Raw genomic sequence first — 70,071 nt, 5'->3', positions numbered from 1 at the left:
GGTGTGAGACCCCTTGATGGCTGGTCCAACCGGTCATTGGCAGGTGAGAGACTCCTCAATGACTGGTTGGACCGGCCATCAAGGGGTAATGTACTGCGGAGTCCCCTCCATGACCGGTACAGACCGGCTATCAAGAGGTATGAATCTCCTTGATGCGGGGCTGTTCCCGTCATCAAGAGGTGTTACCTCCCTCCATGACCGCACAGACCGTTCATCAAGAGCTATCACTCCCCTCAATGACTGGCACAGACCAGTCATCGGAGAGGAGGAGTGAATCTGCTCAATGCCGGTCTGTACTGGCTATTGAGAGGTGTGAGCCCCCTGATACCACTACAGATCAGCATTGAGATGAGATGGAGACCTTGGGGAGGATGCCTCCCCAGCAAGTGGGGACACAATCAGCTCATGAACTACTCACAGCCAAGTTCCTTGGATCCGGAACATGTCTGCATGACCCTGACTGGTCATCTTGAGGATTCAAGCTCTCAAGCTGAACTGTAAACACTCGGATGAGTGTGTACAGGCCTGTAAAGGCCAGCATTGTCTCTGCCCAGGTGCAGGGCCCTGAAAACCAAATTGTCAAGTTTTGGTTTGAAGGATGTCAGGGCCCAGGGTGTGTGAGCTTGGTCGGATACTTAAAGGACTGGGGGGGAAGCTGTTTGTCCCCCCAGGGGATCTGGTTTGGTTTCTATTTCTCATACTAGATGTTATTGTCTTATTCACTACTCATTCAGGTCTTAGCAAGATAATCAACTAGCAGATTTTATCTGCCATCAGGTATAAATTATTTTCATTATAATTTATACATTTTACTTTATTATTTGTTATAATTTAGGGGCTGGCTTTATGCACTCCAAATATTTACTACATGCACTCCAAAAAAGGAGTGAACTTGTGTTTACTGCAATAAATGTTGGTGTGAACAAAGTTTCACTCCAAAAGTGGGTTAGACTGGAGTGTGCAGAAGTTCACTCCAATATATGTTTGGAGTGAACCTTTGTTCACTCCAAAAGTGGGCTAAATTGGAGTTTTCAGAAGTTCACTCCAATATTTATTGGAGTGGAAACTTGTGCACTCCAATCTTGAAACTTGGTATGTTTCAAGATTGGAGTGTACTACTGCACACTCCAATAAATACTGGAGTGTACTACTGTACACACCAACAAATACTGGAGTTTACACCTATTTTAAATACATCCATGCACTCTAAGAAACTACTCCAGATCAACAAAGTCATGCTTTGACCCTTGGAGACACTGCCTCCCCCCTACAGACAAACTTCCACCGCACTCAAATTCCTCTCCTTCAGACTAGGCCCCAAAGATTCCAGTGAGTCTGAGCCTATTTATATTCTCTTTTTCAATGGGAATCACTGGCCCCACTTTTTTGGAGTGCCCAGTGTTCCACACTCCAAAAGAAAACCTGGAGTGGGTTGAACTCCACTCCACAGTTTGAGTGCCTAATTTTATACTCCATTTTTTGGAGTGCACAAGTTTTCAATCCAATAAATATTGGAGTGAACTTCTGAACACTCCAATTTAGCCCACTTTTGGAGTGAAAAAAGGTTCACTCCAAATATATATTGGAGTGAAATTCTGAACACTCCAATTCAGCCCACTTTTGGAGTGAAACTTTGCCCACTCCAACATTTATTGGAGTAGACACAAGTTCACTCCTTTTTTGGAGTGCATGTAGTAAATATTTGGAGTGCATAAAGCCAGCCCCTATAATTTACTTATGAAAATAATAGTTCAGTTTTCATAATTCTCTCAGATTTGTCATAATATTTTAACAATGACGGGAAACAGACAAGAGTGCTTACATGACTATGTTGCAGCTCTTTCCCTTGTGGACTTGTATTGGGTGACAAGTACCCAAATCCACTATACTCTGCTAACCCTTCCTCCACAAAATCCTGATTTGAAGTCTCATCAGCTGGAGCTACAACTTCTTGATTCTCTTTGTCTGTAGTCTTCTTAGATGTGTTGTCTGGAGTCTTCTCAGTCGCGCTGGCTGGAATCTTTTTGGTCGCGTTGTCTGTGGTCTTTGCAGTCGCAATGTCTGCGGTATTTTCTTTGCAAATCTTCTTTTTTGGAGGAGGCCCGGGTTTGGTAGCAGGCTTGCCATCCTTATCTTCTTGGTTGGGTGACAAAATGCCTTGGATGATGTTGTAGAGCATAGGGGTGTTGACCGTTGTCAATTTTTGCATTTGTGCCCTCTTAGCCTTAGGTCCAAAAAAGTCATGGGTCACTGATTGTGAGCTTTGGAAAGATCCCGCAGTGTCCCTAGTGAGTTCCAAAGGACACAGTTTTATAGCCTGTGGTTTGCATTAGTAATTATGCTTTCCAAATGAAGTAGCATCTAATTTGAAAATTGTGCAGACCTCTACCTGAATAAGTTTCTTCCAACCCTCACAATCAGAGTCTTTCTCATGAAAGATTTTGGATATTTCTGCAACCAATTCAGCTGTTGATGGAGCACCATATGTTCCCCAGGTAAGTCAACGGTGTATGAAAGTAGCGTGTTTTTTTTGAGTAGGCCTGTGATAAATTCTTTTGGGAAAATCTGCAATTTTGTTAGGTGGTCACAAACTTCAATAATTTTTTGTTCATCTGAGAGAGTTGTGCCATGCATTGTGTCTCAAGCCACATCTTGTGCCGAAGAGTGTTGGATGGAAAAACAGAAAAAGAGGCAAGGTGAAGGAGCAACTTGGAACTGGCCGTGTTATACGGAGCAGAGGGACTGATAAAGTGGTGATGTTTGGTTAAACTCAGAAGGTTTCAAATCTAGTATTTTGATAATATGCACTTTGGCAAGTGTATTCAGCTCACATGTACTTCCCGCATATGTATGTATGTATGATCAATCCAAAAATCTTGGAGACATGATTTTACAAGCTTTAATGTATGTAGCTTCAAGACTGCCTGTGCTAAAATCAAATGGTCTATGTACATTTGAAGGCCAGATGCAGGGCTCATTTGACTCCTGGGCGGCCCATTTGGTGCACAGGATGCCGTGGTGGTGTGGTGTCAAAGTCTGACACCAGCCAAATGGGTTGAGGCGGTACTCAGCGTTCACACCAATTTTCCCCGCTTACTCCTAAGTCCCTCTTTTGGAGGCTCGCCCTTTGCACAACTTCAAGGGGAGCCCGCCTGCCAACTCAGAAGGAAGGACTGACTAAGTACAAGAAGGAAGGGGCTGACTAATTAAATAATTCAAAGTCAAGGCACCTAGAATATGGGCCACTTTCTGGGAAAGTTTCTCCTGCCCTGAATTTTGTTGGGCTGTCTCCTTTAGGGTACAGGACAGCCATGCCGCGTGTGTTAGGTGCCAATTATAAACGATTATTGAAATTTTATTGTAATATTTTTGAAACTTGTTTGAAACCAAAATCTGTTAAATTGATGTTGCCAATTGGCAACATAAATTTAACAGATTTTGGTTTCAAACGAGTTTCAAAAATATGCAATACAGGCCCAATTAAGTTTCAAAAAAGTCTGGATATGATTGTACAATCATAAACCTGGAGCCCACACAGGCAGAAATCCAAATCCCAAGACAAGACCGCCTGTTGCAGTGTCATCCCCCCCCCCCCCCCCCCGGGCAACCAACAAACCAGGTCCACCACCACCACCACACAGCTTCACACAACAGCGCAGATCCGACCTTGTGCTAGGAACCCCTTGAGGGTGAGGCCCCTTGTGGTTGGGACACTGAGCTGTTGGCAAGGATTGTTCTCTTCTCTGTTGACATAATACTTGGTGGGGTGTGCGCATCGAGTGGCAGCGCAGTTTGGACAAGTTCTCACAGCTTGAGGAAGGGCTGGAAGCCAACGTGGTCCCGCTCCGTGGTGTCTTCAGGCTTGAGCCGCCAGCCAAGCGCTTGGAGGTTGGGGAGCTATTGCGGCCGCAGGGGCGCCGGGTGCCTCTCCCCCAGGGGCCAGAGCTGTCTTGGACATCTGCGACTTCTGCCACGGGAACGTGTCCATTAGGCTGGGGGCTGGACTGTTGCCGAAACATCTGCATGCGGCTGTGTCGTGCTTATTGAAGTAAAAACTGAGTTGTACTGTTGGACTAGTAGTCTAGTGCAGTACAGTGTCCAATACATGCACTGTACACCTGTAATCTGTTTGGATAACAAATTTTTTAAAATTTTTGGCAAGGAGGTCATTTGATTTTTGAAAAAGTACATAAGAAAAAGTTAGATAGAAAAAGTTTTGAATGAATTTCAATTTTTTTTGAATAAAATTTCAATAAGCGTTTATAATTGGCACCTTAGCGCACTCAAACGGGCTCTGGCTGGGTGGTCCCATGGACTCCACCTACCTCCCGTTACACTCCCAATAAACAATGTCACATGTAGATGCTTGTCAACTTTGAACACCCGTATAATTCTCTAACTTAACAAAGTCCCTCCTGATGCGGGAGGTCGGAGTTCGGAGTTTGGGTGGTGGTATGGGGGGTAACTCATTTGGGTGGAGCTTAAGTTTGGCTGGTGGTGAAGCCACCCCTCCCGCAGGGAGGGACTTACTAATAGAGCAAAGAGAAATAATATTATTGATAGAGAATATACAAAGTATTTATAGTAGATACAATGTGTCATAGCGTAATGAGTACAGTTGAGTATTTATGTAATATTATGTAATATTACATAGTAGTATGGGATAATCCAGTAGTGGGTTAGACTGTGCTACAACACTTACGGGCTATCACACCATTTGGGTGGGAGGCCATCCACCAAAAACTGATGAAAATCCACACTTTGAATTTTCCAGCCTGCAGCTTCAACGCTGTCCCTCCCATTATCGGGAGTTAAGGTGATACAGATGTTGCACATTTTTCAACCTCATCAACTTATCATCAAACCATCAAGTGATTTTTTGATGGATTTTTGAAAAAGGCTGCAAGCCTCAAGGCCACCTCTTCTTGGGCGGTGCCTGGCCCCGCAGGTCCGAGCGGGGAAAGTTTCTTTCCTCTTTATTCTCCTTCTCTTTTTTGTTCGAGTGACTCTTCAGAAACGGAGTCGATAGAAAGACAGACAGGATGCATTCGCATCCATCCATGGTTGGAACCTTATGTGTAGCTCGCAAAACGAGTGAGCTACAAGCCTTTGAACACCAACCAGAGTTTCCGAGATGCTCTTAGGCGAGCACCCCGACATAAGTCGTAAGTCCCTCCCTGCGGCGGTGGCACTCTGCCCCCGACTCAGCCCCGCAGAGGAGGAACTTTGCTAAGTTAGTATAATTCTCTACGGAGTCTTACCAAAAGAAATGGAGTCGCCGGGGATTGAACCCGGGACCTCGTCAAGTTTCATTGAACACGCAGCGGGTGCCATTGCAAGTGACGCGTGATAGCCACTACACTACAACCCCACAAAACCTGGGCCATGATCGGCTAAAGCAATTCATTCGGAGACATACACTGATCCTCTGATACGGGCACCACCACAAATAAACAATTTATGCCGATGCACAAAAGGTACGGGGAAGGTGAAAGCCATACATGATTGGAATAGAAAACAGGAAGAATGTGAGGTATCAATGGGATGTCAGGGGGGAAGAAGGTTTAAAAGGCAAGATGACAAAAACAATCAAATGCGCAGAATGCCAGGAGCCGATGACACGAGACTCTCTCTCCATACATACCAACCATTTAGCCCACCCCAGCCCACTCGAGACTCAAGAGCTTCACGGCTTGCGTACTCTCGTCTCAACATGCTAGTAAATGAGATTTTTTGACGGCCGTGGCTAATCTTCCGTAGGATACAAGCGATCAAGATGCGATGGGCTTTTGGGGATCCTGGAACGCTGTGCAAGGAAAGTGAGAATGGAATCGTACCGAGTCGTCTGAAAGGAAAAAGTACACTCGAACATAAAGGATCAGATGTAGTTTGTGCTCCACGGATACACGAGAAAGTCGCATTCGGATTTGAGACCAATAGCTAAGAACATTCCTTGCCTCCAAAGCGCATAAAAGACAGCACATCTAGCCCGTTGATATTATCGTCAGGGTGAGTCCAGAGGCCCGCCTGTCTCGCCGAATCCAATGCACGGAACACGTTCGAGACTTCGGGGGAGTGCGTAGGTGGCCGAGATTGGAGATGGACGGGGACGAAGTAGGGGACTCGGGAGGGGTTGTTGGTCGATTTGCTGTCGTCAACACGGGTGTCCGGTGACAGCATTCCTTGCTGGATCTCTTCTCCTGGATGGTCAAAGGCATCCTTTATGTGCGGTGCCTCCTGTTGTCAGGCCCGTCGTTTCTTCTCCGCAGCTCCAATCTGAGATCGGTAGACTTGCTTGGCAGCCGCTCGTCGCTCGTCATCCCGGGACACCGTCAAACGTCGCTCCTCTTTGAACGCTTGATAGCGTTTGGTCTAGTATTCTTCAGATTTTTCGAGCGTCGCTGGGCGGTAAGAATTCATATCATCAACCAGAACCGATATGCCTATAGAGATCACAATCATTCAACGAACCGGAGAGTGCAATCATAGATGTCGGCGAAATCGAAAATAAATAAATAAAATGGCAAACCTGATTCCACTAGGACGACAACTTGATCTGGCATGAGCTGTAACGGTAGTCCAAGAAACACATTCTGCTGTGCTAGCTGAGGCAGCGTACCGGTCAGGAGACCCGAGATCTGATAATCAATTCTGAACCGTTCGACCTCTGTCCTAGAAGGAATAAGACGGATTGATTTTCATTTTGTGTGCACGTTAACTATCAAGAACTTTATTCCGAGGCGAGCGGCGGTGCGACACGGTCAACTAACTGCCTATATGTATCCCTTGCTATTCGAGACAAAAATCGGGATGGGTAGCTGGCCGATGGGCCATGTCGGCGGCTTTCTTCGCAGTGGGCCCACCGCTGACTTTTCCGAATCTATCTCCATGGATCAATATTATTGGTGAGTGCCGCTGATTCCGTTCGCATCTTTTCCTGACTTGGCCTTTCAATTCGTTTTGAGGAGACTCCCAACTTGATCATAAGTCCCTCTATTGGAGGGGGGACGCCGCAGGGTCCCTGGGGGACGACGTAGGGAATTAAGTATGAGGGAATTAGTTAAGTTAGAGACTGCTCTGGAAAACTTAACACAAGTCCCTTGTAAGACGCCAGAAATGGCTGACGATACTAACTTAGCTCATTCCCTCCTCGGGGGAGCGAAGCGACCTCCGAAGGAGCACCTGGTCAGTCGACATAAACCTAGTATGAAGCATACCCCAGACCCGCGTGGGAAACAGCCTCCAAGCTACCTTTGCCGCATTTTGAAAACTTCCCAAACTTCTGGAGCATCCAGAACTTCCGGCCGACTCCCCCCCTTCAGGTCGGCCTTGAGCCACAAAGTCAGAACTCCTACACCTCTCCACCCTTACAACCCTTACACCTCACCCCTCGCCACCCTTAAAAATCAGTAACCCTACATCTGGCTAGCCTTACACCTCGCCAGCCTTACATCTCGCCAGCCTTACACCTCGCCAGCCTTACACCTCGCCAGCCTTACACCTTGCCAGCCTTACAACTCGCTACCCTTACAACTTGCTACCCTTACAACTCGCTACCCTTACAACTCGCTACCCTTCCCTTGCACCACCTTGATCGCACCCACCTCGCTCGCACCCACCTCGCTCGCACCCACCTCGCTCGCACCCACCTCGCTCGCACCCACCTCGCTTGCACCCTTACACCTCGTACCCACCTCACTCGTACCCTTACACCTCCCTTGCTACCCTTACACTACATACCTAGCACCTCGCTACCGCCTGCCTCCCACCTCCCAGCGCAGCCTCAAACCAAAGTCCAAAGTCCCTAAATACACTGTGTGTCCCTTACCAATTACAGCTTGCTACTACCTTACACCTCGCTGCTACACCTCTCTCCAGCAATCTTTCAGCTTATGCTTTCTTTGATCCTTGCTACCTATGTACACTAAGACACTTACAGTTTAAAAGATATGTAAGAAAAAGAACCTGGTTTGTTGGTCTAGATGCAATAAGTTCCTGAGTGTATGGCAAAAAGGCAAAGCAGATGATCACTGGGGTGCGGAGTGATCTCCCAGACAGTTGATATGTATAAGCAACCCCTTCAAACCAATCATAACTGAAAGGGCCAAGCTTTATCATGGCAATGAGACAAAAAAACACAATAAAAAGGAGGAAATGTAGCAGTTTTTCACTTAATTTTTTGTTGGACAACAAACTAGAATTGCACAATATTGGAGCATAGATTCCATGGACCATAGTCAGAGGAGGGGAGGGAGGGAAAAAATCTAAAATAGATGATAACCCAACTGGAATAACTAAGAAAAACTGATAGCTCCCCGTGTTTGATCACACACACTGTGGGAGGCTATCAGATACAACTCAATTTGACACTTGGATAGGAATACAACCGTTAAGTTTTTTTGTTGAGAAACATTTGGTAGTCTTTGAGTTTCTGATACCAAATGGTGGCAGTGAGGAGCACCTCACTGTTACACATTGGCCTTCTGGTAATCATCCATCTGATGTGACAAGAAACAATCATTAGCCCAGGGAAGGTTCCGTAGAGGCACAAGAACAACGACATATCTCAGCATCCAACTCAGCAGTGCTTTTCTGGGGGCCCTTCTTACCACCTTTGCCTTGTCCGTGACCAGATTGTTGATTGGTGCCATTGGTGGCCGTTTGGCCATTTTCTCCAGCACTATGATGATGATGATGATGATGATGATGATGATGATGATGATGATGATTGAAAATTTCAGAGCATGACAATTGTGACGGATTTGGGGAGAAGGTTTGATTTGGAATGTGAATGTGAAGAGGTAGCTGGGGGGCGAAATCATGAAGGAAGCGTGTATCTCATTGCTCTCACTGCTCTAAAAAGCAGCAAAGGAAGGAAAACAGATTGATAACAATATAGCAAAACAACTTACCATTTATTTGAGACCAATTGGCCCAAGTCATATCTCCTGAGATGGTTGGACTTGGGCCCGCAAAACCATACTGTGGGATGGCTTGGTTTCAGGTGAGGCCGGAGTGGGTGCTCCTTTGGCAGAAGGGGGATGGATGTTGGCTTCAGGAGTTGCTCCATTGATTGAGAGAGTAGGAACACCAGTGGGGCCCATTGCCGGGTTTGCGGGGGGCGGGAGGGGCGAGCAAGGGGTAGGTAGATCTTTGCGGCGAGCCTATCTAGGCACCAAGGAAAGGTTTGCCATGGAGGGCTCAAACATTTCCTTGGGCGCTACGGGAGACAGATGGCCGGGCCGGTGCGGCTGCAGTTGGTTTGGTTGAGGTAGCTGTCTTCAAAGAACAACCTGCAGGCCTCCTCCTGTGAGTGAGGCGGCTGAATCGGCAGCAGGTAGGATTTGTTGTGGCTCGCCGTGTGCATTGGCAAAGGGCAAGAGGTTTACTTGGCGGGTAACGCTGAATTGGTTGTTGGATGGTTCAATTGGCATTGTCTGGGGGCACCATTGGTGCCAGCAGTGGTTTGGGGAGCGGGGTATTGAGGAAAAAACCCACGCTTACAATGATTAAACAGATGAGGTTCTTGACCGCGGTTGCAACAAACTAGCTGCTGGTGTCTGGAATAGGGTTAGGACCAACCAGTGTGAGTCACCAGCTGGGATTTCCGGGCCGCTGGAAGAGGTTTCCTGGGGAGAGATGTGAAGGAGGGGGGTGGGGAGGGGAGGGAACACAACAGAATGAAAAAAAATGGATGGCTGGCTGCTTGGGTGCCGGCTGGAGGCTGGGGGGCTGGGATTCCTAGCGGCGTGTGGGCAATTGGGCAGGAGACAATTAGGAGGGAGCCAAAAAGAAATTGTGAGTGGTTGGCAGGCAATGGATGCGAAAAAAGAGACGGCTCACCAATGATTTTTTTTTGGGCGGGTGCTGGATTGGTTCCTGGCTGGTGGCTGGGCAGCGGTTGGGCCCGGTGGGGGGAACTCAGTTGGGGGCCATCTCTGAACTGCTAGAAAGCTTATTCAAGTTTTTCCAATGCGCATTGCCAGGCACCCTGCTGTGGGGGCTTTTGAATGTTTTTGATTTTATTCTGAAGAAATATTTTGAGAAATCCCAGTTGTTTAGAAGTTATTGAGCATCAAATATAGGTTGCATCCAGGGTATTCCCTCAAAAATAAGTGATTAAGATCTGCTAGAAAAATTATGACAGCTTTATAATACCTGGCATCTCTATTTGGGTACTTTTAAGTGTTCCTGGTTGTATTATGAAATAAAATCTCAAGAAATATGAGTGGTTTGGAATTTATTGTTGAACAAAGATTGGATTCTTTCTGCTAGAGAGGGTGATAAATATGGTCTGTGAATGGATTTTTTGGATTTAATTTTTAGGAAGGCATTATGATTTTTGGATTTGGGGAAGTAATTGTGATTTGATCAATTTTTAATGCATTCTGCATCTATTCTGAGTGCTTCATATTCATCAAGGGTGTATACCCCCCAAGATGTGCATATACATCTCAATTCATGAACACCAGTTGCTTGGGACACCCTTGATGAATTTCATGCCCTCTTAATTTTAAAACTTATTCGAATTTGCTCAATCATGATTAAATAATACCTGAATTAAGAAAATACATCCAGGGTGTCCCAGTGAAAAATTGTGGCTTCCAATTTACACACTTTCACATCTGTTAATTCCTATTGACCACTGGTGGATTGGAATATGCTGATTGGATTTTCCTCATTAAAACCGTAGGATAATGTTTCCAGAAATCATCAAAAGAAACTTTTGAATGAATAAAATTAGGGAGTTGAAAAATCGACTCCCAAGAATTAATAAATCAACTCCCAAAAGTTGTTTACATTGGGTGGACCGTCTTGGGACGTCCCCCCTGGGTCCTCGGGACCTCGCGCGGCCCCAAAATTATTTTGGGAGTTGATTAATTAATTCCCCTCTCGAGAATGGGAGTTGATACATTAATTTAACAAAAGATGACGGAATATACAAAAAAAATTATATCTTGTCGCTATTGTACCCAAACACCCTAAGAGTTTTACAGCAATCTAAATACACTCTTGAGAGAATATTGTGAGCTTCACGGCATTAGTACTCCCCAGGGAGACCCTGTGTAGCCGGGGGGCGGATTTGGCAAATTTCCTACTAAGGCAAACTCCCAAAACCTTATCTATGGTGCTCCAAACAACCCTAAATTTTTTCTGCTATAGGAATGCACTGTTTAAAACACGGCATTATCCCTCCTCAGGGAGACCCTGTGTAGCCGGGGGGGCGGATTTGGCGGATTTCCTACTAAGGTAAACCCCCAAAACCTTATCTGAGGTGCTCCAAACGGCCCCAAATTTTTTCTGCAATAAGAATACACTCTCTAGAAGACATTGTAAGCTCCAAGGAGATATTACGCATCAGGAACACCTTCTATTGACTGTGGTGTAGTGTAGCGCAGCGCAAATGCGCTATTTTTTAGTGTAGAGTTGGCGCAATCGCGCGCATCCGCGCTAAAGCTACACGCACAGGGTGCAAAGCTATTTTAGATTTTAGTGTAGTTTCAGCGTAGATACGCGCAAAATTGATCCTGAAAATCCAGATGTTCAATTCCAAGATATCCTGCCCCAATTCCCCATGAAAGGAAAGCTCAAATTGCTCAAGGCTAAGCTCTGGTATCAACTGAAAGTAGCATCCCCGCCCACTGCGCTACCACTTTTTGGGTCTGGCAAGAAGCGGTTACCCACTATTTTCAGTGGTAGCGCAGCGGAACCATTGCTGCGCTACCACTTTTTGAGCTGGCCGCGTAGCACTCCCCCTGTGCCAGCCAAAAAGTGCAGCGCAGTGCAAGGTGCAGCTTTTTTGGTGTCCACTGTGCAGCACTGAAAGGAGCGGCGCCGCCTGCTGTGCTACCACTTTTTGGGTTGGGGAAAAAGCAAGCCCCGCTATTTGCAGCGGGACTGGCGCTGTGCTACCGCTTTTTGGGCTGACTGCGCAGCGGTTCCCCGCTGCACTGCGCTAAAATACCGCTTTTTTGTAGCGCAGAACAGCGTTTCAGCCTTGAGGGCATCATCTCCTTCATTTCTGGCTCCTTGCTCTTCAGTGCATCCTCATCTTGCCCCTCACCATCTCCTGCAAATGGAAAGACGCAAGAAGAGGATGCACTAGAGCATGTGGAGGAGGATGGTGCCGTGGCAGCTGTAAAAATTTACAAATGGATGGTTCATAGTTGCTTATAACTATTGATGCAACTGATTGATCAATCTGACTCCATTTCATCTCATCATCTGTTGCTTGCTCTATTTCATTAATATCCTTGACTTATCTTTCTATGAATTCATAACTGCCTGTTATAACCATTTATCTGCTCTCATCTGTATTTTTGAAACAATGACTTGCAAATACCTGATTGATTGGACAACAAGATACAACATATTAGTCAAACTTGATCAGAAAACATGTGAAGCTTTTTGAGATGACTGAAGGGGAAAAGGGGGACAAGGTTTAGAGGTAGCACCAGTTGTGAGGTGTCAGGGTGGTGAAGTGGAGTGACTTGTAATGGTATATACATATGGGTACCAAGGAGTCTATCAGGGAAATCAGCAAGGTGAAAGGGTGCTGGAGCGAGGTGCTAGGTATGTAGTGTAAGGGTAGCGAGGGAGGTGTAACGGTGCGAGCGAGGTGGGTGCGAGCAAGGTGGGTGCGAGAAAGGTGGGTGCGAGCGAGGTGGTGCGAGGGAAGGGTAGCGAGTTGTAAGGGTAGCGAGTTGTAAGGCTGGCAAGGTGTAAGGCTGGCAAGGTGTAAGGCTGGCGAGGTGTAAGGCTGGCGAGATGTAAGGCTGGCGAGGTGTAAGGCTAGCCAGATGTAGGGTTACTGATTTTTAAGGGTGGCGAGGGGCGAGGTGTAAGGGTTGTAAGGGTGGAGAGGTGTAGGAGTTCTGACTTTGTGGCTCAAGGCCGACCTGAAGGGGGGGAGTCGGCCAGAAGTTCTGGATGCTCCAGAAGTTTGGGAAGTTTTCAAAATGCGGCAAAGGTAGCTTGGAGGCTGTTTCCCACGCGGGTCTGGGGTATGCTTCATACTAGGTTTATGTTGACTGACCAGGTGCAAAGGAGGGACTTACGCCCTATGTGGACCCTGCGGCCTGAGAGAATTATGACTTTTGGTGGGGACTTTTTTAGAATCACTCTCCCTCATGAGCCTCTGCACCATTTTTGAAATTGTTTACATTTCTGGGATGGCCCAAGCTGTCCCTATCTTTCTACTATTTTTTCCCATCCTCAACACCTGATCTTGTTGAGCTGTAATCAGAGTTGTAACATCATGGATTCCAGATTCTGTACAGTGCAACATGTGTGATACGGGATGTAGGCAACTAGATGAAGTTGCAAAAAAAGACATTTGAATGTCATTACATATCCCTAAAAATAGGACAATAGGTGGAAAGATTCTCCTTGATGTTCTGCATCTTTTGTTCCCCTACAACTCAATCACATAATGTGATGTGATGAAGCTACACAGGATTGAAAAAGGCCAAGTTCCTGATTCTCTCAGGCTGCGGGGTCCACTTAGTGTATAAGTCCCTCCTTTGGAGGGTCCCTGCGGGACGGCGTCCCCCCTCCACAAAGAGAGGGACTTAGTTAAGCTAGCTGACAATAAGGGATGCATCACGGGTGAGCTCTAGCACGCGCGGTATTGGGTCCAATCTCGGTGAAGAGAGAAGGGAACCGGTGCTGTAGCCGGGCTACAGATACCAGACGGGTTACCAAACTTGTGAAGTCCCTCTTCTGTGGGGGGGCGGGCAGCCCTGGTTGCGGAGCGACCCCTCCAAAGCTATAGTCTAGAAGTTAAACTGACTTACAACCGCATCACGGTTCGCCAGTTTTGGTGTAGCCGACTTTTGGACGGCTGCACCTCCTGTACATCCATCTCACCGTAGGCAAAAAGTTGAGTCAGAGATAGAGGAGAACGGTGCGGACCTCCTCATCCAATTTTCAAAGGAAAATATTGAAAATTGGACCAGCAGGAATTTTTGCAAGATCACAAAAATCTGAAAATCTGACTCTTTAAGATTGAACTGAAGTTGATTCTTGGCTTTTCAATCAGCATTCCTATAAAAAAATTTTATTTACCATGCTGGGATGACAGTCTTGTTCTCTATTGATTACATAAGGAATGGTTTGGTTTAAAGAAAAAAAAAGGCATGTTGGACTAAAATTGGCTTGTAAAAATTCCTACACATACAATTTTTGAAAAATTCAAAATCCTTCTTGATGGGGATGAAGACCCCCATCTTGGGCACACCCTGCCCAACATTATTATCCACTGGGTGGTTGTATGTATTTTACATGATTTTTACAAACAAAAAGGACCTCAGAAGCCCAACCATGACACGCAAGCATGCACATTTTGACACAAGCCTCTCCCACACTTTGTGCTGTTGACGGAGAGGCTGTACACACTCAACGGGTTACCACCCGTTCTGGCAGCAAGACACAGGAGGTGTACCCGCCTCCCTTGCCTTCTGGAGGCAAGGCGCAGGAGGCGTACCCGCCTCCCTCGCCTAGTTTGGACTATGTCCGGAGTTAGGCTACATAGCACCTCATTTCTTTTTGTCCTGCTACAGCCGCAGGGTTTTGTCCTGAACAGCTGCAGTCTTTGTTTGTACCCCTGTATTCAGGGTACATAGTTGTTTTCTTGTTTCATTCTTGAGGCCACTATATAAAGTGGCCTCTCTTATGGTGTAGGGGTTTATCCCCCAGTTCCTTTTTTCATTCGGAATAATAGGCCTTTAGCCAGCTTCCCTCATCTTGCGCGTACCTATTCATGTATTTAACTCTGTCACCACATGAAGAGCCCCACTTCAGTGGTAGCAAGAGCTGAAGCCAATCGTCCAGGAAATCCGCCAAATCCGCCTCCCGGCTACACAGGGTCTCCCTGTGGAGGGCTAATGCCGTGAAGATTACCATATGTTTCAAAGAGTTTATTCTTATAGCAGAAAAAATTTGGGGCTGTTTGGAGCACCGTAGATAAGGTTTGGCGGTTTGCCTTAGTAGGAAATCCGCCAAATCCGCCCCCTGCTACACAGGTTATCCCTGAGGAGTAATAATGCGGTGAAGCTCACAATATTCTCTAAAGAGTGTATTTAGATTGCTGTAAAAGGTTTAGGGTGTTTGGGTACAACAGTGACAAGATATAATTTTTTTTGTATATTCTGTCATTTTTTGTTAAATTAATATATTGACTCCCATTCTCGAGAGGGGAATTAATTAATTGACTCCCAAAATGCTTTTGGGGCCGCGCGAGGTCCCGAGGACCCAGGGGGGACGTCCCCAGACGGTCCGCGCGACGTAAACGGCTTTTTGGAGTCAATTTTTCAACTCCCTACAAAAAATTAGTAAAATAAAAAAAGTACATAAAAATAAACTGTATTACATTAAAGAGTAATATTACTCATGTAAAAATACCCGGTGAAAGTATTATTTAGAATTCTACTGAAGCTCTTTCACATGACAATTGGTTATAAACATGTCATGTGACAGAGTAAGGGAAATTAGTCTATTATAATACAAATAATTTGCCCACAGCTACACCTCAGGATACTCCCTTGGGGAGAAACACTGCCGGCATAATTAGCTGGGCTGAGGTTATCCCAGTTAAACTGGGATGCACTCAACCAATTTAAATTTGGTTGATCTCAACTGATGAAACACAAATCCAAGGGACCCCCCTTGGTTTTATATTTCATTGGTTGAGATCAACCCTTTTAAGATTGGTTGAGTGCATCCCAGTTAAACTGGGATGACTTCATCCTAGCCAAATATGCTGGCAGTGAAAAGGACTTAGTTGTTGCACCCACTGAAGTCCCCTCTATAAATAGAGGCCTGTTTGGCCCTCAGGAAAAAATCCCCCAGACCATTCACTGCCCATAAACCGTAAGTTTGCCGTGAATATTCTCCCCTGCTACTATTGTAGCCCCTTTTCCTTTTAAACCATCCCCAGCACGTAAAATCCACTGGATCAAACCCTTTAAATCATCAAAAATCCCTTATTAGCATATTTAAAGATTTATCCTTATAAGTAGTTGCCGTAAGACCTCCACCTCTGTCAAGCAGCCAATCAGTTTAAGCGCTTGCCACCTACTTTTACGCCAAAGTAATTCCCTGTAATGCATAATTACATATTATTAATTACATAATTAATCCTTCCTCTGTTACAGAGTGTTTAAACCCTTGTAGTGGCCATATTTGCCACGTAACAAGCTTGGTAATTTAAATTACCAGTGTTTACATCAGCACAGTTATAGTGCTAGGGCCCAAAACCCTTATTTTGACGGGGTTTTTTCCCTAAGCTTCATAAGCAGAGCTGTCACAATTCAACTCTGCAAAATTACGACAATTATTGTAGCAGCTTTCTACAACATCTTCTTTTATCTTAGAAATGTCTGGTATTTTGAGGATTCCGTTGACATTCACTCGGCTTGAAAAAGTGATTTGATGCATGATCATATCATATCTGAAGCCTATCATGCCTAGTGTCCGTTATCTCATTGACGTTTTTCTTATGTTCTAAAAGCTTGTTGGCAAACTTCTTATTGTTGTACATGTTAATCAGAGTTTGAGCAAAATCCCTGTGATTGAACGTCCAATGAGCATCAGTCATGTGCCATTCCGGCACAAACAAATAACCCCTATAGTTAGTGACTGCTGATGATTCTTCATTCTTTGGATGCTTCTCAACATGCTAAGATATTGCGTTACCTTGCCAGATTTTATTGAAAATTGTTAACGGCAACACTGCAAGAGCTACGCTTCGCTACAAAAAGCAGCGCTTTTGCATAGCGAAGCGGAAACACACTACTTTGGATCCAGAGTAGCGTTAGCGCTAGCGGAAAATCGCTACTTTGAGCAGTAGCAAAGCGCCAGAACCGCTACTGCAGTTTTGGCCTGCGCATAGCAAAGCGCTTTTTTTTGCCGCTTTGCTACAGTATAGCGCAGCGGAAAAATTGACGCTTTTTGGTGCTAATAGCGCTTTTTAGCGCCAAAAGCGTAGCAAACCGGGTCGCTTTTGTCAACAATGGGAAGTTATGTTATCCAGTTTGCCTAGGTGTGATTTAGTTATCCAGTCCTCTGGGGTGTGAAATCCAACATAAATTGGATCTGTGGGTGTCAAAAGAAAGGCTGAATTCTGATTGACAGTATAGTCCCAATTTCTTTCAAAGATACTCCTATTTTTGATGTTGAAATATCACTTTTGTGATCAAAAATCAGTCATCTGGGTAACTTAGACCAGATAACTGATATTTGGTCACAAAAGCATTATTTTAACATCAAAAAGAGGATTTCCTTGGAATAAATTGGGGTCCATATTGCTAAAAATAATTATACCTTTCTCTTGACACCCACAGATTTAATTTATGTTGGATTTTACACCACATAGGACCGGATAACTGAATGAAATCTAGGCAAACTGGATAACACTGCAAGAAAAACTCTAGAAACTGCTTGCAGTTGAGATGCAGCAAGCTTGAATCAAGCCTCAGCTCAAGCTGGAGTCAAGCACCCAAATTCCATGCTGGTGCACCTTCAGTGTGTACCTTGTTTGGGCCCAGCATCTCAATGCTTAATTACATGCTGTAATGCTCATGCAGTAGGCTGAGACAAATGTTCAACCTTGCAAATGAGCATCCCCCTGAGCAACCTTTTATTTGCTTTTGGAAAACACTCCATGTGCCATTGAATCCAGCCAGAATAACATAAAAAGGGTATGTACACATGAAAGGGACATGTACATATGAGAGGAATATGTACACATGAAAGGGGAATTTGAAAAGGTGTATTAACACATAGAAGGGATATGTACACATGATGAAAGGGGTATGAATGCATGAAAGGGGTATGTAATTGTGAAAGAAGTATGTATGCATGAAAGGGGTATGTGCAGTAAGGGGTATTTGCACATGAAAGGGATATGTAAACATCAAAGGGGTATGTAAACCTGAATGATGAAAGGGTTGAAAAGGATGTAAAAAACTCAAAGGGGACATGTGAACATGAAAGGGTCATGAAAGCATGATGAAAGGGGTATGTACACATTGTGAAAGGGAATAGACATTCACATGAAAGGGATACACACGCATGAAGGGGATGCACACACATGAAAGGGATACATGTACATGTAAGGGATACATGCACATGAAAGGGATACTTACACATGAAAGGGATACACGCACATGAAAGGGGTATGTGCACATGAAGGGATATGTACACATTATGAAAGGGGTGAATACATACAAAAGGGATATGTGCACATGAAAGGGGTATGTGCACATGAAAGGGGTATGTGCACATGAAAGGGGAATTTTCACATGAAAAGGGAATTTTCACATGAAAGGGGAATTTTCACATGAAAGGGAAATTTGCACAGGTATTGACTCAGTATTTTGGAGCCTGTACTCAGTTTTTTGTACCTTAGACTCTTGCATAAATTATGCAATGTGCATGGAAATTGAATCAACCAGTGCATGATTCTTGCATGAGGCACAGCTTGCCTTGAGATCTTGCATCTCAACTGCAAGCAGTTTCTAGAGTTTTTCTTGCAGTGTAACGTAACTTCCCATTAAGTTTTGTGCCAAAAGCGTAGCGGGCATGTCTGCCTTTTGGTAGAAAATTCCAGAAATAGTACACAAACATCAATCCTCCATCATTTTATGATGTGCAGTATTGATGTTTGAATGGTGCTATGGTAGCGCAGCAAAATCGCTACAGTAGCGTTTTTTCCGCTACTATAGCAAGAAGCGTAGCGAATTGCCGCTACTCTGCGCTAAAAATAGCGCACTATTTTCTTTAATTTTTTTTCCCTTAAAAAATGTAGCAAATAGCAAAGCGCCAAGTCCGCTACAAAAAGCTTAGCAAAGCAAGGCTAAAACTGCTACGCTTTTGCTACGCTGCTGCTTTTTGTAGCATAGCTCTTGCACTGTTGTTAACGGGAGAGGACCCCAAAGCTTCTTGATGTTTTCATCTAAGAATGGAGCGTAGCCGACATTATCATGAGATGTGTCAATGCCTTCTGCATAATCTAGACCGCCATCATTCACCTCTCTTTCTGGCTCCACAGATATTGGATCAATACTGCTTGGTTTCTTAGATCCTAAGTCTTGTATGGCCTTCATGAATATGTTTGCCATTTCCGTGCGTCCACCTAATTGGGTGGCTAAAGCTTGTTCTAACAACACAGATATTAGGACAGTTCACGTAGGGCCAAAATCAGCAAGACCAAAATAAAGTTTATCCCACGGTCCCAGCCAATTTGGCTGGGAAGGCTTGCTGATTTATAACATCAGCAGGGTTAAAAAATCCCTACGTGAACCGTCCTATTGGATCAACAGGGGTTTTTTCTGTATCTAATATATTTTAAATTATCACAACACATCAATACTTATCTCCCGTAAGGTAGAATAAGTCATGTTGATTACTAACCTGGTGCGGCTTTCATATACTCTATGAGCTCCGGTTCAATAGGCTTTTCTCTGTCCTTCCCACTTGGGTTTTCATATTTGTCATTGAACACCAAAGGATCATCGACACAGTTATCAACAGGTACATCTCCTGGATCCGTTCTACCATCTTTAACAGAATATATGTAAAAACCCAAATTCAGTTTCAGTATCCTTTTTCCTGGAGAATCTCACAGTTGTTTGGTATTTATTCCCAATTTCTGGAGTTACACTCGACAGTCTATGGTACTTTCAGCTACTTACCAGTTGCGTTGCTTTCCTCACTAACTATTGGTAACGGTACCAATGCCTTATGTACGTCATTCGCGTCCTTCCCACTTGACGAGGATTTTGACTTCTTTGCTGCTGCCGTTGAAGCTCGCGTGACATTTGGTTGGTCGACCATTGCATAATATTGTTCACTAAAAAGAATTATAAAGTAATAGAGTTAATAAAGTGAAACTGATTGATTTGCCGTGCTTGTTGCGCAAATGAATTGTAGTGAGGTGGAGGCGAGACTGGTTGAGCTGGAATGTGAGAGAAAGGCGAAGTAGGCCGTGCTGACTTCATATAGCTCTCCACTTGCTCTTAGTCTGCGGCAACCACTCGGACCTCTCTCTTCTTTGACTGACCTCCCGGTCTGCCACAGAACAGTCCGCTCCCCCTTGCGCTCATGGACCTAGGTACTCTCACAGTTCCTAGTTCTCGTACCATCAAGCCAAGCAGGCAATTTCCATTGTTGAACGGCATCTGAGTTGAGATATAGGAGCCCATTGCATGATTGTTTGCCGCGTTGTTGGCCATGATGCAGATTATCTTGTTTGTAATGCTAAAAGAGTTAAGTACCTCTACTAAATGCTTCCCTAGATTGATTCCAGCGTGACTTCCCTCAACAATCCGAGCAGCTAGAACTATTGATCAAAGAGAGAATTTATTATCAATCCAGTGTGCTGTCACCTGATTGGTTGCTAGGAGAAGTCCAAGTGTCGCAGGTTAGGCTGATTTGGGACTGGGTTTTGCGTAGCTGCTCCCGGAGGACTCTGGTTGAAATATTGCACAAATGGAAGAAGCCAAGATGTCGGCTCCACAAAGTAGCCCCTTAGTTTCCGGGTTGCAGAGTCGAAGGAGCTTATGAAATTCTTCATGCTCGACAACGATGTAGGGGATATTACAGTCGATGGAAAGGCTGCAGATTGACGGCAAGTCCTCCACTTGAAAAACGGTGAACCCGTATTTCATTCCATTGGAGAACAACGTAGGTATATTCGCCGAACCCGTAACAGGTCGGCCAGTGTTGCGAAGCAGCTAAGTTTCAGCATGTCCACCAGCAGTAACTGAGAGTGACAAATGAACCTCCCATTATGGTCAGTAATTGGTAAGTTGGCGAACAAGTCGCTTCAATGTGTCTCACTCACCCCACGGTCGGCGATCCATCGGACAGGACTGTTTACTGGACTCCTGGGCGATCCATTTCAGTAGACAGTGCATGTGGAAGATATGAGTACACTCGCCCCAAACTGAACGGTGAATTTGCCATAGGAAGCATGAATAGAAGTAAACAAAATAACGATCATAAAGAGTGATAAAAGGCGTGTCCAAGTTTTCAGCGGGAAGCGGAAGAGCGGTGATAATGAGATGAGGAAGACAAAAGTGTTTGACAAACTGAGTGGACAATCATCACCAGGCACTTTGCAATCAGGACAACAACCTTCGAAAGCGACCTGACAGATCCCGCAAAGGTCTTCATCCTCCTCATCTTCGATTATCGGGTTTGCTGCTACTCCTATCAAGTTATCGCTAGTCAGAGTACTCCCGTTCGAGTCATCCTTGGAAAAATCTGCAGGCGTGTTCAATATCCCCGGTAAGGTTTCTGGCTCGTGGTTTGGATCAATCGGTTTCGAGTTCTCGAGATTCCATTTCCAGTGTGCCACCGGATGGAAGGACTTGATCGTGACTTGCATTACGCAGGTTCGTTGTTGTCGAGGTGATCTTTTGATGACGAATAGAGTGCAGCATACAGATAGGACTTGGTCCGGGCAGCGGCCCGCGCCCCGGCCTTCTGTTAATCTGGCCCGACCCAACATGAGGCCCGAGTCTGCCTCTAAAACCAGAACGAGCTTGCACAACAGGGGGTTTCAAAGTTGAAATCAGGTTGCGCAGGAACTCAATCAGGTCCGATCTCCAGGAAAAAAAATCACTGCCAAAAACACCAACCTGGGGGCTCTACACTACCAACGTTACCTGATATCCAGCAGGGGATACTATTACTTGGTAAAATATAAGGGATATGCAGTATAGTTTTTTTTGTTCTGTAAATTGTTTCATGGTTTCTGTAAATTTTCTGTAACTTGATGTGTGATTTCTGTAAGTTTTCTGTGACTTACAGTATTATTACAGGGGGACTTCTCATTTGAACAACAGTTATAGAAAAGTTAAGGATTTACAGAAAAGTTACAGAAAAGTTAAGAATTTACGGAAAAGTTACGGAGAATTTACAGAAAGTTTTCAGACATTCAAAAACACTTTACAGAACATAAAATGATGTATACTGGACATCCCTCATATTTTACCAAATATCCCCTACTGGATATCAGGTAAGGTTGGTAGTGAGCTACTTTGAACGCCCCCAAATGCAAGAATCTCCTGATCTTGCACCCAGGAGTTCTCAACCTGCAAAAATTTGGGCACAAATCCCTTTTGTCCCTTACCACCGGGGTCCCGGAAGGACGTGTACACAGCGGTTACACATTGCTGTATTCAAATCAAACTCAATAGTGCCCCCGCAAGGCCGGTTCAGGCCCAACCGGCCATTGAGTGCTGTGTCACTTGATGGCGGGCACAGACCTGACCAGCCATCAAGTGTTGTGTCACTTGATGGCCGGTACAACCCCACCCGGCCATCAAGTGACACATCACTCAATGGCCAGTACAGACCCGACTGGCCATCAAGTGTTGTCTCACTCAATGGCCGGTACAAACCCAACCAGCCATCAAGTGTTGTCTCACTCAATGGCCGGTGTGGTATGCTTTATGGTTACCCATCTAGCCCATTTCAAAATTTTCCATTTTCTCATATGTACACTCACAAATCAACCAACACGGCGGTACCACTGGATTCTACGGCTAAAACTACACAAGACACCATGGACAACACGCCTTAACCCCTCTGGATCAAAAGATACAACCCCTTCAAGATACCATCAGTCAGTTTCATACACACAAAACATCATACTCAGGTCATGTAATCCGTTACATGAACCACCCTTACCCAGGACCATGTAATCCGTTACATGGGCCACTCTGACACTTGTCTACCCTTTACATATGCTTTACCTCATCAGCTGCACTCATTACATTGTGTTATGCACGTGTCATGCAGTGTCATGCAGTGTCATGCACACTAGATGCAGGCTTATGCAGGCTTATGCAGTCTTATGCAGGTGCATGCAGACTAGTGTAATAGGGGCTGCCGTTCATGCAGGTGTCAAGCTAGCAAGAACCCCTCATGCAGCTTACACATGACATCATTTGACAGCAGGTGACAGACAGGAGCAGTACAGATGATCAGATGACCCAATGACATCACATGTCAATGACATCATAGGCCAAACTCAAACCGCTCACCTCCACTTTCTCGCCAGCTAAATTCCCTCATCATTACATCATGTGACCTGACAATCGGGCTAAATTCCCTCATCTAGGCTGTACCACCAGCCAAAATCCCTCATTTGACAGCTCAGGGCAGCTAAAATCCCTCATTCCCTGGTTCCCCTGGAGCTAAAATCCCTCACTCTTTTCTATTTAAGGAGGCTCTCCTCCCCCCAGTTGTAATTTCTCTCAGCAAACTACTTGCACTCAGCTTACCCCATAACAGTACAACACTTGCTCACTCTACAGTATTAGCCCCCACTATATTGTGGTTTTAGCCTTATTACATAACAATTACATACATATCACAACTCTTTTACATCACTCAATCACCGTTAACCCCTCTGTCAGGGTGTTCCACACCCCCCTTTTTGCGGCAACACACGGACCATATCAACTTACAACTCACTCAGCACCAGCTACATCACCCATATCCCCTAAGCCACTTGTTCGACGTAGGCTATCTTTTGATACACCTCCACTATCACTACATAAACCTTCCAATGGTAGATTGGGGGGCTTGTTTTAGTGTCTAGTGACCCAGGAAAGGCAGAGGTAACCTCATTCATCCCTTTCTGCACTCAGCAAAAGGTTCTCAGGAACACTTTTGAGCTTTACACCAGTACAGACCCAAACAGCCATCAAGTGTTGTCTCACTCAATGCCCGGTACAGACCCAAACAGCCATTGAGTGTTGTCTCACTCAATGGCCGGTACAAACCCACCTGGCCATTGAGTGTTGTGTCACTCAATGGCTGGTACATACCCGACTGGCCATTGAGTGTTGTGTCACTCAATGGCTTACAGACCCAACCGGCCATTGAGTGTTGTCTCACTCGATGGCCGGTACAGACCCAAACAGCCATTGAGTGTTGTCTCACTCAATGGCCGGTACAGACCTGACCAGTCATCAAGTGTTGTCTCACTCAATGGCCGGTGCAAACCTACCCGGAAATAGAGTGTTGTGTCACTCAATGGCTGGTACAGACCCAACTGGCCATTGAGTGTTGTGTCTCTTGATGGCTGGTTGAGACCCAACCGGTCATTGAGTTGCGTGCGTGGTAATGTTTGCTGGCTCACACTCAATGGCCGGTATGGGGGCCTGTTATCGGGGATAGGTGAAAACACCCTTGAGGGGGTGTTTCTGACCTTTTTCCTGCTCCTGGACCTGATCTCCTGGAGCCTTTTTCGAAGAAGGAAATCAGGTCCGCAGGAGAGGTTCCAGGTCCATTTTTTTCCTGATTCCTGGGACCTGCACAACCTGATTTTTAACTTTGAAACCCCCTAACAAACAACGGTGGGCCTTTACTAGGGGGTTTAAAAGTTGCCCAGATCCAACTTGCATGCACTTTTGCAAGTCAGTGTTCAAGTTCATTCTTGAACACTGAGTTGCAAAAGTGCATGCAAGTCACATTGTACTACACCCCCCAAACCTGCTTGAAGGTTTTTTTGAATGTTGGTGCTGAGGAATATCCTTGAAAACCAACTTGCAACAGTACATGCAAGCAACAGTGGGCCGCTACGCTAAACTACGCTATTTCAGCCCTAACGTTTAGCGTAGCGGCAAAAAGCGCTGGCCTTTTTTGAATAGCGTTAGCGCGCTGTTAGCGCCGCTATGCTGCGCTAATTTTCAGCGGCTCTAACAGCACACCAATTTTTGTTCAGTGTTAGCGCTACACTACACCCGCTACGCTGCGTTACGTTGCGCTAAGGCGCTTTTCACGGAAAAAAGGCCTTTTTTGCCTCAAAAAGCGCTGTAGCGCAGCGTAGCAAACGCTCTTTTGCGCCCTGCGTGCTTAGCGTTAGCGCCATTGCGCGAATCTGCGCTAACGCTACGCTAAAAGCTAAAACAGCTTTGCAACCTGTGCGCGTAGCGTTAGCGCAGATGCGCGCGATTGCGCTAACACTACGCTAAAAAATAACGCATTTGCGCTGCGCTACGCTACACTAACAGCTATGGTAGCGTAGCTGACCCACTGTTGAGTCATGCATGGCCAACTTTGAATCCCAATGTATTGTAATGGTTACACCGTTGGAGGTACCTTCTCATTGGCCACCACAGGCTGGCCATCCATATGGGCTTTTCTGAGCTCTGTGGACAGCTTATACTGACTCACAAGCTCGGAAAGGCCAGCGCGATGACCAGTATGTCCTGGTCATTGCGAGAGGGCTCCCCCAACTTGGGGACCCTTTTATTTTGTCCACCCTATTTTTTGGCCGTACAATAGGGTGGGCAAGTGTGGAAATCAATCCTCTGCCTCCCCAAAGCCAAATCTGATGACCAGTACCTACTGGTCATCACATGAATGCCCTATCCCAAGGACCAGCCCATACTGGTCATTGAGGCAGCCTTCCCAATCTCCCAAGGCAGCATATACTGGCCATCCAGCTTGCAAAAGCCCAGCCGGATGGCCAGAATCTACTGTGTATTGATCTGTGAGTTCCCCAGCACAATTGATAGTAATTACTGGTTTTTCAAGATCATAAAAGCCCTCCTTGATGAATATCATGTAATTTTCATTTAGCTGGGCGGCTCACAGCCCAGTAACCTTTAATCAAGTGGATACCATCTCCAATCAATGGCCGGTATACACCAGTTATTGATATGAGAATCCCTTAACTCATTGATATGAGAATCCCTTAACTCAATGGCCATACACAACAGCCATTGAGTTGAGGATTTCTCCACTCAAATGCTGGTATAAATGGTCATCAATTGGAGGATGTATGCACTTCACAGCCAATACACAGGATCATGGAGTGGAGAAACTCCCCACCTGATGGCCATCTAAAACAGTCATCACATGGAGGGTTTCTCCACTTGATGGCCATGTAACCCAGTAATCAATTGGAGTTTGTCTCGAATTCATGGCCAGGTCACCTGTCATTGGTGATCAAACTCATACCAAAGATCAAGAGGCCTACCTCCCGGCCATTGCTCACGCTAGATATCACCGACTTCAACGCTATGCCGCCTTACAACAACAGAGAAGCAAAGAATGGCAGCGGATTGTCAACCAAGCAACAGCCACGTACATATTCTGCCAGCAGTCAAATCACAATTGGAAAACTGTCAAGTTCCCCACAGAATGTGTACCCTACGATTGTACCTGCCCACCCAATGTGATACATCATCAATCAGTGGACTTAATTGGTCTACCTGGTCAGTCAATCAAAATGTCTTATTGCTGTTTGGCTATGGATATTGATATTACTTTTTTGACTCTTTCTTACAGAGCAATTTGCAGTGTTTCAAATTCCATTCTGCCAATGTACACCCAATGTTATTTGACTCCTACACTTTGGCTTCCTTGAAAGCTTGGCAACAAAACCACAAACCACATTCTCTGTTGGACTTATTCAGTTCCATCACACACTGTGGCAAGCATCAACAATATTGGTCAAAGCTCTCTCAACCTTTCTGTATTCCCAACACCAACAACCAATGTTAGCTCAAGGAAGCAAGAAACCAAGGCAGCTGCGAGTTCCACTTTCACACAGTACAGACTTGTTTTGTAAAATTATATTAGCAAAAGATAAATTACTTGAGCAGGGACTTGACTACTCTACCAATCAAAAGTGGGCCAATTGATGTCCCCAATGAGAATGAGCAAAAAGAAAACCCTCAAGAGCCAGACTTGATCCTGGCAATGGATGGAAACTATCAGCAGAGGCACTATGCTCATCCTAGTAAAGACTGCCCATTCAACAACCAATACCCACCAATCTTTCTTCAGCCATCTGAGATCAGTTCAAGAACCACACTATGCAAGGAAACTGAGGTTCATGTAGCTGGAATTGATGTAAGTCCCCACTTTTTGATCTACTCCTGCTGTTACTCAAGCCACTTTTCTTGCATTTAACCCTTAGGACCCATGTGCGCAGTCACACAAAGTTGCCAACAACACCCGTGACGCAACAACATGGGAAAAGTGTGATGACAGCGGGTTTTTTAGGAGTGTGTTCCGACATGATGTACCACTGCTGTATGCCAACATATATAAAACAGGAGAAAAGTATGTATAATGTTACTTAATTCACCAAATTTGCATTTCACTCAGAATGAAGTTGTTCTTAAAAATGTTTTAGGCTCTATTACCCAGTCTTGTTGCTTAGAAGGATATTGACCGATTTTCCCAATTCAAAAATAGGAATCCTGTATGACATTGGCTGCCAGTTAGAGACTCATATCAAAAAGGTAAGATTTTCTATATTATATGACATGATTCAATCATCTGAAAAATCAACCACACCAATTTTTTGTTGAAAAGCAACCAAATCTGTTATTTGGTACATTGGTATTCCACGCCTATGTCCACGAATGGTTGTGTCAAGTGAAATACAACCCACAGCTCAATAAGTGGTGGGGACTATCAAATGGGGAAGGACTGGAAAGATTATGGTCTTTTTTGTCTCCCCTGATACCCTCCCTTTGGGTTTCTACTTGGCTGCACAGGTTACATGTAATTCATGTACTCTCACAGTACTTAGCCAAAGAGTTGAATGAATCCGCAGGTACATGCAGTGCAGTTTGATTTGGATAATTATGGTGTAAAAATCAATGTTCTTGTTTCCCATCTTGACCAACAGGAGAATGGCTCCATAGGAAGCTATTTATGGCGCTTAGCACTATCAAAAAATCTCACAAAGGCCTGGAAAAGCTTCATCAGCTACTAGTTCTCACCAACTTGGCCTGCGGAAACTACAAAAACGAATTTTTTCAAGCCCAGTGGGACAACAAGCAGGCATATCATCTTGAAACCAATGTATCATTCCGGGAGAAGCAAGAAAAAGAGCTTGGTTGGCTGCCACGGATGGAAGATCAGCTTGAAGCAGAATGGTCTGCAAATACATTCAATGTGGCAGAAGCAATTCATTGTGCACAACTGGTTTCAAAACTCTTGCAGGATATTGAGGCAAAGCAAACAATGGTTGGAGATCCCCTGTTTCTCATCAACTTGACTTGTAAGTACCTTTTATTATTTGTTTGAAACTATAGAATACAAGTCAGTTCTTGATTTGTACAGTATACCAGAAACCCAGCGAGACCAGCTGCTCAAAATCTGGCGCACCAAAACTGAGATGCAACAGCGGTTCTTGGCTTTAGTTGAGGAAAAGGCTCCACTGGTCCGAGTGTGTTGTCCAGGAGAACAGTCATTGCTTGGTGGGTGTGTCTATCTAATCAGGAGCTAATTTTCATGTACTCATTATTTTTTATTTTAGGAACTAACTGGCAACAGAAAATTTTGAGTGCAATACAAAAACGGGCCAAGCAACTTCATAAAATTCTGAATGGGTACAATAGCGGGATTCAAAGTAGACCTGCACATGCCACTTGCAAGGCAAGGCAAGCTGTTGTTCAACTCAAATGTTGAACATCAACTTGCAGTCTCCCCACAAAACTGGGTTATGCAAAGTGACCTGCATGCACGCGCGGGTCTACTTTGAAACCCCCTAATAAACAAGTCCAAGAATTTTCTCAATGCTTCCCTGACCGACCTTGACCGCGGGAAATTGAATACACCCAACTAATGCAACTGGATTTGGAAGATTTGTTCTGGAATGACGGGGTTTTTACCAATCAGAACGAGCCATGGGCAGTGGATCAAAATACTCAAAAGGGGATTCGGCTGCTGGCATCTCTGAATCGTGGTCTGGAAGAGCAGCGCTGCATTGGCTGGGAGTTACAAAGAGCAATGAAATGGGCAATTGGAGAGCACAATTGCTTAAGGAACTTGATCGCCGAGTTCTCCGGTCCCATCCAGCAAGACCAGGAATTTGCCAGACTAACCAATCATCCTATCTTGCAATCTCTCTCACCAGCTAGCCGCATACTAGCATCCAAGTCACTAGTTCATTCAAAATTTATTGGTATATGTTGTCTCCAGATGTTGTGGAACAAATATCTTGCTGATACTACAAGCCACCAGGATGACGCGACAATTTGCAGTGAATGGTCTACCCAAATGGAAACCCTTGCTATCAATGTTTCCCAGATACCCGGCAACAACAAAAATTTATTAGCTGCTTTAGAAAGCCGCATTCCTGATCCAGTTCCTCAAGAAAGACATGCGGCTGATACAACTCTTGACAATGATGATGGTGATGATGATGTCACATTTCATGAGAACAATTACTTTAATGATGTTGACGAGTTGGTAAATCAGACCATGATAGAGGAACTTGTAAATGAAACAGGTACAATGGATGATATGTAAATAGTAATTGATGAAATTATTTAATATTTACTCCAACCACTTACTTTGTCTCATGGCCTTTGAGGGGTAAAAACCAAAGGAAACACAGAAATGGTGAAGATCCTTGAACCTTGGAGGAAAATCCTGCAAATCCGTCCAAGGATTCTTCAAAACACAACATGTAATCCCATAACTCCTTGAGTGAATCCCCATTGACAAGGGGGGCTTCACACATGTGTAGGATCCTATTGAGTCGAGCATCTCAGCGGTCAAATCCAAAAAAACATTTTGCTTACAAAGAAGAGGGTTAGGGCACTGCAGATGAAGAAAAAAAAAGAGAAAATTATGTTCCGATATAACTACTATAGGGAGCCTTGCAGAAGCTTTTGAGCGGCTTTATCGCGTAGGTTAGAAAACGCTTGCATAATCGTTTGCTCGTTGATAGTGATATCCGACAGATTGACACCCACTCCGACGTCAGCCTTGGGTCTTGAAACTCTCGATGCGATGGCCACGGAATCGGTTTCAAGGATGATCCTGAGATCACGCGATTCACAGGATTGAAGATCAGGATCCAACATACCAGGAGAGGTTCCGAACCGGATCAAGACAAAGCAAAAGCCAACGCACCCGTCATCGACCATTTCATCCAAGCAAAGACTGACAAGGTCGAGGTTCTCAAGCACCGCTCTTTTCTCAACTTGATTTCTGAGCAACAGCGACAGAGTATCGAAGAATGAGTTCAGTAAAGTCTGTAGCATCAACTCATTCTCTCCTTCTTGGCCGATCACATAGGCGGTAATGTCGATAATCGATTTATAAAGCACTAGATGATTTTGGATCAACAGTATGTCACCTATGTAAATATTGATCGAAGAATTGGGTCATTATTATTTTTTGGGTTGGAAGAAGAAATGTTTGTTTATGGTATCTCCTTTTCGATCGAATATCTTTTTCTTCGTCTGGATGGAATGTTAAATTTATGGAAGGAAAAGGGGATACGTACCGGCTGATTTCCGTGTTTTATCCCAGATGGTATGCTCAAAAGCTCGCTGGTCTTTGAGAGTTCGAAGTTGCGAGCCGAAGCCAGAGAAACCCAGCTGAGTAAGCCCATGGGAGGAGGGGTTCTTCTTATTGGTGTCGTTGTTACTGGCTGAAGGGCCTCCGATGTGAGGGGGATCAAAGTATTTTGCAATCAAACGATGGCCATCCGAATCGAGTAGGATCACTGCCGTGGTCGTGTAGAGCGAAAGATTGGACTGGATTCCCAGATCATCGACCGTGCAGATTGAGCTCAGCAACTTGCGGGATTCCTGAATCTGACGAGATGTGGGTGCTTACCATTATAAGAGCTCATGAGGTGGTGGTCCTGTTGGATACACACTCGGCAACTTGCGTGACAACGACGTGGTAGCCCCGGAAGGGCTGCGCGGCTGCGTATCCAGGCCCCTCCCAGCCTCCGCAGAGGGGCCCCGGGGATTGCCCAAAACGGTCGCGTCGGGCCCACGACAGTCAGGCAGCACGATTCCAACAGAAACACTACTAGCTACATAGTTCTCGAGATGAGGTTTGCAGTGCCAACATCAGACTCAGAAAACGAAGAAGAAGAAGAAGAGGAGGAGGAAGAGGAAGAACGCCGAACATCAGCACCCACACCCCTGAAAAAATGGAACCATCGACATCCACTCTCAAAATCTACCCACCAGCCTGCAACTGACTCCAAGGATTTCTTGAGTGCTTACTCCACTCCGACCAAGTCATCCAAGTCATTCCTCTCTCGATCTCTCAATCATTCCCTATCTAGCTCAACCAGGAAGACCCACAAATCAAAATTGTCCAGGTAAGGCTCTGATTACATGGCCCCAAAGAATCGTTGGGTTGAACGAACTGATGGGTTGTGTGGTTACAATAGTGGCAACGTCGGCCTACCGGTTCCGACCAGTGATACCACCCCTTCACCGTTCGCCCTCGTTCCACCAGATTTAAAATCCAGCACGTCTGGATTCCCAATCAGTCGCTCATCGCTCCGGATTCGGTTGGATGAACACCCCTGTTTCTCTTCGGACGACGGAGACGAAGAAGATGAGCAACCAGATAGCGAAGAAGAACAGTGGCCGATCACACGCTGCGATCCACGAGAGGCCAAGAAGGCCCTGGATTCGTTCAACGTCCCTCACCTCGTACCTGATGACGATCCAGTGCTCATTTGGGAGCAGCAAGAACGGCAGTCGACCTACCAACTTTCCATCCAAAATGCGACGGCCCGTCGGCGACACTTTGAAGGCATTCATGTGCGCACACTAGCCCAGGCGCACGAGAACAACGAGCAACAGCACAAGCAGCAGATGAACGAGCTCAGTGAAGTGCTGGCCCGGATAGGCCTCGACAAGGAGAGAGAGATGCGGCTTGTCGCGCAGGAGTTCGAGAAACGCGAACGCGAACGCGCCCGGGTCTTCGAGGCCTTGATTTCTAAGGCCGAGAAACTCGAGCAGGAAGAGCTCCTCAGACTTAATCGTATCCGCCAGGAAGAGGCCGCCCGCAAGGCAGAACTCGAGCGCCAAGAACTCGTTAAACAACAACAGCTCGAGGTACGCAAGCTCAAAGAGGCAGAGACCAAGCGCCAGCAGGAGCAGGAACATAAGGATACACTGGAACGTCAGAAGAAAGAGGCAGAAGAACGGAAAATCTCTGAGGCCCAGGCTTCAAGCATCAAGACGGTTCGGGATGATTACGAGAAATGGTACACCACCATTCAACAATTCAAAACCGCCGTCTTACCCACCGTATCTGCTAGCGAATCTTTCAAGACGCTATGTAGACAAGCCAAAAGGAGAATTACTCCCAAAGTGGGCCAATTAACCAACGGCTCCCGTCAAATCGAGAAAGTGGTTAGTCCCTCCATCACCTTTATAACATAAAGGCTACAGTAGAATATACTTTGAACATTGCGAGCAGAGAATTACAAGTTGAAGAACGTGTGCCGGTTAATACAGATTCTAGAAGTAGGCGGAGTGCTAAATGAGACTCGGAAGCACGACGAGAGCGTGTTCTTATGGGCGTGCAACCATCTGGCGAAGGCGGTGATCAGACAAGCGGAGACGGAAGTGACGGCGAAGCTGAGCACAGTGTATCCACTAGCACGGCTAGTAGTTGGCCTGATGATGATTGGGTATCCGGAGGTGGGGACGATCCTGATGGGCCGACTGGTGAAAAAGTGCTATCTCGTGGCGGCCTATCGCCCGTTACCGAGCGAAGGGCAGTCCGAGACGGACTACCGGAAACAGCTCGGCTACCTGCCGGAGAGTTCGAACCGGGAGGAGAGCCGGGTGCAGTACAACAACCGGATGGCCGGCCTGGTCGCCCTCTTTGCCGCCATCAAGCAAACTGACCCTTCCGACGTCGTGCCCAGTCTCAAAAACGTGCCCAAGCAGGAACAGATCAACCGGATCCCGCCCGAGCTGCGGCTGGACTCGAGCTGGAAATGGCTCGCCAATGTCCTCAAACCACCCCTCATAGGACTCACCGTCACCCCTCGAGTGCTCGCCTCGTTCTTGGAAGTCGCTGGCGAACGACTCTTCCAAGTCTACGGTATCCAGTTTGTCAAGCTCCTCAAAGCCGTCCTCCACCACGGGATCCTCACCCCTCATCCGACGCTCAGATTTAACTGGAACGATATCGACTGCAAGCCTTCGATCTTTCAGCTCCAGGGCCTCATCGAAGACTTCCTCAATAAAGGAAAACTCAGCCCCGATCCGAATCTTAACCCCACCGGCCGCTTCTATCAATTAACTCATGACTGAACTTCTTTTTCAGATACTCATGTCTACTCACGATCTCACATACGCACACACTCCCTCTAATTGCTTGTTTTATCTATAAAAAATGGTACCCCTTGTATCTGCTGTTCTTTTATTATTTAATCTGGTTACACTTGTTACCTACAATCGATAATTTGACATATACATAGATGGAAGGGGTGCTTTCCACTATGGGCGTTGTAATGTTACATTAAAACCCTACTTTTTTTTCCATACAGCCGAATTGGTGTGTACGAATAGAAGTGCTTTTCGCACTTGGGGAAGCATAGTTGATCCAAACGATCAGTTCATGGTGAGGTTGTTCAAAGGTTGACACAATGGAGCTGTTTGCTCTTACGGATCTGTGGCTCTGGAGTGCCCAACATTTCAGCCATGTCCCCGATTTTCATCGTCCTTGCGCTTTCTTGGGTCGCGCTCCGTAAGTTCTTCATTGGTTTGGTTTATTTGGATGTTGTGCGCTATGGGAGGCTATCGGACTATGTCTGGGCTAGGTGAAGGCAGTCGGATGAAGGGATGATATGCTGTTTTAGGCTGCCCTTGGTTGCAGTCTGGAAGATGAGCTCTGGAAAGGATTGAAAAAATAGCTGGTGTGGGGGAGGGGGGGCATTTTGAGAAAACACCAAAGTTGGATACTGTCAGGTTCTGAAGCTCAATACGGAAAACTTCCTTAACTCTTTGGCAGGCGTTGTTTCAGCCCCTAACCCTGACCAACCCCCCGACCGGAGGGAGGGACTGATGTATTAAAACCCCTTTCTCGCGTGAGACGATTCCCCTTGTTTCCATCGCCACACCTTCAATACCTCCGAGTTTCTTTCTAGGTTCTAGCACCTGATAACATAGCCTTGATTTTTCTATATTTTTTTTACTGCAAAATCTTGTTTGCATCAACAGTGGGTCAGCTACGCTAACAAAGCTGTTAGCGTAGCGTAGCGCAGCGCAAATGCGCTATTTTTTAGCGTAGTGTTAGCGCAATCGCGCGCATCTGCGCTAACGCTACGCGCGCAGGGTGCAAAGATATTTTAGCTTTTAGCGTAGCGTTAGCGCAGATTTGCGCAATGGCGCTAACGCTAAGCACGCAGGGCGCAAAATAGCGTTCGCTACAGCGCTTTTTGAGGCAAAAAAGGCCGTTTTTCCGCTAAAAGCGCCTTAGCGCAACGTAGCGCAGCGTAGCGGCTGTAGTTTAGCGCTAATGCTAAACAAAAATTGGCGTGCTGTTGGCGCCGCTGAAAATTAGCGCAGTGTAGCGGCGCTAACAGCACGCTAACGCTATTCAAAAAAGGCCAGCGCTTTTTGCCGCTATGCTAAACGTTAGGGCTAAAATAGCGTAGTTTAGCGTAGCGGCCCACTGTTGTTTGCATCCATGGAAATTTTTTTATTGAAATTCAAGATTTTCAACTTTGGTACTCAAGGCCCATATGACAAGGACCAAGCGCAATCACACTACAAAGATATTTATGCTTAACGGGGACCTCGGTAATGAAACTACCAAGGAGTGTTTTGTTAATTATTCTTAGTCATCATTATCATGTGATGTTGTTAATTATAATCCTTCCGCTTAATTAAATGGAAGGATTTACTTGAATTTCTTGTTTTCCGTTTTCAAAAATCAAGGAGGGGGAAAACAACAATAAAAAAAATACTGAAAAATCACATGCATGGTAAACATTGAAAAAAACAAGATAACAAAAAATTATGATGAGTAACATGGAAGGGAGGAAAGGAAGTATCAAAAGTGACCTCAATATCACGCTTGGCTCACGCGAGCTTTGTGTTTTAGTGTATAAGCCTCTCTGGTGAGACTGGGCTGCCGCCCAGACCCACTCACCACGAGTGGCTCATTAGTTAAGCTCGGGTCAGATGATGCACCAATCTGTCCCAAACCCTGAATACATCAGCGAGAAAGGAATACCGATTTGTTGGCCTCAAACCTGTTAGTACAGTGCTGCACGCCTATAAAAGAAGGTATTCTCAGCCAGAAACTGACTTTCCTCATCCGCTCATTAATCATCCTCAGAAGCCTCATAGCTATCCTAAAAAAACCCTCCTGCTTCACTGAGATTTGTTAGCTCAGCCAATTCGCCAACTCAGGCTATAATCTTGCGTCTGCAAATCTTGCACATCATACTGCAGACTTTGGCCTAATCTTGTCATTGCCCAAACTTTGCTTCTCACTCTATCTACTACAATGATTTCCTTGAGAAATCCTCTTGGGTCCCTTGTAGAGAATGACAAGACCAAAAAGAACAAGGATGCCACCAAGGGTTTACTCTGGTTAACACAGTAAATTAGATTTCCTTCATTAATACGTCCAACCCAAGAGCAAAAGTAACTAATATCAAGAACTATGACAGTGGCTTGCTTCAATTAACTCAGAAAAGTCCAGGTGAACAGTTGTTGGTTTTGTTCACAAAGGCTTATCAAGGTACTTTGAAAAATTCCCATTTGCTTGTAGTAAAGCCAATATTTGGGGCAAATTTAACATTGATTACCAACACTTGAATACTCAAGAAACAGTTTGATCCAACTCTAAAGATCATCATCCTACCTTGCCATATAAGCGAAGATCTCTTTAAAAAATTGAGGGCCAAGGAAAAAGTTGATGTCAAATTGGAAAAATGGCTCTCCGCCTTAGAAAAGATTGTTGTCAGAATCCAAAGTTTCCACAAAAAAGGAAACAAAGGACAAGGTCTTTGAAGACATCTCCACACCCCCAACCCAGCAATGTTTTCTCTTTAGAAGATCCCTTGTAGAACTGTCCAATGTGAGAGGTGTCAGAAACTTTCTGTGTCTTGCACTGTGTATAACCCTGCTGTTCATTCAGGAGCTGTAATTGCTTTTTCTCACTTCTTCTGATGTGGTATGAAGGAGTCTTTTTTCCCGTGTAAATTACATTGCTTTCAAATTTACTGTTTGATGTACTTTCCTAAGACTGTGCCTCATTGGTCCTGAGCTGCCCCATCCTAGAACTTGAGTACTGCATCTGTTGGGCAGAAGACAAACACTCAGCAAGCGTGGATTCTGGACTTCCACCACCCACCCCATCATCTTTCATCAGGAAATGAGCTTCCTGAGCTTGTACCATTATTGGCCGTTGGCCTTTATGGTCTGATCTGGGTACAGCTTTGTGCTTGCGGGCATCACATTCAAAATCAGCTCCTGGTCCAACACTGACAACCTCCTCCTGCTCCCTCTTCTCCAGATTACGCAGAAGCAGAAGATAGGAAGTTGGATAATTGGTATGTGATGGTTTCCTTTGAGATTTTGATTCAGGGAAACTTGCACCATTGTGAATTTGTGTTATGTATTGTTGGATGAAGTTGCAAGGTGTGATTTTTCACCTGTAGAAAGATTGAGAGGATTGAATTTGGTTGATGAGGATTAGAAACATGGTTGAAAAAAATTATAATCATGTCTTTTGTGTGATTAATCCTGAATTTGCCTGCCTATAGTACAAGTCCTTGGCTGATTGAACTGTTCATGGAGACTGGAGATATTTATCATTCAAATGGGTGGTGTGAGGCAATTCAATAATGAGTGAACTATGACTTGATTGATATTTCTGGATGGTTTATGAGGGATATGTAGAGCTATGTATGTTGGCAGGGGTATCAAACACAGAGGGTGAAAAACTGAACCTTGGATCTGCAGCGCCAAAGCCGCCCTGGCCTCTAGTTTAGTGGATAGCAGAGTTTTACTGTATGTTAAATCTCTTTTAACATCATTTAAACCATTTTCTTCTTCTTTTCCAAACCGCTGCGCTACCGCTGAAGCGCAGCGTTTCAGCGCTACGTGACCGCTTTTTTTAGCGTGCTAAAAACATCTTTTTTTCTAGGAAAAACAAAAAGCAGTTAGGGCAGTGGCACAAAAAACCGCTGTGCTAAACGCAGCGCAGCTGTTACAACATTTCTTCCTCTCTCCTGGCTAGGTGATCCCTTTTCCTTCTTTTTCTCTTTCCTTCATGTCTAGTTGTACTTACTACAGAGATAGATTCCTCTCCTGACTAGACCCTTTGCAATCCAGCCCTCCGTTTGGAACTAGAAACATCCCTCAGCCTCAGGTATATTCACTCTCACCTATTTCCCCGTCGTCACCAGTGAGGGTCCACCGGACCCTTACAACCTACTCCAGATCTCAAAGATTTCAAATTTGGAAAAACAAGCAGGTTGAAATTTCATGTGGGGCTGTCTTGTGGGAGTAGAAATTGAGTAAAATTTTGATGATTTAACTATTGAAATTGGTTTTGTGATGGCACATAATGTACAATGATTATCCGGGGGATGTGTTCAAAGTGTTATCAGAGAATTTGGTGTTTAACTGTTTTGGTAAGGAGAAAAGGATCTTGTTTCCCTCTGAATTTGATGAAACTTTGCAAAGTTGTTGTATAGATTTTTTGGATTTAACATCGCCATAAAGAATTCCGCCGGTGTTGAGCAAGAATTCCAACGATGTTTAGTATGCTGAGACCATCGACAAATCATCACTTTCACAGCCTGTATGTGAAAGTGGAATTTGTGTCTCGGACCAAAATCTGAAAATATGGTAAAGTGAAGCATTTTGCGTAGGTGTTCCTCTTCGTTGGGTCGACTAAATTTTGTACTAGACTGCTTCCTGGCCAATGCTCCATCCACTAGAATCACCGGCGATTGATGTGTTTCCAACTTTTCAATGACAAATCTGTGTACAGCTCCAGATGGAAGGCCTCTCGGCCTCAGAAAATAACTTGCGACTGATGGTAACCACATGGCATAGGAAACTTCGCCTTCCTCAGCTAGCCCCTCGACATACAAATATGCCCGACCAGCTTTTCCAATCGGACGAACGAGAAGTCCTCTGAGAGCTTTCTTGCCGTTGAGTTCGGCTACCTCTGTTTGCGCTCCCTTCGTTGCGGATATGATTGGATCGGCGAAACGGCTATCATTAGGCAGTTTGAGCGGATTGGTGTTGAAGCTGAAAGTAAGCAGCTTGGATTTCAAGACCGGCATGGCGGTCCGGCCATGCCAAAGCATCGCAGAGCACAAAAAGATGGTTAAATGCCTCATGGCTGTCATGATCTTCGATTTGATTGAACGATAAAACAAGAGACAAATGTGAGAATGAACAAACCAACTCCCGAGAACATCCACATGCGGTCTCATGCATCGTTATACTGAAACAAAGCATTAAGGTATGGACACAGGTATCACTTTTTACAAGATATTATCATATATTCAGTATTTACGATCTGAAGGTAATTGTGTTTTCCAAGAAGCTTGGACAATTTCAGTAATTTTTTGTTTCATGTTATGGATTTATTTTCAGCTTCCAGATAGACTTCGGGCTTAAATATCCCACAGCCCTCATTTGATTGTAGCGTGTAACAGTCACCCCGGGCAAGCACGGGTCATGAAAGCCAAACAGGTTACGTGATCCTGCACGCCACCGAAAAAAAAAACAGCGGCCTGGGTCATGTCACAGATGCATGACAGGTTTTCATGCGGTACAACCGCGCAACAGCTGAATTTGCTAGGCACATCATCATGTGTCAGAGGTGACCAAAACCAGTCAAAAGGGCTGACAAAACCTCCCATAACCAGACATCACACAAGCCCATACAGCAAATATCACACTGTACACACATAACCTCAAAAACCCACCAACAGCCAACACTTTCCCAGCAAAAGGAGCCTGTACTATGTATGTATTTACATGACAGACCTATGCATACACATTAAAAATATGTACATAGTCACCGCGCGCACACCACACACTCAGCCGGAATCTGCCTCTTATCTTTTTCGCTGGCCTTCAGCCCCTCAAACAATCAACGTGGACGATAACTATCTCCTCCACTCCTCTGAGCTCTCACCTCCAGGATTGATCAACTGTAAGTCAACTTGATCTTGAAGAAATTGTTGGAACTTGATACTTACTGGTGGAAGGGGTGCTGTTGGCTTGAGCTGAATTCATACCCGGCCCCTTTCACCACTCAAAACTGACAACTAACTTTCTTGCATCCTCTTCTCCTCTCACTACTAGGATTGATCAAGTGTGGGTCAACCTAGCTTGAAACGACTGTTGGTTTTTTTGTTTAGTTGGAAGAGGTGCGCGGCCTGACCATCATTTGGGCCCGGCCTCTTTCACCACAATGAGTACGGCCTAACCACTTCCGTGGTGAACTGCCTCTGCCACTCCCATCTTTCCAGCTAACAACTACATACACAGTCAAACTTTCCCCACACTCTCCTCGGAGGGGACTTCTGTTAAGCTATGTAGTGTGTTTGGCGCGTGTGATGTCAGGTGATGGCCTGTGATGACTTGTGATGATGTTGTTGTGTAATAGTAGTTATGTGGTTGTGTCCAATTTGAATGGTGGTCTATGGCAGTGTTGACATCACCGCGGCTTGCAGTTATTTGGTTGAATTCCTGCATATCATTTATTTATGTAAGTAAATATGTATGTATGACTGTATGACAGCTGCAGGCTGTGTACCGCGCAAGCTGTCCTGTAAGTGTGACAGGTCCTCCAGAACCTGAAAGGCCTACAGGACTGCGCAACATGTTTGGCTCACATGACCTGGGTTTGCCCGGGGTGAGTCCTGAGCTCGGTCGGTCCCTCCGTTTGGGCAGATCAGGGCAGCAGAGCTTAACTAAGCCTCTCGATCGGAGGGTCGGGGGGGCCCGACCCCGCGTCCCGAAGGGACACTCAATGATAAAAAATAAACTCAGCACAAAGTTAAAAATAAATAAATGAACTCTCTTCAATGCCTTTTGGCACAGTTGTAGCTGCCCATCTTGAGCATCTGCTGGATTTTTTGGGGGGAAATTTGGCCATAAATGGCCTGCTCAGCAGCTATTTTTGCAAGGGCACTTGCACATTTGGGAAATTAGATTTTGATGACCCGCCGGATTCCACTCTTGTCAGATCAGGGAGAGTCCCACGGCTCTTGAAGTATTAAATTGTATTTTTAATGAAATATGTACATATTTGCAATTGGTGGCGCTTATGGCTTATGATGTATGCATTTTGCTATTTATGCCATAAGGAGCGGATCAATCCGAGTTTATCTGGGCCTGCATTGGGCGGATCACTCCAATGCCCAATACCTATCCATCCCCACAGTTTTCTAATGCTATGGAAATGTGGAGCTTTGAGGGCCGTACATATACCGAAAAATCACAAGCTTTTCAATGGTCTGGGAGACGTGACCAGAATCAGAGCGCTTGTGGGTGATTTGGGGGTTGTAATGCCCTCCCCAGCCAAATGGCTGGTTGCGCTCACGCAAGATTTGGGACATTATATTCAAGTCCCTCCTTTGGAGGCGCTTTGCGCCTCCTCGGAAGGAGGGGACTTGTGTTAAGTTAGCCTAGCTACATGGTGAGCGGCAGGGAAGGTAACAAAGCCTCTCCGGTTCCAAATATGAGCTTTGTTTTTCCAAAAGTCTACTCCCTGACCATCATCTGGAGAATGATGGCTCAGGGATTAGATTTAGCCTTGGGCCTCATCTGACACCTGTCAAGACTAAGCGTGGAGTAAACATGAAAGATATGGGATCTGCCAGGATCTACCCCCAATGAAATTTTGCAAATGTGTCCAAGCTTCTTGGAAAAGAAAATATGAATGATCAAGGGTGGTTGCGTTGCAAAACTATTGGGTGTGCATGCGTCTTGACCCTACCAAGTTTTATGTGGTATAAGAACAAGGAGTTGATCAAATCTTCAAAGTTTTTAAATAAAATACTCTAAAGCAAAGATCACACATAAATTTCAGAGGCATTTTACACAACTTGATACAAAATAGAAGTATTCTCAATGTACAAAGGTTTGTTCAAACAACTTTTAAAAAGAGACGTAAACCAACATCCGGCTAAAATTTAAATCTATGAGCTGACAGACACTCCCACTTTAAGTTTAGGTGAAAGTTAAACATGTCTCTCTGGAGATTTAAACCTGACAGCTATTGGTGATTGTTTAAATTGAAAACATTTAACTATGAAATAAAAACTCAAGAAACTGCTGTCAGTTGAGATGCAAGAACCAGGTTCATACTTTGACCTATACCCAAGTTCATCAAGGTTCATAATTTGGCCCTTGTCAAGGTTCCAGGTTCATTCTATCATATACAGATGTAGTGCATGCACACATGAAAGGGGTATTTACATATATGTAAGCACCCAAGATGGGGGCTTCACCAAAGCTTGGGACTCCAGTTGAAATTGTGCCAACTGGAGTGCATAGCCAAACCCTTGGCTCAAAAAGTGAGTGCTTGGGTGTATACTCCATTTTTTTTGGAGTGTATCTAGCTGCACTCCCTTATTTGGGTAAGTTTTGGCTTACCCTGGCCTGTACTCCAGCATAAATGGAGTGCCCATATGGAGACTCCATGAATTTGGATTGCAAAATCACAGCACTCCAATATTTTTGGAGTACCCATTCCCCAAAGCCAAAAATGTGGAGTGCATGAAGTAAATTTTTGGAGTGCATTTAGGCTGACCCATGTACAGTAGGTGCAGCCGTCCAAAAGTTGGCTACACCAAAACTGGCCAACCGTGACACGGTTTTGAGTTGGTTTTAGACGCAAGTCCGTCCTTTGGAGGGGTAGCTCCGCGACCAGGGCTGCCCCCCCCCCCCCCCGCAGAAGAGGGACTTCACAAGTTTGATTGGCCCTTGATATTGACACATCCGCTGGCCAGTACACACACCAGTCTAGATACTGATGTTCCGCAATGATCCCAAAGCAGCACTTGGGTAGGTGCCAAGATCAGCTGCCCGCCCGACCTCCCCAATCAAGCCCCCTGGGCACACCCCAAACCCCCGGTGGTGCTTGGCCATGCAGGACTGGGGCATCTGCCCAGACACGCTTGATGTACTACTACTTCCTACAACTGCATTGAAAAAGATAAAAGTCAAACCTTATAAAAAAAACTTCCTCATTGGGCTTGGTCATATGTGAAAGATTTCAAGATACTATAAAATTTATTTCTAGTTAGATACATATTAACAAACTGCACAAAAACAGTAGGTTGGGAAATGAATTTTACCTAAAAGCAAGAACTTAGGAATACAGGCTCTCTCTACTTTTAAGGATAGAAAAGGAAGAATTATAAGTTGAAACATTCCGTTTTCCACAAATTGGCTTATGTGAATCTTTGATCAAGTGAGCCGCATCAGAACATGCTCTTTTTTCTTTATCTATAGGGCCTTAGCCTCCCTACTTAGCTAGGGCCTTTTGGCTCTTAGTGTCTGCCTTGATGAGCTTTGGCAAAACAACTGAGGAGAAAGGTTTTTTATATATATCAGAACCGTAATTACTCTGTCAGTTTACTATTTCTTTTTTAGCCTAGCCTTGGATACAAGCACTCGACTTTGCCTGCTATTTGAGCAGTGTTGGTTTGCTCAATCATTCATCCTTTGAATTTGTCTAGAGAAAAAGGATGTGGATGTAAGGGCCTCACAAAGCCGTCACATAGTCATCACTAGATTACACAACAGATCCCTGTAGACGGACACATCTCTCTGAGCTAGGTAAGCCAAGGGTGGGCAGTTATGTTATGGTATGTTGCGGAGGGCTAATTGGATACTGTGAATTTTATTTAGCTATCCAAATTAGCCATTTGGGTAACATAATGTTTTTTTGAGTAACATAACATTAATTAACTTTTTTTATTTTGAATTTGGGAGGTTTTGGATAATGTAACTTTTTTGGGGTGAAAATTGAAGAAGTTTTAAAAAGTTGTTCATTTGATTGATAGTAATAAGTAGAGCATCTGCATTGGTGCGGGTGTAACTCAAGGAATAACAGATCTGCTTACTCCCGGATTAGCGCTAATCCCGGCCGGCAACCGCATTGGTGTGGGATAAAAAGATGTGTAAGTATGTTGTATGCACCTACAGCTTATGTAAGCTGTGTTTTGTGCTACTTTTGGGTGGGGAGGAGTGTATGCATGCAGCGCTTACTCCCAGGATTAGCAAAGAGTAACTTTACTCCTGCTTACTCCAAATCGTACTCCCGGGAGGAGTTTAGTCCAATTAAATTGGACCCAATGCGGTTGCCAAGGAGGATTAGTTACGCTAATCCTCCCTTAATCCGCGACTGATGTGGATGCTCTTAGTGCTTGCCTCTGGTATGTTTTGCAACATGCAGGTTGCGGGTTCAATTCCTCACTGTGCACCTGTTATGACCTGACACCCTGGGCAGAAACATTAGTGGCTTTTTTACATCAACTTGATCCCAGTATGTACTTGTAGGAATACAGACCTAGAACGGGCGCAGCAACCCCCGTGGAAGCTAGCACAGCCAGACCCAAGCCAAAGCCCAGCTGCAATGAGAGGTAAGCCCTCTTGCAGTCCAGCCCCAAAACCCTAACCCAGATAGCCGCTGACAAGCCTGACTCTGACGCTAGCAGACGCCAGAACCTTAACGGTCAACGCAACAGAAAGACAACAGCCGAAGCACGCCTCCGGGTAAGTCAGCAGGAAGAAAGAAGAGATTAAAGTTGAAGCAAAAGCTAACCTACTTTATCTCAACAGAAGCCTGCCTGATTGTATCGCAGACCAGACCAGAAACACCCTCCTCAACAGGATTACGGGCAGCACCAAAAAACAAGGTGAGCAGTTCTCTCCCTTGAGATTCAAGAGAGAGAAACAAAGATAGAGCTGACTCAAGCAAATAACATTTTATGAGCAGATCCTCCAGAACCAGCCCACCCGTATAGACAGGATAAGACCAGGTTATTCAGATAACCGGTCCCTGCATTGGTAAGCACAGAAGCAATCAGAACCAAAGCTATGCACGGGCAGAAGAGCTAATAGTGTAATGTTTTAATTTAAATCATCACAATCAGACTTGACCGAACCTTGTTGCACATTAGGGGGTTTCAAAGTAGACCCGCGCGTGCATGCAGGTCACTTTGCATAACCCAGTTTTGCGGGGAGACTGCAAGCCAACATTCAACATTTGAGTTGAACGCCAGCTTGCCTTGCCTTGCAAGTGGCATGCGCGGGTCTACTTTGAATCCCACTATTGCAAGACTCATAGCTCCATAGCTCAGCAACTTAACCAGAAGAACCCCAAGCCCTGCACAATCTCGTGCTGCTTTCAGGTAAACTCAAAGCCCATGCTTTTCTTTATTTTAATTCTAAATTGTAAATACAAGATATTAAAATAAAGAAATAAAATTTTCAGTTGCTTGAAAACTTTTAGTACTCACATTGAACAAAATGGCCACAAATAGTCATCTCCCTTGGAAAGTTACGGCTAAGTTACCCAAAATTGGGCAAATCTGTAACGCAACCCATTTTGTTGGAAACATCTGGGTAATGTAACTAGAAAAAAGAGCCCTTTGTCTGTGGCAGATATTGTAACTAAAATTAAGATATCTCTCACTACCAGATAAAGTAATGTTACATTCCCAATTACGGGTAATGTAACAGCCCACCCTTGGGTAAGCCACTCACCTCTTTCTCTCTTCCCACCAGTTGTATAGAGGAGAGATCCCTGTAGACTGATGCATCTCTCTGAGCTAGCTCCTGCTTCTGAGCTAGCTCCTGCTCATCTTAAAATACAGTCCTTGTTCATAGAAACTGTGCCATTGCACCCTTCTTGGGCCATTTCAACAGTGAAGGAGATTGAGATAAGTTTTTTTGGCCCGCATGGTGCTGTCTTTTTGGACTGCGGATATGGTTAAGCTTTCCTTACCGCATGTTGCAGCTGGTTGAGCTAGCAGCACCTTCCTCACTTTGTGAAGTCAGTACTGTCTGCCTTGACTGGAATTCTCACAATATTCTATTTATCTTCCATCCAAAATCCAAGTATGATTGAGTGGTTATTTTTCAACCCAAATTATCCAGAAGTATAGAAGATCTGGAGTTTATGTGGTCTATGCTTGTAGTAAACACAGCAAAAAAATGGAAAAATGAAGTGAGGTACGTATTTAAAATTAGGATTCCAAAGTACTTAATACCATGCAAGAAAGAAAAACTTGGAGACAAGATTCAAATCATTTGATAAAGTGTTGAGACAGAAAGCAAAACTTAGTGAAATTTTCAGTGAAGAAAAATGTGATAAAAGATTATAGAATTGATCTGGGTCAAGAAAAATCCACACGAGTGAAAAATGGAACTTGTGGTAAATTAATAGTTGATCTCTTCTTCAGTGAACCTGGGTCTTCTAATTGGACCTAGCTGATTTTGAATGTGACCATTGCCCTTTGGGGGAACAAATAGGCTTGGATACATACCAAGATCCTCCCCATACTCATGGCCTAGCCATGAGGGGGATTCTGGGGATTCTGGGGAAACCGGGCCCGAATGCGATTCCCGACTGCTTTGAAATTGACTGACGACCCGATCTGACTGCGGAATGAGTTTGGCGGGTTTAGGGCGTGCGATTGGAGCTGGCCGATTTGGACTGCGGCCATTGCCCGTCTCGGGAGCAAATCGACTTGGATAAAATCCGTTTTCCTCACCGTACTTCAGGTCTAGCCATGAGAGGGAAGAGTCAGAGGATGCTGGGGAAACCGGACCCGAACGTAATTCCTGAATGCTTTGAGATGGGCTGACAACCCGACCCGACTCCGGCGCGACCCCGGGCAGGCTAAGTCTGACGGGTCCCGCAGCCTGTAACTGGCGCTGCAGTTCGGCCAACTTGTTGAAGTAAAGTTGTTCCACGAACTGATCCCACTCGCCTGGTTCGAGACATCCCATGACAAATATCGTAGGGCCGTTTCTGTGTGGCCACCTCAGATCCGGTTCGATCGAAATGGTACGCTTCGTTTTGGGAAGAAGTATCGTTTCCTCTGTGTAAGTAGGTTTGTATATCCCTGCGTCTGCGTGGACTGGTACGTCCCAGTCGGGGTGAGTTTTAGGGCGCCTGCGGGGAAGCCATAGCTTGAAGCGTATTGGTCTGTCAGAGAGGCTTTGAATGTGCAGTGCAGCAAGCTTGCGATCCCTGCTATGAAAAACGACTGCTTTGAAAAGATGATGTTCATTTTGCGCGCCGTCCTTGTATACGAAGGTTTGGTAGAGCTTTTTTAGATCCTTGGGTTCGGGAATCAGATCTCCCCAGCAGATCTTGAGTGTCATGTGACCCAATCCCGGTGCAGCTGGATCATCTAGACCCTCTAAAAAGACGAGTTCGGTGCTTTCTTCCTTAGGCTCAAGCCCATTTGTTTTAGTTGATAATGAATCACGAAGCAGCGATGGGTGTTGAACATCAGCAATTGATTTTGGGGGGTATTGTTCCCTCGCAGATTCGTACATTTGCGGGTAATCTGCATACGTTCGTGCAGCAGCTTCCTGCGGGGCCGCAGCGTCCGAGTGAAGAAACAAGGGTTTTGCAAGTGGGCTACCAGCAAGTACCAATGAAACCAGCAAAGTAGCCAGACGCAGCTTCATCTTGATGCAAATATGTAAATAAAGTGATTGCGGTTAAGATGAGCTTTGCAAGGCAAGAGCGGAGAAAAATTGAACGCTTCTGAGTTGTCTTTTCGGTTAACCAAACTTGTGAGTAGAGTGTGAATGATGCTTCTAGTGGCAGCGGGTTCAGGACTGCGAGACATTCGGATCAATTGGTGGAGGTTATAACGTCTAAGCTCGCCAGCTGTCTTCACGGAGTTGAGCGCAACTCCAGGGTGCCCCACTGCCCGGCATGTTCAAGGGACGGCCTAGCTTTGGGTGCGTCATAACCGGCTTGGATGGCGTCGGTCGAGCCAAGAACAGCTTCATCGAGACCGTGTACCGGTCAGTCTACATATTTCGAGCCGACTTGCCCTGCTCTGACAAGGTCTTTGTTTTAGTATGCTGAAGATGTGACCTTGTATTTCTGTATTGACCTTTAGCAACAGCCGACTCTTATGGGTTTGAACGGAACTGGCCAGCAATCAATATGTCTCTCCGATGCCGTTCTTGCTGATCAGCATGTTGTCTCAAGAACAGAAACATAGCGCCCACATGTTTCCCGGGTCTTGGTACCAACCACCTTGCATGCCTCAGGCAGTAAAATACAGGGTGGCATGTTTCTCAGATGCCGCTCTGACTAGCTGTGGCCACCAAGTGTCCAAACCAGAAACAGACAGGCCGCTCATACTCGGATTCCAACTTTATGTAAGGTGATCTCATACGCGTCAAACAAAAGGAACAGTAGAAGGGACTCGGCCAGACAAATATAACTAGGCATGGACGGGTGAGCGATTTGTGCTAAAATACACTTCATTCAGCTCGTCGCAAATTCTCATATACAAGCTCTCCCTCATACAATTACAGAGTCAAAAGTTGGGGGATTCAGCATCACCTGATTCTTGAGACATGCTCGTGCTCCTGTCCTGTTTTCCCTTTTTATGAGAAATTATTGGGCATGGTGTCCAGGCATGAATGAAGAGAGTAGAATTCATATCCGAAGTCCATGATTGGGGTTGAGAAGAGCGCACACTGCCGGTCTGCCGTACAAATTACGAAAAGAAACAAAAAGCTACCCGAACCCAATATAAGTAACAGGCTACACTTCTGTGAACTAAAGAAAAAATGCAACGATCCATGTTGTAAGATGTGAGCCCTGGTAAATCTTTTTTGGGGACTAGGGGCTTCCAACTCAGTTGAAATTTCGGATACAACGATCCACTACTGTTTGCGAATGAGCCTTGAAAAAAATAGTGCCTAGGAAATAGCGGCTGAAGAAGGAGCAACATCATGATGTTTACCAATATTGCTATCCTAAGAGTTTTCTTCAACCAATCCTTTGGTGAACTGAGCAGGCATACAGAACACTGGGTCGACCGGTTTCAGTCCTTCATATCCCAGCATAGACAGGCCCGCCAGGCCGAACACGGTGTGCCAGACATCGGGCATGTCACCTGGCCGATCAGCTATTCCACCGGAATCAGGATCCTGTGAAAATTTGGAGAAGGGGAAGAACGCGAATTGGGTTAAAAATTAGCAACTCGTATTGTAGAAATAATGGTGGCAAAGATCATTAAAATTCACTCAACTTGGCAGGACAAGATGAATGAGGTAAGTTTTGATCGGTCGATCCATTCGGCTTTGCCGATGATGACCAAGGAAGCAAGAGCCCACCAGGAGTAGCAGACCTAGAGAAACCAAATCAAACATGAGAGATCCGATTGGATACTCCTCAAGGAGCTCAGACAGTACAGTAAGAGCTCACGTCTTCCAATTTTTCAGGGCGTCCGTTTAATCCTCCGTTCGGGACCTGTCGCTCACTAAGCCACCATCCCAAGGTATTTTTGTCTACCATATCCAGTCTACCGAGAATGGCCAATGTGCCAACACATGTCCACACTGTCGGGAGAGAGATCGAGTCAATTCAGCGGACGGGCGAGACGGGAAGATTATAAAAAAATAAAATAAAGGGGGACCAGACTGACCATACGCAGCATGTGATTCAGCCCCCTCGACCATCCCAAAGCCGCCGTCAAAGTTCTGGCATCGCGAGATGAATCCGACCACCCGCTCGCGATCCAGCCTTTCCAATCCACCCAGCAGGGCTAGTCCAGAGACTGCACAGTACGAGAATCGGGCATCGGTTTCGCCCCAGCTATCGCCCGAGAAGGACCCTCTTTCCGGATCGAAGAGCGAAAGGATATCTCCTCAAATTTGAAAATCAAGCGGGATAAGAACAGAACATGGCTCATCAGGCTGGTTTGGCGGAATGAGTTCTGATATAAAACGGACTAACAATCGATCACCTTGGGTTTTTCCAGCACATCGATAGCGTTCTGCATCGTTAAGATTTGGATAGCACTCAGGGTGGAGTGGATGTGAGGGTCGTGGCCAGGATGGGGTCTGAAGCCACCTTGAGGGAAGACGAAAGATTGATGGAGAAATGGATCAGTGGCGAGCAGGCTCGTTGGAAAGAGTGGATTACTTGATGTGATCGTGGCTGGCAGAAAGCGCCCACCCGATTCTGGCTCCCAGCAGCTCATCACCCAGTCGATCATCTCCTGCCTCGGCAATCCGTCCGGACGGTCGAGTAGTAAGGTCGAGGCGAGACCCCAATAGACGCCATTCATCCGTAGATGCTCCGTGAGATGATACGCCAAGCTATTCCGGTTCTATAGCAGATGTTGTCAGCCAGTCAGTCAGTCGGACTCGGTGAATGGGAGATTGGTGTTGCTCAACTTGATCGAGTGATTGGATATACTCGATGTGTTTCTCGGCCAGTAGCTTCGTGGGCAGAAATTCTGCCGGTGAGTCTGACATGGTTCTTGCTCAAGACTGTGTGGTGTGGTCTCAGCCTGCAAGACTACCGATGTCTTCGCCAACTTAGCGAATCGGCAAGCCAGCTGACAAGCTGAAGCAGGCCATCGACACAAGGAAAAGGCCGATTGGTGAGCGAACACGCTTCTTGACCAACACAGAAAACTGGCGGGCATCATGCCGATCTCGATCCAAGCCAGCGACGAAGAGCCGAATGCATGTCCATAATTGCGAAGGAATACATATCCGAAACACGAACACATCCAAAATACAAAGACATATCACTTCATGGATCGGAACTGCAAAGTCCTTCTGGCCCCATCCCCCCCACCACCAAGCCGTGTAATACGAACGCCACAGCCGGAGCCAACGGCACGAAGCCCGAACGAGCCACAGCACACCTACAGCGCGGCGGTCAGCCAGCAGGAGCCGAGCAACGAGCCACCAAACGGCTCAGCCAAGCGGAAGCGAGACGTCGAGCTCGCCCAGCCATCCCCTCTACTCCAGGGCAGCTCTCTCCCCCACATCATCACCTCCGTCCCAGACGTTCCCGCGATGGCTAGCACTTTCTCCACCCCCGTCGAGCCCGCGCCCACCGATGACTCGGCCGAACTCGCCAACGTCGATGGCGTCGAACTAGATGCTCAGTCCGAAAGTCTGTTCATCAATGAGGTCAGCGGGGAACTTGAAAACGACGAGCTGGAGAGTAACTCGGACAACGAACATCAACGACTAACACCCAAGCGTCCCCTGATCGAAGAAGAAGAAGAAGACGATGATGATGATGACCAAGACCAAGAAACTACTGAAATCAAACACTCTCTCCATAGTCTGTCTTCCTAGACCCTTGGCCTGCTCTTCATGCCTTCCCCTTATTGATCTGCCCGCTCACATTTTATTTGGTGTGTACTCCAGTTGAAGTCAGACTTCGTTCCAATTCGACCATCTTGTACGATACTGTACGGCGGACGATCGGACGATACATTACTGATAAGTCAGTCAGTCTATCATCTTCTATATCTTCCGCTCTAAGCGGTATATTTATAGTAATTGGGGAACCCTCTTCCTTTGAAAAAAAAAAAAAATGTTTACATTGTTTTTTTTTTTTTTTTTTTTTTTTGGCTGTGTTGTGGGGGGTCAATTTTGTTTTTGATGTATTAAAATAAAATCAAGTTTTACTACACTGGAAACTCATTCTTTTGTGCCTGGATGGGAAGACATCAAGTTCCTAGTGAATGAAGTATACAGTGTTTACTGTGCAGAAAGTGGTAAGTAGTGGATCGATTGTGAAGCCGAAAACCATGATGAACGATATTAACAAATGATCTCCGCACGAATGAATCGATGCTGACAGGCCAAGGGACGAGACTAGTGGCGATCCAGGCGGTGAGTCTACATATCCATGTTTACGAGCTGCCGGCGGAAGGGGAAGACAGGATCGCGATGCTCTGTGCCAATCCGACCGACACCTCCGAGCTCGGCCACGAGCCCGAGCCCGACGACGAGGGCGGTGATGTCGCGGCTTCTCGGATCGAGCTGCCCGCGAACCGATGCGAGGGGATTTGGGAGAGTCTGATCTACGAGGAAGGCTTGAAGACTAAGCTGCTCAACTACATGTCAGATTTTCTTTGATCCTTTCAAAAAAATAAAAATAAAAAAACATCTCATTATACTGATAGATGTTGACGATCTACCAGCTATTCTTCGATTATCTTTGCCGAGCAAAACGTGAACCCGAACCTGATAGCCTGGCATCGATTAGTTTTACTTCATGGTCCACCAGGAACGGGGAAGACGTCGTTATGCAAAGCACTTGCCCAGAAGGTGTCGATCCGGCTATCAGAAATGTGCGTGACTATCTCTCTTGGGTGATCAGATGTGTGTGTGTGTGTGTGTGTGTGTGTGGGAGGGGGAGCCGACAGGGGTATGGAGATCATCGGGGGTTGGACTGATGAAGCGGGTGGTCGACGCAGATACCAGAAGACCGAGCTTGTCGAGATCAATTCCCACTCGCTGTTTTCTAAATGGTTCAGTGAGAGCGGCAAGTTGGTCAACAGCCTGTTTACAAAGATTGAGCAGATCGCCGAGAACGCCGACGTCTTCGTCTTGGTTCTCATCGGTAGGTCTCTCTCTCTCTCTCTCTGGCTCTCTTTGCGGAGACTTTTCTTGTCGCTCTGTTGAGAGCTCATCATCAACACTTGGAATACTTGCTTTGTCTCTAGATGAAGTCGAAAGTCTTGCTGGTTCACGCTCCTCTGGGGCCTCAGGAAGTGAACCAAGCGATGCCTTGCGGGTACGTCTCTGAGCTCCATATCTTAGGCTTACTAGAACGCTCATCATGCCCGCCATGTTTCTATAGGCTGTGAATTCATTGCTGACGGCTTTGGATAAGCTCAGACATTATAAGAACATCTTGGTCCTGACTACTTCGAACTTAACAGGCTCAATCGGTCGGTATTTTTCTTTCTTTGGAGGGTGAGGGATGTTTCAGAGATTGAAGCTGGATCGTTGTGATTTTAGATGATGCGTTTCTGGATCGAGCGGATATTAAGCAGTATATTGGATTGCCCTCTCCTGAGGCGGTTTACTGGATCCTACGCACATGTTTGAAGGAGTTAGTGCAGACCAAAATCCTGACAGCACGGGTGCGTATTTCCTTGATAAGACAGAGAGAAGTGAGCGACTGATCTGATGGGCTCTAATGATGACGGATGGCTTGGGCAGAAATTCTTAGATTACAAGGAAGCAGTGATGTCTGGTGACCAGTTGTCTGACTGGGCCCCAGCGAATGCGGATGATCCTGGTTCGAGTCGAGCAGTCCGACGCTCCACAGGCGACAATACCCATCCAGGTGCTACTCAGCAAGCCAGCCTGGTTGGTTCCAAGCGGATACGCGACGCGTCCTTGCGCTTGCTGGCTATCGCAGAGGCAGCCAGTGTGAGTACTTTGTTCGTGGCGTTGGTTGGTGGTTGTTTATGTGTGTGTGTGTTTTCTTCACAGGGTATGTCTGGTCGCTCGTTGAGACGCTTGCCCCTGCTGGCTCATGCCAGGGTTGCTGTTGGCTGTAGATCATCCGGGGGGGATCATCAGCGGCTGGCCATCGATGCTTACCTCGATGGGATGCTGGCGGTGGTCCGAGAGCATGCAGGCGGTGGCTGCTAAAACATTGTGCTGCGGTTGTTTTTTGTTTTTTTTTTTGCTATAGCACATCTTATGTAACTCCAAGTTGTTCGATCCTTTACTATATTTAAATATTTAATTAAAAAATGATTTCCCATCTGGAACCATGAAGAAGACCACCCACTTCATCAAGAACCACTTCCTCGTCTCGCTCGTCCTCTCCAGCTTCGCCTACTTGGAGCTCGTCACCCTCAGCACAGCCAGCCAGCACAGCAAGACCCCGACTATCATCATCAACCTGCTCGCCATCCTCTCCCTCTGGGTGAGTCCCGAGCCACAGACTAACTAGCCATAACCAACTAAACAACTAACTAACTAACTACCACATCCCAAAACAAATCAGTCCTACCTCAGGATCCTCCTCACCCCGCCAGGCTACCCACCACCCACCCACCACAACATCCTCACCCCAAACAGCCCCCCACCCCAGCCACCGCCCGGCGAGAGCCAGCAGAACGCAGACAGCACCCCCTCAGAAGCCCCCAGCCCAACCCTCTTCGTCCACCAGGCTGCCACCCACCAAACCAGCTCGGACACCGACCATACCAAGACCAACAACCTGCCCTCATCACCATCAGCATCATCAGCATCATCATCATCATCCCAGCCGCCACGGCCAGCGAGCCCGGAGGGACGCCCAGAAGAACCATCCAAACCATCCCCAGTCTTCATACCACCCTCTGCACACCCCAGGGATAGCCTCGCTTCGCCCAGCCAAGACCAAGCCCAAAAGGAGCCCACCCCATCCAGCTCCACCAGACCGTTCCTCGCCCGTCTTCTCCGAACACGGAAATCATCAATCAGCAGAGCAATCCACACCCTCGAAACTAACCCGGCCTTCATCCAGTTCTGCACCAACCAGTTCACCATCTACCTCGATGATCAATATCCCCCTGCAAACACGACCGATCCCAAGTTCTGTAAACGATGCAGGTCCTTCAAGCCCCCTCGATCCCATCATTGCAGACGCTGTAACGCTTGCGTGCTCAAGATGGACCACCAGTTTGTCTCTTCCTTTCGGCCTATTTTCTTGTCCTCATGCACACCCCGCTCTGACTTTTGTTATTTACAAACAGCTGTCCATGGGTAGGCAGATGTGTGGGGGCCTACAATTACAAATTCTGTCAGTCTGCAAGAGGTGGCTCTTTTGCTCCAAACCAAACTGACACGACTATCACAGTTTTGAATTTCCTGCAATGGTCGTCCATGTACTGTGTCACGGTCTTTATAGTCATGACAGTCAAGCTAGTCGAAGATAGACAGAGTACGAATGGAACGAAGAGTGATCTATTCGGAACGCGCGAGCTGCGAGGCTTGGAGGAAGAGGGCCAAGCTGTGGGAGGGATGGCAACGTTGGCGGAAAGTACAGCACGGGAGGTGCTTTCAGCAGCGATAATCGCGGGGGTGTTCGTGCTTTTCATCAGCTCGCTGCTGGTCACCCATCTGCATCTGCTCATCCACGGCCTCACCACCCTCGAGCACATGGCCGACCGCAAGTTCAAGGCCGAGCTCCTCCGACAGATCCTCCATGCCTTCCCCGATGTCCACCATCACCAGAATTCTTCGTCCGTTAACTATCGCTCCCGGATATCCGCCTTCTTCTTCCGCAGAAAACTTCGCAGAATCATCCACACCCGCTTCACCCTCCACCGCAAATCCTTCCTCCTCAACCATCTCTATCCCCGGCCCCAGCCCAGCCCCTCTTCACCCTCGCCTATCCATACCCTCCCACCCTCCAGTCATACATCCCTTCTAGATCGCGATTGGCGCAGGTTCTATACCGCCAATTGGCAGAGTGTCATGGGTCGGCAACCGCTTCGGTGGATCCGTTTGAGTCCCTTTCTCTCGCCATATTATTCTTGTGTGTTGGAGAGACCCTCGAGATCACTGACGATTCCTTCCATCTTGTTCACACATGTTCATCCTCCAACGATCCACGCGTGACTCAGTGCCGATCAGACCCAGCCGCATCCACCGTTACTCTCTCGACCCTGGCCTGCCTGCCCCGGAAGATTAACCACCTCATACCTCCATCCTTGTCCGTTTCACCTCTCTTCTTGCCACCATCCCCCACTCACTCTTCTTGCCCTTCCCCTCGCGTCCCAGAAAGCAGAACAAATGTATGCTTTTTCTTTCCTGGTGCCTGCCATGCACACACTTATATCACCACCATCATCAACGAGTAATACCCTTTTATTTAATCATTCCTTCCACAGCCTTTCACTAACCCAATGATTTATAATGTATTAGGACTCTCAATGATTCATTAAATTTTAATTTGAACTCAGTATGTTATCATGATAAATACTATTTGATGTTATGCTAAACTATGTATTTCTTGTCCCTGGTTTTTTTTTTTTTTTTCCTTTTATGGAGCATTAGTGCATATATTTTTGTAACTTTTATACATTAGGGGGGTTCACAATTGAATTTTACTAAACTTTGGAGCCAAATTTAAGGCCTTTATGAACAAAATTTTAAAATTTTGGTAAGATGCACAGCAGCAGGTGACATCAGTCAATTGGTCCAATTTATCAATTTTTTGAAAAAATCTTGGTAAACACCTTAAAATGTGTCCAAAAGTTTTGTAAATTTCTTCTGGGTCCATCCTAAACTGGCTGGACAAAGTCTGTCTGACAACTGCTTGGACAAAGCTGTCTGGGATAGTTCATGAGAATAAGATCTGCTTACTGAAAACTGGGTACACAACAGCCACTTGTCTGGGCCCCACTGGCCACTGAGAAACAAACACCTCAGATGGTGTAAGACTCAAAAGGTGGTTGTGAAACCCTTTTGTTGAATAGTGAAGGGGATGATGGAGGTGCAAAACTCTGCCCTTCTGCTATCAGATAACAAGACCCACCAAGGTAAGCTTGGCAAGTTTTAATCAAGTGATAGGTCTGGTCTGGTTCCAGATGAAGTTGTTCAATGACAGGTATGTGAGAGTTGAGAGTGAGTTCAGTGGTTATTTGCAAATATAAGGGTGTAAGTGTGAAGGTGGTGTGTGAATGACAACTGGGGGGGAGAGAGCTCCTTATGTAAAAAAATGTGAGGGATTTTAGCTACAAGGGGGCCCCTGGTTGAAGTATTTTAGCTGACCTGAACAGGGGTTTGAGAGATTTTAGCTAGTAGGAGTAGATACAAGTGATGTCATAATATGTCAGGAGTACATAAATGATGTCAGAAGAATGCAGTCGGGCCGCATGAAGGCTGCATAAAGTGACAGGAGGCTGCATAAGTTGACAGGTGGATGCAACAAGTGCATAAGTGAGGTCTGAGGCTGCAGAGTTAGTGTAGAATGATGTCATAATATGGAAATAGAAGGGTACTTGATACTATGTAATGAATGTGGTCTGATGGGGAGATGTATGTATGTATCCTGTGATGTGTATAGCTAGCATAATGCTGTGATTCTTGAATTTGAGGCTTGTGACAGGTTGGTGACTGGGTATGTCAAATGTGTGATGGGTGTCCAGTGGTCCAACAAGGTGTAACTTCCAATCCAGAAGGGTTCCAGTGATGCTTCCAGTGATGACTAGGGGTGAAATATGCCATAGAATCCATTTCTGAGGTCCATTTGGTGGTATCTTGATGCCTAGTGTAAGTAATTATATGATATAGAAAAACTTTTGATTTTTCACTTTTCCATCTACCACAATGGGTATGTCTGCTCAGCCATCAGTCAAACACCAGCATATGCCCATGCATCCAAATCCATCTAAGTTTCCCACTCTGATCAAAAAATGAATACAACCAACCTTGTCCAGAAAAGATAGTAGGAGGTTCCACAGGCCTTTATGAACAACTTTTTGAAAGATGTAGAAGCTGTTCTGATTGCCAAGGAACACCCCAATGCGGACTTTTTTTTCCATAAATGCCTCAAAATGGGCCCTAAAGTTTTTTAGAAATTCTGTTGTGAATTGCCCTATTAATTACCCTCTCATCCACAGCCTGCACAGGCCAAAGAGGAAACTGAAAGTACACTACAAAGGCAACCCTCCCAGGCCAAAATCTGCCCATCAAGGCACAACAACTGGGTGCTCAAAACAGTGTGTAAGTTTTTTTTCTCTCATTGAACAGGCAAGACTGGCCTAGTCTGCATGAAATATTTGTAATATCTTCTTCTCTGCAGGGCACAAGACAAAACGCATGAACCATGAAACAAAATTCAGTGGCAAAAGATCATCCAAGTGAGCTGGGGCCAGGGGTAAGCTTGACCTTCCATTGAAAAGGATGGTATACATGTAGTGTTGTGACTGAAAGCCTTACATCTACATTTCTCCTCTCCAACCTCCTCTCCGCTCCAACATACTCTGTGGAGTTTGTCCACCCCACACTCCAGCATATAGTACATCAAGCGCCTCTGGGTATGTACATGCCCCAGTCCCGTGCGGCCAAGCGCCACCCGGGGTTTGGGAGGTGACCAGGGGGCTTGATGGGGGAAGTCGGGTGGGCAGCGGATCTTGGCACATATGCCCAAGTCCCGCTTGGCCGACCCCAAGCTCTGGGCCAATGGGATCATTGCGGCAACATCAGTGTCTAGGCTGGTGTGTGTACCGGCGATTGGATGTGTCAATATCAAGGGCCAATACACTGCTAGTCTTGCCGCATCTTTGGCAGGTGTGGCACCCTTGCTTGCCCTCGGCCCAGCAGGGCTTTGTGCCAAACCCCGCCAACTTGGGCCATGCACCAAGCGGGGGTTTTGGGTGTCTCACACACACTTTGAGCTTTTCAACAGACGGGCTTGATGCACTATACTGGCTCGGAGAAAATAAGGTCCTTGTGGCCTTCTGTTTAGCAGGATAAATGGTGAACTGCAAGCAAGAAAAATGCTCTGTACGTGTATACATATTTTTGGCTTCACAAGGGAGCCCTTGGGCGCTCTTCCTCCATCCAATTTGAGGCTGCAGGAGCCGGTTTTTCTTATGTGATGTCCTCCTACAATCCAATTTAGGGGTTCCTGTTGCTGCTGTTGTTGGACTTAATGGTGTTGAGTGTGTTAGTACCTCATTGCAAGTTTGTCTGTGGGTTGCTGTAGAACAAGACCAGCCACCTGAGTCCACCCTATCCAAGCAAAATGTGTATGAATGATGTTTCCAGGACCACGCAACCTGCGGATTGATTGGGCACAGTGCACACTCCACAGGGTTGAAGAGAGGAAGAAGCGAGCAAATGCCACTTCCCATTGAGATCTGAAGGCCCTCCCAGAAGTGATCTCCAGAGCCCAAAAGGCTAGATTTCCCTGCAAAAATATCTGGGTCTAAACCCACATCTGCGGGGGGTTGCGGAGGTGCTCCAATGTCAATCAATGGATGTCAAAAGTGCCTCTCAAGGCCCTCAACTCTCATGCAAGCATTCTCCATGATCTTGTCCATCCTTTGTTCCCCCAAACCTTACTCCCACTGACATGGTGAGCCTGCAAAGGATTGGCTATCACCTGGTTCTCTCAGCATGGAGAGGCAACTGGGTGTGCAAGTCTCTCGTTCAACATTTTCCTACGACATTTAGTCAAGCCAAGTCTCTTGAACAATTTTTGCACGATGTATGTGTATAGCAGGGTAGATAAAAACATCCCGCCCACATAAGGTGCGATTTCAGTCACTCGCTGCCCCCGCCAAAAGAAAAAGGAACGAGAACCAAGAGCAAACAAGCAAGCACCGATCTACCCGGTGTCTGGTCGCGATCTGTCTATCTATATATGTGAGAAACTCGCGGCCCGTCATAAAGGAAACAATAATGATAACACGAAGAACGAGTGAAGAAGGATCTCTCTCTGTAGAGATAAGTATGTATGACTTTTTACGAGTTGGGGCCGGTCAGACAAAAGCAGAACTTGGAGCCGTCGATGCCTTCGAGTTGGAGATGGAGTTCGACGAGAGAAGGGAGCTGGTTGGCGAGCGTTTTCTGGACGGATTCGAGGACGCGGGGGGCGTGGGAATAGGCCGCGAAGAGGCCCTCCTGCTCCTCGAGGATCATCACCGGGCTCTCCAGCCCCGTCGTCGTCGTCGGGCTGCTGCTCGAGGCCGGGTCCGCTCGCACACTCGTCGGGCTCAGCTGCAGATGCACCGAGCCGACAATCGCCGCGCCGTCCTTCGGCCAGAACCGGGGGGCGGAATAGGACGACAGTCCCTCGATAGTAGACAGCTAATCCAGGGACAACCAAAAAAAATCAATCTCTGACACTTTTTTTTTTGTGCAAGAGGGGAGGGGGGACCGACCTTTCCGAGGGCCTTGCGGACCTGTCTCTCCTTGTCGTCGTCCAAGCAGAGCAGGAGGATCTTCGCCGAGTCGAGGACGAGCGGGACGACAGAGGCAAAGATGAGCAGGGCGATGAAGATGGAGGCGATGGGGTCGAAGCCTGTCCAGCCGTAGCGCTCAATGAGCAGGGTGGAGATGATGACGCCGACGGAGCCGAGCGTGTCGGCCATGACGTGCAAGAAAACACCCTTCATGTTGTGGGAATGGCCTATGTAGAAGAGGTTATCAGTATGAGGGGGTTGGGGAGCGGGGGGGGGGGGGGGGGGGCCGGAGGACTGACCGTGGTCGTGGGCGTGGTCGTGCGAGTGGCCATGGCCGTGGTGGTGGTGGTGGCCGGTGGCGAACATGCCGACGAGGTTGACGATGAGGCCGATGAAGCTGACGGCCAGGAGCTGGTTGGTGTTCATCTCGGGGGGATCGACGAGGCGTTGGACGGCCTCGAAGACGATGAAGATGGAGATGAGCATGAGGAAGACGCCGTTGGCGAATCCGGACAGGGTCTCGACTCGGCCATAGCTGTATAGGTCAGAGAGATCAATCCAGTTGAGCGCTTTTCTCTGGTCGTTGGGGCTGGTGGGCGCTTGGGACTGACCCGTATGTGAACTGCTTGTCGGCGGGCCAGGTGGCCATGACTGAGGCGAACAGGCCCATTCCCAGAGCCATGCAGTCGAAGAACATGTGAATGGCTGGAGGGTGTGCATGTCAGTGTCGGAGTTGCGCGGGGAATAGAGGGTAGAGCTTACAGTCGCTGATCAAGCCCAGACTATTGGTCCAGATCCCATAGCTGCTCGAAATGAGGAGGGAGTGAGTGCGTGGGGGCAGATTGGGAGCAGGAGGGGACATACGTGATCTGGATGAGCATGAAGGCCAGGTTGAGACATAGGAAGAGGTAGATGTTGCGGCTTTCGGGGTTGGCGAGGATGGTGTTGATGACTGCTCGGGCGCGCCTGAGGAAGAGGGCCATGGTGTCGAAGGGCTTGAGCAGGCTGGGGGAAGGGGCGGGTTCGTTATGAGCCGCTGGGATACTGCGGATACCTGGTGTGAGTGGTGTGTCAGTGTGGTACCCGTGGGGCGTCTGATTGTGAAACGCGGGGGAGGCTGAAACACGGACCTAGGTATGCGATGAGGGCGATGAGTCTGTGGGACATGTTTCCCAGGGGATGGTCGAAGAGCAGGGCGCCGACGAGCTCGCAGCAGACCATCCTGGCCATCAGCACGCTCAGGATATCGTGCTCGCTGTCGGGGGGGGCCGCCGCTTTGGAGGCCTCGCGGTGGTGGATGGCCGAGTAGACGGCCAGGCCGGCCAGCCATGACGGCAGGTGTGCGGGGGTGTGTGCTGCCTGTGGGGGATGGGATTAGCTGTCTTGTCTGGCCGGTTTTGGGGGGGGGAGGGACTGACTGGGAGGAGGATGAAGCTGGCAAGGCTGAGGATGATGCTGAGGGCGGTGGCGGTGATGAGGGCGGAGGGGTGGCTGGTGGGCTGCTGCGGATGGTGGGCGGGGCGGAGGAGGAGGTGGGCGGCGAGGGCGAGATAGCCGGCGAGGAGCTCTTCTGTGAGTTGGTCGAGGCAGAGCTCGCTGGTGAGGGATGCGAGGGTGATTGCGAGGGGGATGGCTGTTGTGGGTGTGGGTGGGCAGGTGGTGATGAGGATGAGGCTGTGTGTGTGTGTGTTAGTGTGTGGGGTGTTAGTGTGTGGAGTGTGTTGGGTGTGTGGGGCTTGCCTGAGTGGGGGTAGTCTGCTGGTTGCGCTGAGCAGGAAGAAGTGGCTGAGGAGGATGGCGATGGGGTGGGGGTGGTGGTGTTTTGGTGGTGGGGTGTGGAGTGCGGCGAGGATGGCCTGGAGGAGGAGGCTGGCGGGCAGGGTGGCGGTGGGCTGGGTGGTGCTGAGGGCGTGGGTGGCGAGGGCGAGTGCTGCTGGCTGGACGAGCCACTCATGGGGAGCCATCATCGCTGGCGGGGGCGGAGGGGCAGTCGATGGCGGGCCAAGCGCAGGAAAACCCTTCCACTTCCAACCACCCTCCGGAAACAAAACAAAAAACCCTCAACCAACCCCCACCGGCAGGCTTCAAGGATACAAGACAAAAAACCCATGAACTCCTACGTCAGACTCCAGCACCTTGAAGATAATATCGGATCAAACCAACAGCACAAGAGCTACAAGAAAGTACAGCAAACTGGCTGCCACCTCGCTAAGCTATTCTCAAAGCGGTCCTGCCGCTTCGCTTTCCGCTGATTGGCCTGGAGAGATTGTTGTCTTTAGCAGCAGAGAGCGGGCTGCCGCTGCGCTTGTCGCTCCAGTAGCGTCAAGATCGCTGTTGTAGCGCGACTTTATTCCTAAGAACCACTATTATGGTGAGTTGTTTCTTGCTATAAGAGCACAAAAGGCGGTCGGTAGTGTTATGGCAGGTCATTTCCATTATTACGTATCTGCCAGGTTTTTATGTATTTTCTTCTCACCAAACCAATTACATAAGCTTGTTGTATATATATTCGCCACATCTCGCAATCATATTTTTTCCCCATGGGGGAGTCTTTCCATCACTTCTAGCCATATCCTGAGATCTCATCTCTTCAGGTTATGAGCCCGCGCTGTCACCAGCGGGATAGACTCTGTATCACCCATTAGAGTTCCTCTTTATACTTTTAACCTCTAGCACCACCGACAAAGCTTGGCATCATCTCATAGCAAAGTTTGTTCTTCCTGTGGCTGCTAAATCTTATTTTATGGTTCATACTCAATCACGCAACCCAGAAGTCATCATCCCTGACTTCAGTACTGCTAGAGTTACACCCACCCAGACCCCGATATCACCTAACCTTTCGCGGTCTTCTGAATCATCTCCATCATCGTTTCATTCTGTTAATCTTTCTATGTCCGACGACAAAGGAAGCTCGAACTCTGTAGTTCCTGGCGCCTTTCCCTCCGACAACCCCATCTACGTCCCTTTGTCTACCATCAACCCCCCTCCGCCTGCCTTTTCCCAAACAAGTGCCATGTGACCCTCTTTCCGGACATCATCCAAATCTCAGCCGGCGGTTCCCACCCCCGCCGTCGCAGGTTCAGTTCCAAAGTCGTCCCCTTCCCCTGACACCCATCCTAGTTCCCTTGACAAAGGAAAAGCTTCCGCATCTTCCGCCGAACCTGTCGTGGATCCTCCGGCCCCTCCTTCCAATCTTGGAGTTGACTCGTCAACCAACAAATTACTTCACAAAGCAATGGGCGATCGTGGACTGGCTGGTTTGAATGAGGACGTTCTGAAGGTCCTTCTAATTAGGATGATCAACGAAACGGCCAGGGCTAACAGTCACGCATCCTCGTTGGTCACCAGTCATCTCAAATGGCAAGAACTCGGCGAGAAAATCAACCTCCATCTGGCTCTGGACGGTTCCAATTTTCCTCACTGGTTGGCAGCTCTACAAGAATCGATCGCATCGGTCACCAAACGTGATGACTACCTGGCAAAGGACCGCCACAATGAGGACGCGGCAACTGCCTTTGGTGTCCTAACGGCCATCAAACATTCCATTGATTCGGCTCTTAGGGCATCACTCAACGGCATGACAGCACATGGTGCATGGACTTCTCTCGCATCTCGGTTCTCCAGGTCTTCATGGTCTCGAATGGTCAGCCAATGGTCTGACTTGAATCAGAACCCTGAGGACGTGGCTGCATCGGCGTCTGCCAGTTTTGAGTTGTTCAAAAGGGAGTTGCTTGATCTGGAAAACCGCCTGGGAGGATGGACCACCAATAACATTCTGGCCTTAATTTTTCATTCCCGACTCCGCCAGACTCACAATGAAGTTGCTAACTCCATCGACGCCCGGCTCACCATTTCTCCCGGAATTTCAATCTCTGCCAATGATGTTTTGGACGTGGCGCTATGTGCAGGCCAACAAGCCGGCAGAAACGGATCACAACCTTTGGTCATGGCGATGTCAGGTCAGCGTGGCAGGAGTGGTCGCTCTCGAGGAGGACGTTTGGGTCGTGGTTCACCTGGTCGCGGAGGTCAATCGGGCAATAACAGCCGTGGGTCTCTACCGGCGGACTCATGGGGTCAGGTCAACATTACTCCTGAATTTCCATGTACTTCCTGCTGGGACTGGGGCCATTGGGCTCCTGACTGTCCGCGCTCAAAAAATGGACTTCCACCTTTGGATGATCCTCGCAAGTCCAATCCCGGATGGAGGCCGAAGAAATCAGCCTATCTCTCGAACCAAATGGTATCCCCGGACAACTCCTTGGCTTCAATTTCAGCAACTCCTGAGAACTCGGGAGACATCTTAGTCGACACAGGGGCTACAAATCATGTAACGTCTTGCCGCACTTCATTTGTCACTCTCCTTCCGACTAACATACGGCTTCGTGTTGCTTCGGAAGAATGCCTTCCCGTAGGGGGCGTTGGCGATGCCGTTTTTGAAACGTCTCGAGGCCCAATCAGACTAAGCAATGTTCTGTACTGTCCCGACGTAAGGGGTACTGTATTGTCCGTTGGGTGGTTTTCTCGGTGGGATGGGACGGTTTTGCTACTCAACGACAAATTCATTTTCAAGCAGTCGTCTCATGTTTTCCCAACCTATTCCGAAAATTATCGTTGGTTTATCTCTACTCGCTGTTCCCCTTCTCCATCCGCCTCACCGGTTTCTTCCTCTGCTGCTCTGTTCTCCTCTGTCCCTTCTCGTGTTTGGCATCTACGAATGGGCCATTTGTCAGCCAGAACTCTCAACCACTCTATTTTTCATGATGCTGTATATGGTTTACCTCTCCGCCGTTTCAACTCTACTCAACGAAAATGCAACTCATGTTCTTTGGCTAAAAGCCGGCATGTGCCAGTTGCATCTCCTTCGCGGTCAATTGTTGACAAACCGGGATCAGTCGTTGCAGTGGATCTGGTTGGGCCTTTTCCTGAGGCACTTGATGGGAGCGTTTACGGTCTTGTAATCCATGATCTTTTCTCTCGGATGACCTTGATTTTTGGTTTAAAACGCAAGGCTGACGCTGCTCAGTCTGTCACTGACTGGATTCTAAACTTCAAGAAACATACTGGGCACGATGTTTTCTGCATCCGATTGGACAATGGCGGCGAGTTTGTTTCAAACAAATTCAATGAATTTCTCCGGTCGAATCACGTCCGACATGAGATGTCCATCCCGTATGAACACCATCAAAATGGTAACGTAGAGCGCACCAATCGCTCCTTGCTCGACATGGCCAGGACACTCCTTGTTCATGCTAATCTTCCACCTCAACTCTGGTTTTTGGCGCTCAAGCAGGCGGCCTTTGTCTTCAACCGGGTTGTCCACGGCGATTCATCCAAAACACCCTACGAGTTGTGCATGCGGCTGAAACCCTCCCTCGACATGGTTCAAGTCTTTGGATGCCGGGCTTATCTGCATGACTTAAATTACCCCAAGCAGTTTGTTCCTTGGGCAAAGTCATTGATTCACGTAGGGATTTCGGATGTGGCCCATGGTTGGATACTATGGGATCCGGTTTCGAACAAGCTGGAGCGAGGGGGATCGGTTGTCTTTCATGAAGAGGAGTTGCCGTGTTCCTTGTCTACATCATCCAACTTGACTTCCGTTCTCAACTCTATCTTGGTCCAACAGTTAGGCGATTTTTCTCTAATGAAGGAGTTCGATGTGCAGGATGCTTGTCTTGAATCTGCAGTCTCCGTTTCCCCTTTCATCTCCGATGCCCCGGAGACATATCATCAAGCCCTCAAGTCAGAGCGTGGAAGGGAGTGGCTAGAAGCCTGCGAAGCCGAGATCGACATGATGGTCTCGCTTGAAGTTTGGGAAGAAGTTCCTTTCTCCAAAAATCTAGAGATACTCAACTGTCGTTGGGTTTTTGCTCTCAAAAGAAACCAGGAAGGCGAGATTATACGGTTTAAGGCTTGCATTGTGGCTCAGGGTTTCCGTCAAATTCACGGCGTCAACGTCGGGGAAACTTTTGCCCCAACACCAACCTTCACTTCTCTCAGGGTCCTTCTTGCAATCGCGTCTCGGTTTTCTTGGCCGGTTGCCTCCTTTGACGTGAAATCCGCTTTCCTTCATAGTGACATTGACTATGATGTTTACATTTGACCGCCGCCGGGCGTCAACGTCTCTCCCAACTGTGTCCTCAAGCTTCGCAAAGCACTCTACGGTACTTGGCAAGCCAGCAGATGCTGGTGGCTTCATCTCAAGCAACGCTTGGCGCTGATTGGATTTCATGCCAACTTGGAGGATCAATCCACGTACGTCTACCGCAAAGGAGAAGACTTGGCTTTCCTTTGGGTGCATGTTGATGATGGCCTCTTCACGGCAAGTTCTCCTTCTCTATTGGCACGCCTCCGCGATTCTCTCGACGAAGTCCTGGATCTTAAATGGGATTCAACACTGTCCAGCATTGTTGGGCTTTGTGTCAAAGAGGTGCCCGGGGGTTTTCGCATTGATCAGCCGCTTCTTGTTGAGAAAACCACTAGCCTCATACCATCGGCCATCAAGACTCGCACTCCCATTGTCTCTTCCGACCTACTGTCTAACCCGTCTGTTGAAATGGATCGAGCTTACCTTTCCGTGATCGGTTGCCTTCTTTATTTGTCCCAGGGCTCTCGTCCGGACATCACTTTCGCTGTCAACTTCCTCGCACGATTCTCTATGGCTCCAGATGACAATCATTGGTCTGCGCTTGGTCATCTAGTCAGCTAAATCCGGTACACAGCGAAGGCTTCCTTGCCCATCATTGCTGGAGGTGACGCTGTCGACTGCGTCAAAACTTTTGCCGACGCGAATTGGGGCGGTGAGGGTTCCAGGTCTGTCCATGGCTTCATCTCAACGGCCTGGGGTGCTCCGGTTTCCTGGGTGTCCAAGCGGCAGTCATGCTGCGCACGGTCAACCTGTCAGGCGGAGTACATGGCTCTATCCTTCGCGTCGAAGGACGCCTGCTACGTCTCAAGTCTTATCTCTCATCTCCTTCCGGTCTCGCCTCCTCTCATCCTTTCGGACAACAAGGCTGCGGTTTACATCAGCAAGGATTGCGGTACGCGCAAGGAACACCGACACATTGATTGAGAGTTCCACATCATCAACGAGTTGCTCTACCAGCAGAAAGTCCGGCTCCAATGGATCTCAACCAATGACCAACTCGCCGACATTTTCACTAAGGCGCTTGGTTGGAGGAAAGTCTCAGAGTTTGCCACTCAGATGGGTCTGCGGAGCCCGTCTCCCGCTTTGGCAAGTATTGGGGGGAATGTATGCGCTAGCTGCGATGATCATACGCCCCCCGCAATTGTCCGTCTCCTTCCTGGATCTCCGCTCAACCCGGACTGATTGGTTCAACAGTAATTAACCAATTATGCTTTATTTTTTGGGTTCGGCGTTTCTTAGGTCAATTGCCGTTTCCGTCAATTCTTTCTTTGGATTTCTGGATCTTTTCCCTGTTTTGTTTCTTCTCTTCTCTTACGCTTGTTGTCATCTTTATCATTTTCCCTATCAATCCACCTCTGCTCTTCTTTTTTTTGTTTGTTGCGTTGCGATTTTTTTCTCATTCAATCTTCTCTTTTATTTTGTGTGTTTTTATGATTGTGTTTCCTTTCTGTTGTTTTCTCTTTTCTGGGTTTGTTGAGGGGGGGAGTGTTATGGCAGGTCATTTCCATTATTACGTATCTGCCAGGTTTTTATGTATTTTCTTCTCACCAAACCAATTACATAAGCTTGTTGTATATATATTTGCCACATCTCGCAATCATATTTTTTCCCCTTGGGGGAGTCTTTCCATCACTTCTAGCCATATCCTGAGATCTCATCTCTTCAGGTAGATCGATCAGGGCCAGGATAGTTTCAGTTTGATTGCAGCACAGTCAAACCTGTGAAACCGCATACTTGTATAAGGGCATAACCTCCCAAACCACATACTGATTTGGGTCCACCAAAATTTAATTTTGGCCTGCAGCTAACCCTTGTAACCACATAGCAAATTCTGTCCACCAAGGGGTACATGTACGGTTTCAAGGGTTTGACTGTATCTTTGTGTATGTATGTTAAACATATAACATACACAACACAAGAAATCACAAACATACTATGTTTGCAATTTCTTGTGTACACGCCGGGGGTACTTCTTACCGCAAGGCAGTGTGGATCCAACGGGTGACACCAGATTGGTGAAACCAACATGGAATTCACCATGCCCCCAGCAATTGTGGGCTCCCCATTGGAAATGGACAGGGGTCTTGTATCCTCGTCACTCCAACAAGAAAACTTCAGTTGACTCCCCACAAGTCAATTTATTTGCAGTGGAGTCCACAAGAGTAGCTTTTGTGTGCCGTGGAAGCCACACTTGTCAATTTCTGTGATGCTGATTCCACAGCTGCTCCGCTTATGCTTTTACATATGCTTGTAGCGCGGCCATTGTGGGTCTCATCACTGTCAAACGGCTCCACCCGGTTAGGTTTCCTTTGCTTTACCCCCCCCAAAAAAAACCGTGTCCCCTTGTGGCAAGGTAAGCCCTGATTACCCCCAACTCAACCAGCACCACCATCACCTCCACTGCCAGCACACCCAGATCACACACCCAGCCAGCAGCAGCACCAGCCCCCAGCGCTACCCACTCCCACAGCCCTTTTCTGGCTTGCCCAGTCAGTCCTGCCAATCCCAGCCAACCAGACTTCCACCACCACATACACAAACACCCAGTCTATGCCCAATGGTGTAACCACTTCACTGCAGAAAGCGCAGTGAAGCGCAAAGTGCAGCGGTTTTGGCGGCCGCTTTGCTGCGCTGAACTTAGCGGCCTGGGCCGCTGCGCTTTTGCTTTTTGGGCTGGGAAAAAAGCGGCCCGTTTATAAAGCGGGCTTTTTTAGCGGCCGTGTAGCGGGAAGCGCGCTAACTTTAGCGGTGAAAAAGCGCGCTTCCCGCTTTTGTAGCGGTTATGCAGCGGTCTCAAACCCGCTTTTGAATAAGGGGGGCAGGAAAAAGCGGTATGAATATCCCGCTTTTGTAGCGGCCTGGCAGCGGTCAAAGCGAGGAAGTAACAATGGGAGGCAAGATCCCTTTTTTCAATTGGGGGCGCGGGGGAAGAGAAACATAACAACTAAAGCAAGCATATGGGGAAAAAGGCTACTACAACTAGTCTCTGATGGCGCGACATTTCTTGTTTTTCTTTACCTTGTACTTGATAAACTTTGGGGTGTTTGCGGCCGCGTCAATGACGTCTTGACAGTCTGAAAAATTTCCACCTAACTTGACCGAGTTACGCAGCCACATGTGACTGCTGATACATCGTTTGATAGTTCGGACTGCCAGCCCAGATTGTCCAGATGCACAAACTTGAGCAGCGGCTGAAAACGTTTGCTCAACACTGGCAGAACTGGCTGCACAAGCAAGATAATCTCTTGCCAGAGAACCCATGACTGGGAAATCTTTGCTGTGCACCTGAAAGAGAGATAAACACATTAGAAACTGCCCAAGTGAGAATATTAAGTGAGAATGAGATGATTTACCTTCCACCAGCCCAATGCGCATTCTTTTTGGCCCATGGGGAACTCCCCATTGTTGTATCGGTCCATCTCGGTATTAACCTCGCTAGTTTCTCTGTTGGGAGGGTAGTAGTTGAATTCATCTGCGCCGCTGTCTGAGTCGTTCGGAGTTTGATTAGATTTGGATTGAGTTGCCTTTTGTGATAGTGGTTCTGGTTTGAGTGACTTGAGTAGCAAGTTGCGCTTGTTGAGTTTTTCAGTGACAAGTTCGAGAATTCTGTCTTGGTGATCTGCAAATTGGTTGGTGAACAACATGAGCCTCCAGGCGGGGTGAAGGTAAGTGGCAATGAAAACGGTATCACATTCTAGAGCCAGGTTGAGATATTTATTGGCAATCTTGATCATTGGATCAAACATAGATTCCAAAGGAGTGAACGCCGCTGCCCTCTTCTTTTTTTCCAAAGAGTCCAGCAGGCGGATGTACTCAAACAAAACCATTGGCAAGTATGGGCCATCGCCCTCGATCCTTTTTGTGATCTCTAGAAACTCCTGCATTTTGGCAAGGGGAATTGATAAGTTGAGGCCCCAATTATAAACTGATTTTTGAGTTTTATTTTGAAAGTATTCGAAAAGAATTTCAAAACAAAAATGAAATCAAGATGAAAGATTTTTGATTTCAAAATTCTCTCGGAAAAGCTTCAAACAACAGGGTGCACATATAAACATTTGTGCATCCCTGAGCAAGTAGCCTGCCGGAGTGGGCAGGCAGGGGCGAGATGTCTGTGACACAGGCAAGCTGGATAGAATACAGCTTGCCTGTTCAGCCTTGGCTGAATGGTGTGACATTTCCTGCGCGGCCGCCTCCATGGACATTCGGATCATCAGCGCCAAGATTGAAGCCAAGCGTTTTTTCCCTTGCCTCCGCCGCCAAGGTCAGGATCATATTCCCCCTGGTGGTCCCGGGTTTTCTGGGGAATTTGGTTTGCCTGCAGGTGTTTGTAACGGTAGGCCATCGGGATTTTTGTAGTGACTGCGATCCAATCGTGGAACGTTGAGGCAATCGGGTATATCGGCACTGCAGCAGTAATTTTTTTTCATGTGCCGGCCGACCCCCGCCCGGCAAACTCCGCCGACCCAATACAGCCATTAAATGGGGGGGGGTCTGAGGCACCAGTGGCCTGGCGACCATACAGGCATACTGCCTGTTCAAAATTTTGAGATTCTGGAATCTTGAACACCCCTCCTGGGTGTGTTTGAAGAGATTTGGGATTATTTTGAAATGAAAAGAACTCAAAACAAAGTTGGTTTTGATTTCAAAATGATTTCAAAATAATCTCAAAATAATCTCAAAATTCCGTTTATAATTGGGGCCTGAGTGACCCGAAATGCAGAAGAAGAAAAAGAAAAGTGGAGCATACCTTTAAAACATTGTTCAAGCTATTCACATCAGCCCACTCCTGGGTAGTCAGTTTGTAAGATTTGAAAAAGTGGTTGCTGGCCGATTTGCTGGAGTATTGGTCCGTTTCGTTATCTAAGTACAATTGCTTGATTACCTGAATTGAATGAGGTGCTCAGGATTGGATTTTGTAGAATACAGCTGTGCATCATTCAACCACTTACCCGTCTTCCTTCATAAGCCCTCTGTCGGCTATCATATGCAATGTTCCATCTTATTCCATACCCGCCGATAATGCCTTGTCCGCTGTATCCAAGTTTTGCCGCCCATAACTTCCACTCGGCCTGCTTCTGAGGCGAAGAAGCAATCCTTTGGCATATGTAATCTAACTACAAAAATATGCAGAAAAAAGAGTCCGATTCAACTAAATGCAACTGTTATATAATTGGAAATGAAATTGATGTACCTTTTTAAGGGTGAATCCAATCCTGGATATCAC

The 70,071-nt window shown here is 46.8% G+C and overlaps 12 protein-coding genes across 12 annotated transcripts; 3 read left to right on the top strand and 9 right to left on the bottom strand.

Annotated features, from left to right (window-relative positions):
• Positions 1–5,771: 5,771 nt before the first annotated feature.
• PtA15_17A403 (uncharacterized protein) lies at positions 5,772–6,180 on the bottom strand (the record flags this gene model as incomplete). The annotated part of the gene is made up of 2 exons (XM_053164517.1): positions 5,772–5,845; positions 5,949–6,180. 2 exons carry the CDS (start codon positions 6,178–6,180, stop codon positions 5,772–5,774), a joined length of 306 nt encoding a protein of 101 aa, XP_053028476.1.
• A 6,357-nt stretch (positions 6,181–12,537) lies between these two features.
• On the bottom strand, positions 12,538–13,015 carry PtA15_17A402 (uncharacterized protein; the record flags this gene model as incomplete). Its single annotated transcript, XM_053164516.1, has 2 exons — positions 12,538–12,792; positions 12,881–13,015. 2 exons carry the CDS (start codon positions 13,013–13,015, stop codon positions 12,538–12,540), a joined length of 390 nt encoding a protein of 129 aa, XP_053028475.1.
• Positions 13,016–20,735: 7,720 nt separating this feature from the next.
• On the bottom strand, positions 20,736–21,391 carry PtA15_17A401 (uncharacterized protein; the record flags this gene model as incomplete). The annotated part of the gene is made up of 3 exons (XM_053164515.1): positions 20,736–20,764; positions 20,846–20,888; positions 21,152–21,391. 3 exons carry the CDS (start codon positions 21,389–21,391, stop codon positions 20,736–20,738), a joined length of 312 nt encoding a protein of 103 aa, XP_053028474.1.
• An 8,245-nt stretch (positions 21,392–29,636) lies between these two features.
• PtA15_17A400 (uncharacterized protein) lies at positions 29,637–30,618 on the bottom strand (the record flags this gene model as incomplete). The annotated part of the gene is made up of 4 exons (XM_053164514.1): positions 29,637–29,811; positions 29,905–30,130; positions 30,281–30,533; positions 30,616–30,618. 4 exons carry the CDS (start codon positions 30,616–30,618, stop codon positions 29,637–29,639), a joined length of 657 nt encoding a protein of 218 aa, XP_053028473.1.
• A 512-nt stretch (positions 30,619–31,130) lies between these two features.
• On the top strand, positions 31,131–33,074 carry PtA15_17A399 (uncharacterized protein; the record flags this gene model as incomplete). The annotated part of the gene is made up of 2 exons (XM_053164511.1): positions 31,131–32,162; positions 32,268–33,074. 2 exons carry the CDS (start codon positions 31,131–31,133, stop codon positions 33,072–33,074), a joined length of 1,839 nt encoding a protein of 612 aa, XP_053028472.1.
• A 4,614-nt stretch (positions 33,075–37,688) lies between these two features.
• PtA15_17A398 (uncharacterized protein) lies at positions 37,689–38,074 on the bottom strand (the record flags this gene model as incomplete). The annotated part of the gene is made up of 2 exons (XM_053164510.1): positions 37,689–37,750; positions 37,813–38,074. 2 exons carry the CDS (start codon positions 38,072–38,074, stop codon positions 37,689–37,691), a joined length of 324 nt encoding a protein of 107 aa, XP_053028471.1.
• Positions 38,075–45,200: 7,126 nt separating this feature from the next.
• PtA15_17A397 (uncharacterized protein) lies at positions 45,201–46,463 on the bottom strand (the record flags this gene model as incomplete). The annotated part of the gene is made up of 1 exon (XM_053164509.1): positions 45,201–46,463. The coding sequence occupies one exon, from the start codon at positions 46,461–46,463 to the stop codon at positions 45,201–45,203; it is 1,263 nt and encodes a 420-aa protein (XP_053028470.1).
• Positions 46,464–47,777: 1,314 nt separating this feature from the next.
• Positions 47,778–49,283, bottom strand: PtA15_17A396 (uncharacterized protein; the record flags this gene model as incomplete). The annotated part of the gene is made up of 7 exons (XM_053164508.1): positions 47,778–47,951; positions 48,053–48,151; positions 48,229–48,362; positions 48,449–48,667; positions 48,760–48,876; positions 48,982–49,135; positions 49,203–49,283. 7 exons carry the CDS (start codon positions 49,281–49,283, stop codon positions 47,778–47,780), a joined length of 978 nt encoding a protein of 325 aa, XP_053028469.1.
• A 285-nt stretch (positions 49,284–49,568) lies between these two features.
• Positions 49,569–52,442, top strand: PtA15_17A395 (uncharacterized protein; the record flags this gene model as incomplete). The annotated part of the gene is made up of 11 exons (XM_053164507.1): positions 49,569–50,109; positions 50,196–50,274; positions 50,454–50,548; positions 50,635–50,896; positions 50,978–51,127; positions 51,254–51,399; positions 51,503–51,573; positions 51,640–51,730; positions 51,801–51,925; positions 52,005–52,217; positions 52,281–52,442. The coding sequence occupies 11 exons, from the start codon at positions 49,569–49,571 to the stop codon at positions 52,440–52,442; spliced, it is 1,935 nt and encodes a 644-aa protein (XP_053028468.1).
• A 124-nt stretch (positions 52,443–52,566) lies between these two features.
• Positions 52,567–54,477, top strand: PtA15_17A394 (uncharacterized protein; the record flags this gene model as incomplete). Its single annotated transcript, XM_053164506.1, has 5 exons — positions 52,567–52,722; positions 52,804–53,462; positions 53,537–53,583; positions 53,641–54,288; positions 54,410–54,477. 5 exons carry the CDS (start codon positions 52,567–52,569, stop codon positions 54,475–54,477), a joined length of 1,578 nt encoding a protein of 525 aa, XP_053028467.1.
• A 3,782-nt stretch (positions 54,478–58,259) lies between these two features.
• On the bottom strand, positions 58,260–59,125 carry PtA15_17A393 (uncharacterized protein; the record flags this gene model as incomplete). Its single annotated transcript, XM_053164505.1, has 3 exons — positions 58,260–58,604; positions 58,679–58,906; positions 59,072–59,125. 3 exons carry the CDS (start codon positions 59,123–59,125, stop codon positions 58,260–58,262), a joined length of 627 nt encoding a protein of 208 aa, XP_053028466.1.
• Positions 59,126–59,252: 127 nt separating this feature from the next.
• Positions 59,253–60,663, bottom strand: PtA15_17A392 (uncharacterized protein; the record flags this gene model as incomplete). The annotated part of the gene is made up of 6 exons (XM_053164504.1): positions 59,253–59,404; positions 59,462–59,502; positions 59,564–59,753; positions 59,830–60,058; positions 60,118–60,154; positions 60,578–60,663. The coding sequence occupies 6 exons, from the start codon at positions 60,661–60,663 to the stop codon at positions 59,253–59,255; spliced, it is 735 nt and encodes a 244-aa protein (XP_053028465.1).
• Between the last annotated feature and the right edge of the window lie 9,408 nt (positions 60,664–70,071).

The sequence above is a fragment of the Puccinia triticina genome, chromosome 17A, assembly GCF_026914185.1.
Source record: "Puccinia triticina chromosome 17A, complete sequence".
Taxonomy (NCBI): Eukaryota; Fungi; Basidiomycota; class Pucciniomycetes; order Pucciniales; family Pucciniaceae; genus Puccinia; species Puccinia triticina.
The sequence above is the reverse complement of the archived record's forward strand: the minus strand, read 5'-3'. Positions and strand labels throughout refer to the sequence as shown.